This window comes from Pangasianodon hypophthalmus, chromosome 17 (assembly GCF_027358585.1).
Source record: "Pangasianodon hypophthalmus isolate fPanHyp1 chromosome 17, fPanHyp1.pri, whole genome shotgun sequence".
In the NCBI taxonomy this organism is placed as follows: domain Eukaryota; kingdom Metazoa; phylum Chordata; class Actinopteri; order Siluriformes; family Pangasiidae; genus Pangasianodon; species Pangasianodon hypophthalmus.
The window spans coordinates 24,465,889-24,537,977 of record NC_069726.1 but is presented as its reverse complement, the minus strand read 5'-3'; the positions used below and the strand labels follow the sequence as shown (position 1 = coordinate 24,537,977).

At 41.2% G+C, this 72,089-nt stretch overlaps 2 protein-coding genes and 1 long non-coding RNA gene across 3 annotated transcripts; all 3 read left to right on the top strand.

Moving 5' to 3' along the window:
* The first annotated feature begins 34,836 nt into the window (after positions 1-34,836).
* LOC128320818 (uncharacterized) lies at positions 34,837-36,288 on the top strand. The gene is made up of 4 exons (XR_008304404.1): positions 34,837-34,954; positions 35,088-35,156; positions 35,515-35,601; positions 35,830-36,288. It is a non-coding gene; the product is annotated as an uncharacterized LOC128320818 (long non-coding RNA).
* An 8,171-nt stretch (positions 36,289-44,459) lies between these two features.
* On the top strand, positions 44,460-49,424 carry LOC128320815 (uncharacterized). The gene is made up of 3 exons (XM_053241121.1): positions 44,460-44,590; positions 45,213-45,830; positions 46,322-49,424. Exon 3 carries the CDS (start codon positions 47,393-47,395, stop codon positions 48,200-48,202), a length of 810 nt encoding a protein of 269 aa, XP_053097096.1. The 5' UTR covers positions 44,460-44,590; positions 45,213-45,830; positions 46,322-47,392; the 3' UTR covers positions 48,203-49,424.
* Positions 49,425-56,590: 7,166 nt separating this feature from the next.
* Positions 56,591-62,984, top strand: LOC128321005 (retinitis pigmentosa 1-like 1 protein). The gene is made up of 10 exons (XM_053241499.1): positions 56,591-56,822; positions 56,985-57,101; positions 57,301-57,402; positions 60,177-60,293; positions 60,765-60,995; positions 61,257-61,382; positions 61,516-61,584; positions 61,819-61,911; positions 62,041-62,127; positions 62,356-62,984. Exons 1-10 carry the CDS (start codon positions 56,621-56,623, stop codon positions 62,574-62,576), a joined length of 1,365 nt encoding a protein of 454 aa, XP_053097474.1. The 5' UTR covers positions 56,591-56,620; the 3' UTR covers positions 62,577-62,984.
* Positions 62,985-72,089: the final 9,105 nt, after the last annotated feature.

Sequence of the window (72,089 nt, the reverse complement as noted above, 5' to 3'; positions counted from 1 at the left end):
AAACCCTCATAGAATTTGTAATTGTTTTAATGGTTTTAATGGGAATTGTATTGGTTTTAATGGAAACTGTAATGGTCCCTGTGGGTCTCTACTGGTAATCTGTTGCCTTCTATTGGTGGCATGTTTTGTCTAGTGGATACCATTAAGGACCAGTAATGGTAATGGTTTTAATGGTTAGCTGATGGTTTTTGATGGTATTTGTAGTGGAAACCATTAAAATTTCTGTGATGGTTTTTATTATTAAAAAAAGATTTTTGTTACCTAATTTTATTCAGTAAAAACACACTTAACATTGTGCATATTGTACAAAGTTTCGTGTAAAATCTCATTAATCACAGCTAGTGCTGAGGGAAGCCCACAGGAAACCGGTTCTATCCGGTTCAGCTTATTTATTTATTTATTCATTCATTCATTCATTTATTTATTTAAAACACATTAGACATTCACAGGACCTGAGACTCAGAGTGTGATATTTAAGGTAAGAGATATTTCGCTTCTGTGAAAAAGAAGTTCGTATCAGTTAATTTGTGAATGCCTGTTAATGCTAGCTGGATTGTTGCTAAGCTAACGCGAACCTGCTTGTTCTTGCTAATTGCCGTCCTTTAGTGGCTTAGCTTAGCAGCTATCTTAGAGAAATTACCACAGCAGCCTCTCCTGGCGCACTGCTACTCAGATTTACGCTAAAATTAGGAGTCTAGAATAGTTATAAAAGTACTTCTAAATAAACTGCAAATTGTAAAATAGTGAGCTAACATATTTTTTGTGGCTAACTTAGTCATAGCTAGCTAGCAAGCTACTGCTCCTTAGCCTACTGACACAGTATGTTTGATATGTATATTAATAACATTAGAGCTAGCATTGATAAGTGTTTATTGTTTGCAGATATATGTATCTAAGTGCGACATTATCTTATAAATGTTTTATCCGTAGCAGCGCTGTGGCGATTGAGTAAATTAACTCCGTTTCTCCCGCCGCCATTTTGTATTAAGATCAGTTGCGTAGATTAACTCAGCTTCTGCCGCCGCCATTTTGTATTAAGATCAGTTGCGTAGATTAACTCAGCTTCTGCCGCCGCCATTTTGTATTAAGATCAATTGCGTAGATTAACTCCATTTCTGCCGCCGCCATTTTGTATTAAGATCAGTCCGCCATTTTGTATTAGGATCAGTTGCGTAGATTAACTCCGTTTCTGCCGTCCGCCATTTTGTATTAAGATCAGTTGCGTTTATTAACTCAGTGGCTGTTTCTCAGTTCTAAGAACACAAAGAACGGACTTGGGTTCTCGTGAAGACGGATCTTGCCAGGTTGGAAGACGAACTCTGAAGGACAGGAGGGCACAGAACGCGTCTCTGTGAGAATTGAGATGAGCTGCGATCTTCCTGTTGCGCAGTGGAGCGTCCCAGCACATTTCTAGCAGTGGGACAGGACAATAACTTCAACACTGCAACATTCAGAAAATGACCAACATAACATTATTTACATTTATTTTGTCTTAAAAATTTTATAGATTTTTTAAGACACAAAAATAAAGGGACCTGCATTGTATTATTGCTTTTATATTTTATTGTAGACAGGGGCGGACTGGCCACCGGGAGCACCGGGACATTTCCCGGTGGCCTGACGTTCATTCTGGCCTGCCGCCTGCCGCTGTGAAGTCGATCAGCCTGACGCGATAGGCTGGTACGCAACTGCGAATTAATTGACGGACCTCTGAATCTACGAATCAGGCAATCGCGGAGTGAAAATCACACCACCACATGACCCATCATCAGCGACGAACTGCCTAATTGGCTATATCCAGAGGCAGGCTATATCTTAGAAAATCGTGCAAAAAATGGAGCGTAAACGCAAAGGAGGAGCAGAGAGGGAACGTATAAAAAGGAGAAAAGCCCTGGCCACAGATGCAGCAAGTTGCTGCAAAATCCCAGCCGTGTTCACCAGTAAGGTAGCAGGTCGGTCAGAATTACATTTACATTATATTTACGTAATCATTTGGCAGACGGACGCTTTCATCCAAAACGACTTACAATAGATAAAATCTATTCTAAAAAAAATATTATATATATATAAGTTATATATGATAGAAGTTTTAAAAGAACATGTTGCAACATCTTAACCACAAACTAGCACACTGTTTTACAGATGGGGATACAGTATTTTTTAATGCCAAATTTGACCAAAAATTTTGATTTTTCATTTTTAATTTACAATATGTAGTCTACAATGTTTATTTATTTATTTTGAAAAGGTGACGAAGGAAGCAACATTAGCACTAGTGCTGCAAGTGCTCCTGCTGTTGTACTAGAGGGGGTGGACAGTTCAGCTTTTGAGTCACAGCAGGAACCTTAAGGTAAAGTTTAAGCTAAGCAAAACTAAAAATGCAGGCTATACTAATATGTGCTTTTATGATTTATAAGATCATGAGTAGTAGGACTGTGATCATGGGGACATACAATTGATGGCTGCACAATTAATATAAGTATAGATTATTGAACGTGCTTATTTCATATTGCAGAGCAACTAGATGTGCAGAGTGAGAGAGAGAGGGATTCAGGGAAAGATGATAGAGACAGTGAAAGCCAGAGGTGGCCTGCGGTGGAGTCAAATTCCCGGCCTGATTTACTGTCCCAGTCTGCCACTGATTGTAGAGTTTGTGTAACGGGTATATTATTTTGAAAGGAGATTATTTTTGGGATACTTTTGTTTTGGCGAGTGATCCGCTTTTTGGCGCGTACCGGAAGTGCAGCACAGAGAGATGAAGAGCGCGGGGTATGAGTGTGTCGCACACAGGAGTGAGTGCAGTGGTATGTGTTGACTGTTAGAATGACGCAGTAACATATCGTGAAGGCCACGGACACTGTGAGTACGTTCAAAGTGCAAATCCCGCTTGATTTTTGTCATCGAGAAACTCGTTACATGTCTTTTTGCTGCATTTTGCACTTTCAAAAAAATGTGTTTTGACTGAAAGCATCGCTAAGAGCTAACATTTCAACGGGACTGTTCATCCCTCGAGACCGGAAGCTCCCTGATTTCACTGGTTGTGTGTCAAAACCAGGAGAGCTGATTGTTGAAGAATGGGTGGCATCAATGAAGTCTGCATCTGAGGTCATGAGGGTGCCCACTGAGGACCGGGTTGAGCTGGTGAAACAGCACCTAAAAGATGAGGCCGAAGCCACAGTGAAGTTCATGATGGAAGGAAAAGAGGAGTCTGTTGACAACATCTTCACTGTTCTCCTCGACACATATGGAGATAAAGTGCCCATTGGTATGAGGCTGAAAGACTTCTACGACCGTGCTCAGAATGCAGGAGAAACAATACGCTCCTATGCATATGACCTTCGGGAAAGACTTAATCGTGTTCAACGGCGAGAGCCAAATAGAGTGGCGGATGCTGAAAAGGTTCTGAAAGAGCAGTTGGTGCTGGGCCTTAAAGATGACTTCTTGCGTCGAGAGATGAAACGCAGACTTAAGGCTGAGCCAGATTTGAGTTTCGTGCAATTGATGCAAGCGGCAATTACCTGCTCGGAAGAGGAGGAAGCGCAGCCTTCTAGCAATGTCAGGTCCAGTACCTGTGCCAGAGGGGTAGTGAATGCTGCTGCAGCACAAGATGCTCCCTCCACTCTATCTTTAGAGAAACTGCATGAGGCGATCCAGAAAATTGCTGCTCGTCAAGAAGAATTATATCAGGCTGTCCATGCGAAAGAAAGGAATAGACCACAGCAGGGCCGTCCAAAGAAACAACCGTTAAAAGACAGTGAAGGCCGTTATATTTGTTATTCGTGTGGTGAACCCGGACACACCAGTCGCTATTGTCCACAAGGTGGCAAGTTGGGGAGGGGACCAGCTCCACCACAGTGTACAGTGGAGTCAGCCGAAGTCACAGAGAAGCCCGGGGCCCTCATTGATTAGATGTCACACAGCAGAATGGCTGGCTGATGAGACTGCTAAAAAACTGAAGGATAGCGCTTTTGGGGATTGTCTCACTGTTGAGGTGAAGATAGCCGGTGTCAAGACCAAGTCCCTCTTAGATACAGAGTCAGAGCTGTCCACTATCTCCGAGTCACACTTCAGACAGCACTCTGGGGAGCAAAAGCTAAAGCTGTCCTCTGCATGCTGGGTTAAACTGACAGCGGCCAATGGACTAGACATTCCTGTCTTAGGTTGCTTACAGGCCGATGTAGAATGTCTGGGAAAAGTGCTTCCTTCTGTGTATATTCGTTCTGACTGACACAAGTCCTGATGTCAAGGAAATGAAAGGAGTGTCAGGGATCATCGGTATGAATATACTCAATGAAGTCCAGTCTCTGTTTATCTCAGCGGAGGGGATGGAAAAGGTAGACAAGTATAGTCAGCGAGATGAGGCTCAAGTCCGGAGAGTACTGGCTAGAGTTGAGAAGGAAGCAGGACATCTAGGGCCTGACGGAAGGATAGGGTATGTTAAAATTGCCAGAAAACAAGCTATCACTATTCCTCCTCGCTGTGAGAAGGTACTTGAGGGCTGCTGTGGAGTGTGACCTAGGGTAAAGAGTAACGTGCTAGTAGAGGCTGCAGCTGGAACAAGTTTGCCAAAAGGACTCTTAGTGGCTCACGTTCTTGCTAAAACAGACTGTGGGAAGGTCCCTGTACGTATGGTGAACTTGAGTGGAAAGGCCGTTTAGAATTGCACCCCGATCTAGAGCGGTTTCTGTTTATAAGCCAAAGGAGGTGGTCACCAAGGATGTTCTTGAATTTGAGGAAGATGATGGCGTACTTCATGTCAAGGAACTGAAGCAAGATCAGTTTCAGGCTGACAAGAACTTACTCACACAGCCACCAATTCCTATTGAAGTGAACTGTGAAGGTCTCACACCAGCCCAATGTGAAAGGCTGGCTGAGTTATTATCAAAACACAGGGATGTCTTCTCCAGAGATGACCAAGATTATGGTTACACCACGGCTGTGGTGCATGATATCCCTACTAGTGAAGCACCACCGATAAAGCAGCGTCATCGTAGAGTACCACCACAGATATTCCAAGAGGTCAAAAGGCATGTTCAGAACCTGGTGTCTCAGGGAATCCTCAAAGAGAGCAGTAGCCCCTGGGCATCACCTGCAGTTATCGTTATGAAGAAAGATGGCAGCGTGCGTTTCTGCTGCGATTATCGAAAGCTGAACCAAGTGACGTATAAGGACGCATATCCGCTTCCACGGGTGGACGAGTCCTTGGATGCGTTGGGCAACGCCAAACTGTTCTCTACTCTGGATTTGACTGCTGGGTATTTCCAGGTGTCTGTGAGTGAGAAGGATCGGGAGAAGACAGCCGTCACCACCCCATTTGGGCTGTTTGAGTGGACCAAGACGCTCCGGCCACCTTTCAGCTCCTTATGGGTGTGGTGCTGATGATGTCATTATCTTCTTCAGAGATTTCGAAAGCCACTGTGAGAGGTTAGAACGTGTCTTTAACCAGCTAAGACAACATGGTCTGAAGTTAAAGCCAAGCAAGTGCTTTCTTCTAAAGCCTGAAGTAAAGTTTTTAGGGCACCTGATCTCTGCAGAAGGGATAAAAGTGGATGATGAGAAAGTTAAAGCGCTGGACACATGGCCAGTACCCAGAAATGTGAGAGAGGTCAGGCAAGTGCTTGGTTTTATGAGCTATTACCGAAGATTTGTCCCAAGATTCGCTCAAATTGCCAGACCACTACATGCACTGGTAAGTGGAGGAAAGAGAAGCAAGACCCCAGTAACGTTCACGTGGAGCCAAGAATGCCAGACCGCATTGGATGAGTTGAAAGGGTGTTTAATGTCCCCACCAATTCTGGCATATCCTGACTTCAGTGAGCCCTTTAGACTTACCACTGATGGAAGTCGTCATGGACTGGGGGCTGTCCTCAGCCAGAAGCAGGAGGGAATTGAACGTGTCGTGGCATGAGCAGAGGACTAAGAGTTTCAGAGAAGAATGACAAAAACTATAGTGCATTCAAGTTGGAGCTGCTTGCATTAGAGTGGGCGATCACAGAAAAATTTAGAGAATACCTTATGTATTCAAAATTCACCGTGATTACTGACCATAACCCGCTACGGTACCTCTACTCAGCTAATCTTGGCGCGGTTTAGCAGCACTGGGTAGCGCAGTTGGCAGAGTACAACTTTGAAGTATGCTATAAACCTGGCCGACACAACACGAATGCCGACGCCCTGTCAAGGATCCCCTCCAGGGAGGAACCAGAGAAGGATGATGATGGGAAGGATGATGATGGGAAGGATTTCCTCCGGCTAGGAGCTGACGAGGTGAGAGCATGCTTGTGGCCAGGCAGGAGGATTGACCAAGAGGAATTTGAAGGTAAAGCTGCGGTGCAAGCATCAATAAGAGGAGAAATAAATGGGTATAGCCGGAGCGAGATAGGAAAGCAGCAGAAGAACGATCCTGTGATCGGTCCCATTTATAAAGCAGTATCTGAGAACAAGAGACCAAGTAGAATGTATCACAGTTGTATGGAGGCAAAACTGAAGAAGCTTGCCAAAGAATTTGACCGTCTTAAATTGCGTCAGGGAGTGCTGTTCAGACGCATTCTGGACCCTAGGGATGGAGAAGAGATCTGGCAGATGGTTGTTCCTGAGCCTCTACAGCGTGAAGTGTACGAGGGACAACATGAACATGGAGGCCATTTCGGAGAGAGAAGTACATTAACTCGAATGAGACGAAGTTATTATTGGCCTACCATGTCTGCAGATGTTCCATGCTGGATAAGGCAGTGCAAGAGATGTACACTGGCCAAAGATGCTTTTCCCAGACTTCGAGCCCCTATGACATGCAGTAATGTTTCAGCTCCATTAGAGGTCCTAGCCATGGATTATACGCAGCTTGAGCAGTCTTCTGGAGGGTATGAAAATGTGCTCGTTCTCACCGATATGTTTACTAGATTCACAGTCGCTGTTCCCACCGGGAATCAGACAGCAAACACAACGGCAAAGGCCCTGCTCAAGCACTGGTTTGTTTATTATGGCTGTCCGGCTCGCCTGCATTCTGACCAGGGCAGATGTTTTGAGGCCAACGTGATCAAAGAGCTTTGCAGGATCTGTGGTATAGGAAAAAGGCGTACAAGCCCATACCATCCACAGGGAAACTCTCAATGTGAGAGATTCAACTGTACCATGCATGACTTGTTAAGAACCTTACCTCCAGAAAAGAAGAGAGATTGGAAGACTCACCTTCCAGAGCTGGTAATGGCTTACAACAGTCATGTCCATTCATCTACTGGTTATTCTCCATTCTATTTAATGTTCGGGAGGGATGCACGTTTACCAATGGATGTTCTTGGGGAAAAGGATCTAGAAGAGGGTGAGGTTGATAACCTGGACGACTGGGTGAAAGGTCATCATGCAAGACTGAAGACGGCTGTGGAGGTTGCAAACACAGCATCTCAAGAGGGTTCCAGAAGGAGAAAGAGGATTTATGACCGCAAGTCATTTGGAGCTCTAGTGAGGCCTGGAGATCGGGTGCTACTGCGCAATCACAAACACTGTGGTAGAAACAAAATTCAGGATAAATGGGAAGACATACCATACATAGTGATAAAGCAAAACCACGCAGACATACCTGTATTTACCATGAAATCAGAAAAGGGGGGCCCTACGAAGGTAGTACACCGAGATCAGCTTCGACTGTTCATTCCCATCTCCCACATTGCGGCGTACGTGCCGACGCAGTATGAGAGATAAAACAGAGACAGACACAGACATGTCAGACATTGTCTGTTTTCCTGCAACTTCACAACACTCCACTTACCATGCACACACAAGGCTGGGTCAAGGGGAGTCAGAGGAAGTAGGACAGGGTGACAGCAACGAGAATCAGAATGTAATAGCAGAATCAGAGTTGAGGGTACAAGATGACTCAGATGATGCTGATGTTTCAGATGCTGAAAGAGAAAGTATTCCTGAGCTTAGCCGTTCTCAGAGGCAAAACAAGGGTTTAGATTAGATTAGATTCAACTTTATTGTCATTACACATGTATAAATACAGAGTAACGAAATGCAGTTTAGCATCTAATCAGTAGTGCAAAAAGCAGCAAATGCAGTATGTACAGTATAAACAGTGTGTATAAACAGTAGTAAATATAAATATAAACAGTAGTAAATAAACAGAATGTACAATATAAACAGTACGTATAAACAGTAGTAAATAATGGAATGTACAATATAAACAGTATGTATAAACAGTAGTAAACAAACGGAATGTACAGTATAAACAGTATGTATAATCAGTAGTAAATAAACAGAATGTACAGTTAAGAGCAGTTATGTACAGACAAGGGCAGTGAAAGATAAGTGGAATTAAATTAAGATAGTGCAAGAATATACAGATGTAATATGTACAATATACAGGTGTGCTATACTAATGCTAATATGCAGATGTAGTATGAACTAATCTACAGATGTGCTATACTAATGTACAGATGGGCAATTGAAAGACCTGGTAAGAACAATATGGGGAGGAGGGGAGGAGCTGGAAAAGACCGTGGGCAGGATGGGAGGAGTCCTTAAGAATGCCCGTCGTAGACAGCGTTTCTTCTGGACCACCTCAATAGCAGGTAGTGGAGTCTTTGTGATGCGTTGGGCGGTTTTCACCACCCTCTGCAGTGCCTTCCGGTCTGCGACAGAGCAATTCCCATACCAGACTGTGATACAGTTGGTAAGGATGCTCTCAATCGCACAGCGGTAGAAGTTGCTCAGGATGTCAGCGGAGAGGCGGTTTTTCTTTAGTGTCCTCAGGAAGAAGAGGCGCTGATGGGCCTTCTTGATCAGGCTGGAGGTGTTGGTTGACCAGGACAGGTTCTCTGAGATGTGGGTCCCTAGGAACTTGAAGCTGGAGACACGTTCAACAGCCATGCCATTGATGTGGATGGGATCATGTGGCACGCTCTTCTCCTTCCTGAAGTCCACAATGAGCTCCTTGGTTTTGCTAGTGTTGAGAAGCAGGTTATTGTCAGCGCACCATGCAGCTAAGTGCTCCACCTCTGCCCTGTAGTCAGACTCGTCGTTGTCACTGATGAGCCCAATCACTGTGGTGTCATCTGCAAACTTTATGATGGAGTTAGATCCATACACAGGCTTGCAGTCATGAGTGAACAGGGAGTAGAGGAACGGGCTCAGCACACAGCCCTGGGGTGCGCCAGTGTTGACTGTGATGGTGGTGGAGCAGTTGTGGCCTGACCTACCATTCTGAGGTCTGTTGGTCAGGAAGTCCATGATCCAGGTGCAGAGGGAGGGACTGATGCCAAGATCCCCAAGCTTAGTGATTAGCTTGGAGGGAATGACTGTATTGAATGCTGAGCTGAAATCAACAAACAGCATCCTTGCGTATGTGTTCTTGTTCTCCAGGTGGGAGAGCACACAGTGCAGTGCTGTGGACACAGCATCCTCTGTGCTTCTATTGCTTCGATAGGCAAATTGGTGAGGGTCCAGTGTGGGGGGCAGGCAAGTCTTGAGGTGAGCCAGGACCAGTCGCTCAAAACACTTCATCACAATGGGTGTGAGTGCTACAGGGCTATAGTCATTTAGGCACGCTGGAGAGGAGTGTTTCGGCACTGGCACAATGGAGGTGGTCTTGAAGCACGCTGGTACTACTGTCTGGGCAAGGGACAGGTTGAAGATGTCTGTAAAGACGCCTGCTAGCTGCTCAGCGCATGCTCTGAGCACACGTCCAGGTATGCCATCAGGGCCAGCAGCCTTGCGTGCGTTGATTCTGCTCAGTGCATTATGGACGTCAGCGGAGGAGAGTGTGAGGGTCTGATGGTCATCAGAGGGTTCTGTATAGGCAGCCTTTTCCTTGTTGCCCTTATCAAAGCGGGCGTAAAAGTCATTTAGCTCGTTGAGGAAGGACACATTCATGACTGCCGGTGTGGAGTTACTGGGCTTATAGTCTGTGATGACCTGAATGCCCTGCCACATGCGTCGGGGGTCGGAATTGACAAAGTGTTCCTCCACCTTCAGCTTGTAGTCTAGCTTGGCCTTCTTGATGCCCCTCTTCAGGTCCGCTCTGGATGTACTGTAGGCCTGTGCGTCACCTGATCTGAATGCATTGTTACGGGCCTCCAGCAGGAGCCACACTTCCTTGTTCATCCAAGGCTTCTGATTGGGGTACGTGGTGATCTGTCTCTCCGTTGTTACACTGTCAATTGTGGTGTTGATATATTCCAGTACTGAGTGGGAGTAAGAGTCAATGTTTGTGTGAGAGCCACAGGTAGCCTGAGAGGTAAACATACTCCAGTCTGTGTCTTTAAACCTGTCCTGGAGTACGGAGTCCACCCCTGCTGGCCACACTTTGATGGTCCTCACTGATGGTTTCACACGGCTGATGAGTGGAGAGTACTTGAGGGTGAGGAACAACGAGAGGTGATCAGATTGTCCCAGGTGGGGGAGGGGGGTTGCTGTGTAGGCTCCAGCAATATTGGTGTAGACATGGTCGAAAGTTTTATCCCCTCTCGTGTGGCAGGAGACATGCTGATAGAATTTGGGAAGTACTTTCTTAAGGTTGGAGTGGTTGAAGTCACCCGCCACAATAAATGCAGCCTCTGGGTGTGCAGTTTGTTGTTTGCTAATAGCCACATGCAGTTCGTTCATGGCAAGCTTAGCATTAGCATCCGGGGGAATATATGCAGCTGTTATTATAGTTGAAGTGAACTCTCTCGGCAGATAGAACGGTCTACACTTCACCTCAAGGTTAGCTGAGCAGTGTCTTCCAACAATGACAGAGTTCGTACACCAAGCCTTGTTGACATAAATGCACAAACCACCGCCTTTTGTTTTACCGGAAAGTTCAATTCAATTCAATTTTATTTGTATAGCGCTTTTAACAATGGACATTGTCACAAAGCAGCTTTACAGAAATAAATGGATTCACAAAAATATATTGTAAATATTTAAATTTATCACTGTGAATTTATCCCTAATGAGCAAGCCAGTGGCGACGGTGGCAAGGAAAAACTCCCCGAGATGATATGAGGAAGAAACCTTGAGAGGAACCAGGCTCAAAAGGGAACCCATCCTCATCTGGGTGCAACGGATAGTGCAATTATAAATAAATCCCTTCTATTGTGTACTATATGGACAAATAGTGCAATTGTGCAACCAATAAATTCATCGCAGTATTTGCAAGAGGTCCGGCTGGTTAAAATCTATCCACTGTCCACTGATGGAGTCCTGAGTACGAAGCTGCTCGTGGCAACTGCAGCCCCAAAGCCACTACAGCAATCGCAGTCCCAAGCCATTACAGTACAGCTCCCCATATGTGATCCCCAAGCCATCTCCACAGCCCCCAGGTGGCACCATCCCCAGCAATCCAAACAGTTCTTCAGGCAGTCCATATGGGGCCACCCCCAGCAGCAGCGAGCGAACTCAACCGATGAGAACTCCAACCAGAAGTAGGGCATCAGGATGGGTCAGGCAGCGAGGAGGAGCAGAAGGGGTCAGGATCACTGGCATCATTGGCATCTCAGAAGTAGCATGTGTAGCTCGACAGAGAGTGAGGGAGAGAGAGAGATGGAGAGAAAGGAAGAGATTGTTAGGTGAGCTTTTGTCCTCTAATGGTTAAGCACGATGTACTTTGCATGCAGAGTGCAAGCAGGGACTCCGGCAAGACTAGCTATGACAGCATAACTGAAAGGGAGAGCCAGAAGCTAACACAGACATGAGGGCACCCTGGGACATAAGGCAGCCAGCCACTCCACCGTCGACAAACCTGAGTGAACGTGTGAGAGTGGGGGGGCGACAGCATCCAAACATCCCATTTCACCACAACACTCTATGCCTGTGAAACCCTCCAGACCTGCCCCTGTACCTAAGAAAACTATTCACAAAAGGCTTGACTAAACAAATATGTTTTCAGCCTAGACTTAAACACTGAGACTGTGTCTGAGCCCCGAACACTAAGTGGAAGGCTGTTCCATAACTGTGGGGCTTTGTATGAGAAAGCTCTACCCCCAGCTGTAGCCCGCATTATTCGAGGTACCAACAAATAGCCTGCATCTTTTGATCTGAGTAGGCGTGACGGATCATAAAAGACCAAAAGTTCGCTCAGGTACTGTGGCGCGAGACCATTTAGTGCTTTATAGGTCAATAGTAGTATTTTATAATCAATACGAAATTTGATTGGGAGCCAATGCAGTGTGGATAAGATAGGGGTGATGTGGTCATATCTTCTGGTTCTAGTAAGGACTCTCGCTGCTGCATTCTGGACTAACTGGAGCTTGTTTATGCATCTACTGGAACATCCAGACAGTAAGGCATTACAATAATCCAACCTAGAGGTAACAAAAGCATGAACTAATTTTTCTGCATCGTGTAGCGACAATATATTTCTTATTTTAGCAATATTTCTGAGATGAAAGAAAGCAATCCTAGTTATATTATCTACATGAGCTTCAAAAGAAAGACTAGAGTCGATAATCACACCAAGGTCTTTTACTGCTGCACATGATGAAACAGAAAGGTCATCCAGAGTTATTATGTAATCAGAAAGCTTACTTCTAGCTGCATGTGGTCCTAGTACAAGTACTTCTGTCTTGTCAGAATTAAGTAAGAGAAAGTTAATAAGCATCCAGTTTCTAATGTCTTTTACACATTCCTCAACTTTATTAAGCTGGTGTCTGTCATCTGGCTTTGCTGAAACATACAACTGTGTGTCATCAGCGTAACAGTGGAAGCTAATACCATGCTTACGAATAATTTTGCCCAGAGGTAGCATATATAAAGAAAAGAGCAGTGGGCCTAAAACAGAGCCTTGCGGAACACCAAACTTTACCTTAGCATGAGAAGAGAAGTCACCATTTACGTTTACAAACTGATAACGATCAGTCAAATAAGACCTGAGCCAGGAAAGGGCTGTTCCCTTAATGCCTACTACATTTTCTAGTCTATTGAGGAGAATAGCATGATCAATGGTATCAAAAGCTGCACTAAGGTCAAGCAGCACCAGCAAGGAGACACAACCCTGATCAGAGGCCAGTAGTAAGTCATTTACAACTTTTACCAGTGCTGTCTCTGTGCTATGATGAGGCCTAAATCCTGACTGATACATTTCATGAATGTTATTCCTATGTAAGTATGAGCATAGCTGCTGTGCTACAACCTTTTCAAGGACCTTGGAAATAAAGGGGAGGTTTGATATTGGCCTGTAGTTGGACAGTTGACAGGGATTGAGGTCAGGTTTTTTAATCAGGGGCTTGATAACTGCTAATTTAAAAGATTTAGGTACATAGCCAATGCTAAGGGAAGAATTGATTATCTTTAAAAGAGGTTTGATTGTTTCAGGAATTATCTGTTTGAGGAAACAAGTAGGTAAAGGATCTAGCATACAGGTTGATGATTTTGATGATGAAATTAGTGAAATTAGTTCAGTCTCTTCAAGGGGACTAAAGCGTTGTAGTTGTTTATCTAATATTATCATATTATCATCTACAGGGTTAGTTATAGAACTGTCCGGTTTTAAATTAATAGTCTGAATTTCTAGCCTGATATTTTCAATTTTACCATTGAAAAAATTCATGAAGTCATCGCTGCTATATAATGATTGTGTGCGTGTTTCTATTGTGGTCTTATTCCTAGTTAATTTTGCTACAGTATTAAATAAGAATCTAGGATTATTTCTGTTATCTTCAATTAGGGTGGAGAGATACATTGATCTAGCAGCACTAAGAGCTTTCTTATAGCTCAATAGGCTCTCCTTCCATGCTATTTGAAATACTACCAAGTTAGTTTGACGCCATTTACGTTCTAGTTTTCGAGTGGTCTGTTTTAAAGTTCGTGTGTGATCGCTATACCAGGGTGCTAGCTTTTTCTCCCTAATTATTTTTCTTTTAAGTGGAGCTACCTTATCTAGCGAGTTGCAGAACGTTGATTCTAAACATTCAGTTGCCTGGTCAAGTTGTTCGGGATCAGACGGTGATCCAATCATGGTTGATAAATCTGGGAGATTACTGATAAAACTTTGTGCAGTTGTTGACGTGAACGTACGTTTGACATGGTGACGTGGCAAGGTGCATATACTATGATTAATACACATTTTAAATGAGATGAGGTAATGATCTGAGATAGCTTCAGACTGTGGACATGAGACTATATTTTCTATATTTAATCCGAATGTTAGTATTAAATCAAGAGTGTGACCACCACTATGGGTGGGTCCTATTACATTCTGATTAACCCCTACAGAATCTAGAATGGACACAACTGCTGTTCTCAGAGGGTCATCTGGATTATCAAAATGAATATTAAAGTCTCCAACAATTAATGCCTTGTCTAAAGAAACAACCAGGTTAGAGATGAAATCCGCAAATTCACACAGGAATTCAGAATATGGCCCTGGGGGTCTGTAAATAATAATTACTGGAATCACCTGGGTAGACTTATTTTTAGTGGCTACGTATGTTATGTTAGAATAAAGAACTTCAAATGCGTTGAATTTATGACTAGGTTTTTGTGTGACGGCTAGATTATCATTATAAATGACTGCGACGCCTCCTCCTTTGCCAGTTAGACGGGGCTGATGTATGTAACTGTACCCGGGAGGACTAGCTTCATTTAATGCTACAAACTCGTTTGGTTTAATCCACGTTTCTGTTAAACACAGTACATCAAACTCCTGATCAGTAATGGTTTCATTAACAATAAGCGCTTTAGACGTAAGAGATCTAATATTCAACAGTCCTAGCTTCAGATCAACGGTGCTGGCTATGCATTCGGTATGGTTTAATTTTATGTTAATTAGATTACTAAAACAAACTGTCTGAGTATGTCTATAATTTTGTTTAGCTCGGGGAACAGACACAGTCTCAATACGGTGGAACCTAAGTGACGACTCAGTGCAGCTAGCAGACGGTCGGTTTAGCCTGCTTGTCTGCTCCCTGGCCTTGGCCCTGGATTGTCACCGATTAACTAGGCCTGTTCTGAGACTATGTGCTATGCTGCAAGAAATGAGAGCAGCACCTTCCCGAGTGGGATGGACACCGTCCCGCCCTAACAGGCCAGCCTTGCCCTCAAAGTTAGTCCAATTATCTATAAAGCCCACATTGTTTTCGGAGCACCACCTGGACATCCAGCAGTTCAGCGACCATAACCTGCTGTAAGCTACATCGCCATGCCGCATTGGGATGGGGCCAGAGCATACTACAGCATCGGACATCGCCTTCGCTAATTTACACACCTCTACCAAGTTAATCTTAGTAACCTCAGACTGATGAAGGCGTATATCATTAGCTCCTACATGAATAACTATCTTTGAGAACCTGTGCTTGCCTAAGACCCTAAGATTACCTGCTATGTCCGGCGCCCTGGCTCCCGGTATACACCTAACTAAAGCTGCTGGTGCCCCTAAAGGCCTAGCTAATTTCACGTGCCGCAAGATAGAGTCACCTATAACCAGAGCTCTTTCAGGTTTCTCAGCGGGTGCTTCACTGAGGAGAGCAAACCTGTTGGACACGTGAAGCGGAGAGGAGTGGTGCTCCTGTGGGCGAGCCTTAGCGTTAGCTTTGGCTTTGCGATTATGCCGCCGAGTCGTCACCCATTCGCCCCGCTGTGAGGGCTCTAATGCCGGAGTTGGGGGATTACTAACTCCGCCTAAGGCATCCAGACTTTCCCCTACAGAAACTACGCTGCTCTCACTCTCACTAACCCTCTCTAGAGACTGGATGCGCACCTCTAATGCAGCAATCTTCTCCGTCAGAGAGCTAACTAACATGCATTTATCACAAATAAAGTTAATACTAACGACGGAGGAAGAGTGACTAAACATCCTGCACTCAACACACTGAACAAGCTGAATGTTAGACATGTTGTTTAACGCACCTTAGTCGAAGATTTGTTGATATTATTGTAGACGGCGTGGATCCGGTGTGAATGGCCTCCGCTCGCTGTCTTGACAAAATACAAAAGCGCACTTCGAGAGAAAAAAAAATGAAAATACGGTAGAAGAGAACGTGAAAAATACAACAGATGAAAACGATAGCGCGATATTATTGATTTAAAAAAAGAAAGAAACAGTATAGTTAAGACGCCGATGCAGGCAAGAAACTCCCGGCAAAACAATTCGAAAACAGGAAAGTTCTACTGTTCTGTCTGCCCTGAGAGTGAGGCGTCCGGCTAGCTCAATAGCATTGTTGGGTATTCCGCTGTGTAACCATGTTTCCGTGAATAACATGACGTTACAGTCCATAAATCTCTTGTTGTTGGTGATTCGAAGTCGTAACTCATCCATTTTGCTTGCCAGTGACCGCACATTAGCGAGGAAAATGCTGGGAAGAGAAAGCCGGTGTGGTGTTAGCTTTAGCTTAGTTCTTAGACCTCCACGCTTCCCCCGTCTTTGTTTACGGTCTCTGCGCCGCCTTCGAGCGCTTCCGGTCGGCCGGGTAGCCTGCGTAGCGTCGGGTGTTCTACTGAGCTCAGGGATGACGAAGATTGCTGATAAAACCGTCGGAATATTGCAATCTAATATCCAAAAGCTCTTGTCGGGTGTAGGATGTTAAAGAGAAGATGTTCTGAATGAACAAACCCGAAATGAGCAGGAATATCGCTGCCAATTTGCAAAAACTGAAGAGACGCTGAGCCTCACGTTGTGCACGCGCCGCCATCTTGGTCACTTATCTGTGAAGTACAGAAGTGACTATGTTGTGAAATAAGAGTTCAGAGGCTTCTGTAACTTTGGGTAATAACATATGAAGCTATTCATTTATAATGTCATGTTTTCTAATATGTTGTTTTGTGTATCAGAGATGAATCTGCCAGACATGTCAATGGAGTGGCAGGGTTTAGCAGGGGGGAATGTAACGGGTATGTTATTTTGAAAGGAGATTATTTTTGGGATACTTTTGTTTTGGCGAGTGATCCGCTTTTTGGCGCGTACCGGAAGTGCAGCACGGAGAGATGAAGAGCGCGGGGTACGAGTGTGTCGCACACAGGAGTGAGTGCAGTGTCGTGACCGAGAAGCTCGTTCGATAAAGTTGCTTCAACGGAAGATTATCGTGGCTTAAGTGGAATAAAGGACGACAGCACTAAGTGAAAGTGTGGACAGTGACCCGCATTTCATAGCGAAAAAAGAGTTTTTCCCACTTTTGTTCTCGTGGTATGTGTTGACTGTTAGAATGACGCAGTAACATATCGTGAAGGCCACGGACACTGTGAGTACGCTCAAAGTGCAAATCCCGCTTGATTTTGGTCATCGAGAAACTCGTTACATGTTTTTTTGCTGCATTTTGCACTTCCCATGTTTTGACTGAAAGCATCGCTAAGAGCTAACATTTTAACGGGACTGTTCACGTGTGGTTGAGTTTCCCGCGCGTGTCTGAGCGCGAGTTTGAGATCGCTGTGTGGTGCAGTTAATACAGAGACGTAACTTTGAAGATTGTGTTGCTACCCTGCCATCCAAGTGACATCTCAGTTTGATTCATCTTCAGTTTGATCCTTTTTTTGAGATAGTTTATCTGTAGGATATTTTTATAAAGTTGAGTGAATTTTTGAACTTGCACATTCCAACTACGTGATCTTCAGTTTATTTCAACGCACCCCACGTCAAGACAACGCACTCCAATTCATCGTTCTGTTAAGTAGTATTTTTCTCATTTTTTTTTCATTTTTTTTGATGACTGAACTGATAAACAGTGAACTGTGGTAATTCAAGTGGACTACAGAACTTGACGTGATCTGTGAGTAAACATTTGAAAGGGACGTTTCATATAAGTGCTCATTCTGAGGTGAGGTTTCTTTGAATGCTTTGTTTTTGTTTGTTGTTTTCAAATGTGATTGTTTGAAGGTGATCATTGGAAACGGTGAGAATTTTTCCAAAGTGGGTTTACAAATTCACAAATTGCAAGTGTTTTCATTTTTTTTTTTTAGTCACATAAGGGATTTGTCGTACTGCAAGTGAAAGGTTTTTTTACGGTGTTGAAGGTGATTGTGTGAATTCAGAAAGACAACACAACGACTGTAGATTCTTTTATTTTCTTTAATTTAATTGATTACTCAAACAGAAGAAATAACTAACCATAAGAAAAAGGAATTTAAAAGAATAAATTCTGTTTAATTCCTTTTACACCTATCTATAGTGTACCTTTTTGTTGAGCTGTCAGGGAGTAGGGGAGTCTCACTTATTTTATTAGATCTGGGGAGGGAGGAGCATATCAGACTGTACTCTCACATATGCAATTTCACTTCAGGAAGCCACCGTGTAACATTACCATACCTGAAGCCTACCCTTGTCAATCAGTAGTGTCCCAACACAATAAGGTAAGAAACCACATACACACGTTAGTGTGTAAAGAGACTAAAAAGCTTGGGGAGCGGGGACCAAGTTCTTTCGTTGTCTTTCGTTGTCTTTCGTTGTCTCAAACTTCCAGGGCAGCCGTAATTCATTTTCCCCTACACAACGGGTTAAAAACCCCCGTTACATTTGGTTTTCACTCCTTCTCTTTTTCGGTCTCCTCTCCTCTCGTCCCTGATCTAGTGTGCCCCTGTCTGGCTGCTCACTTCCTGTCACAGAAGGGTTCTCTGTCCTGCATGAGGTGATTAAAGTGGATGGTGTTATTGAGGGTTTAGATTCAGTTGCCTCATGCATGGCAGAGAAGCACTTCCATGTGGCAGCGGCGTCTCCTCCTCCCTCTGTAGACGCGCCAGACTGGGCTGCAAAAACTGAATTACTTGATTGTACATGGTTTAATTTAAGTAGTTTTAAAGTTTGATATTTCTAAAAACAATGATGATGTTAATGTATTTATCAGAAATAAACAGTGTTGATGTGTTTAATCAGACAACCTACTTTTGATGTCTTGTTTACATTTTCCCACTTCCGGCTTTCCTGCTGTGGGGAGAGCTTGCCTTCAAGCCCCAGCTCTTCAATTATGTATCTAAACAGCCGTAATAAGGTGAAATAAACACACAAAGACACACTTTGTTTAATTATTCTTCATCACCTCTTTTCCAAGCCTGTATTTAGTAAGCATCTCACCGTCACTCACATCAGGAAACACACTGAGAGTTAAACTAACAGCTTCCACAAAAACAGTAATAAAGTTGTGGAAGTGAATGTAAAGGTGATCTATTTTACAGTTTTTGTCGTTGTGAACAGATTTGCTACTTCAACACTCTTAACAGATGCAAACAGACTTGAATTAAATGTGGTTGTTTATGGATAATGTAACTCACTTCCAGCCATCTCTGGAGCTTTTTCGGCTGCAGCCGTTCCTGCTCTCGCCTTCTCATCTCCTCATCAGTCACTGTAAAAACGCAAACATTTAAAATATTTAAGTTTAATATGTCATATAAATTTGTTAGCTTAATCACACGTGTTTCTGTCATGGTGCTTCAAGCAGGATCGTAGGCTCGCTAGTGGATTTTTAAAAATCATTAAACACGTAAAAGTCGTTAGACTCAAACAAACCGTATATAGAATGTCAAATAAAGTTAATAACCACTAACATGAGTAATAATTTTAGAGCCACAACAGCGATAACAAGCTACTTGCATTTGTAGACGAAGTTGGCTGAGAGTTCGTCTGCCATTTTGTTCTAGCTGAGATGCTTCAGAAAATCATTTCCAGTAAAGGAACGTAGTGAGCATCGATGCTCCCTGGTATTTGCAGTGCATTGTGGGATTTTTAGGGAGCGAACGTTCCAGTGCACTGGAAGGATTTTGGGATTGAGACAGTCGAGACATTATGAAGCATTTCCAAACTCAGTAAAATTTCTACACCACTGTGTTACTATTTTCACAAATAGTTTGTGAATACCTAAGAGATGTGACTCTGAGTGTTTATTTCCTCCACAGTCGGATTTCTGCAGCACCACTAGACTGGATTTCTGCAACAGCGGCACCAACAAGAGACCTGCGCTGGAGACTCGTCTGTTTAATGCACCACTCCAAACACCGTTTAAGATGATTGATTGGGAGATGTATGTTCTGCTGTGTAGCAGTTTGAAAACCAGATCAAACCATGTCAGTAATTAATAGGGACAATTTGTATTTTATTGTGCATAAATTTTAAAAGTGTGTATGAAGAGTGGGTTCTTTTTCAGAGTTCACTGATTTGTAGAAGTGATTTTATTGCACTTTATGGTGCCATCCACAGGCACGAGATTGTAAGTCCTGGTTCTTTTAAGGTGCAAAGAAAAATCAGAGTATGAAGACTAAAAATGGAAATACCTTGGCTATGATTTGTGCTGAGGGCATTCAGCCTGATCCAGACAGAAACTTTGCCGTTATATGAGAGATACAGCCGCGTCCGCAGACATTCAGGGAATTGAGGTGTTTCCTAGGTTCCTCTGGCTGTTATCACAGCTTTGTACGTGATTACTCTCGCATCGTCAGGCCTCTAAATGATTTATTGAAGGGGGAGTTTTCTAGCTCGAGGTTAGCACCTTTAGGGGACAGGTGGACTGAACACTGCCAGGAAGACATTCAGCTCATGATGGAGAAACTCACGTCAGCTCCAGTCCTGGGTTTAGCAGACTGTCGGCTTCCTTATGTTTTACACACTGATGCCAGCGCGACAGGTTTGTGCCACTGTTGAGAGTTAGTTTTGATACTGACGAAGGCAGAAATGTATGAAATTTGCTCTTGGTATATTCAGATGATGATGTGCTATATTGGAGTATTTATTCCTTATTGTATTTTGTTTTTTTTCCTGGCATCCCATCTGGGAACAATTGTCCTGCCTCGTGCCCCGTGTTCCCGGGATTGGCTCTGGATCCACCGCGATCCTGATCCTGGATAAAACAGCTGCTGAAGATGATTGAATGAATTAATGCCATGATATCTTCTCTGTAATACAAAATAAAAAATACAGTGATTTATATAGTGAGTGTGTGTTTTGGAATAATTTTGTTGTGATGCTGTTTAGTTCTCTGTGTCAAGCACAACTCAAGGAAAAGATACGCGTCCGTTTTAACAGTTTAAAACCACAGCGTCAGCTTCCAGTAATCACTGAATGATGGATACTTGGGTTTACATCAGCTGCATATTGTCTTCACTGGGAGCCCGTTAGAAGAAAAACAAAGAGTTTAGTTTTCTGTAAATGCGTTTCATAATAAAATAAGGTGATCATATCGCCGTGTGTGTCACAAACATGAAATGCAGGAAAATAAAGCAGATAGAAACGTGCTGGTGCTGTTAATGTATAGCTTCTCGCATGTTTTATCATAGAAGAGACAATTTGTTACAGCCCACATCCTGAGAAACACTATGAGTAGGATTAAACTATGTTTAAAACACCTTTTAGATCAGTAGGCTGTAAAAGTAGTGGGAAAGTCCAAAACATGTTACGCCTACTTATCATGAGGAGAGGTTTCTCTCTGGATCTGGACACACGGCACTCGAATATTATCGATCTATAAGACAGAGACATTGTGTTTTCTTGAAAGGTTTAGGAACATAAAATTTTTTAGTGTGAAAAACAAGTTAATATTGCATATTCATTCTTCAGTACACGAGTGAAAACTATTAAAAACTCCAGATGTGTTTGTGTGTAAGATGAGAAGGGAGTGAAAATGTGTGGCAGTGATTTTGTATATCGGTCAGATCTATTTGTAAATACAGATGTAACTACTAAAATGGCAAAAAAGCTAAAATTAGTGTGTAAAATAGATTATTAAATACACTATTGCACAACTGAAATGTGTACATATGAAAATTGGCTTGTTTTTGTGGAGGCAGAACCCAAAGTGGAATTTAGTGACGGAATTTTTCTACATTATGACGTCATAATGGTGAGCTGCATTTTTCAGTCACACTGACCGTTCACTTCAGACCACGTTAAGCCACTGAAGAGGATCGCAGCAAAAGACACTGAAGAGGATCGCAGCATTTCTACTGGAGACAAATCTGTTACTGACTTTTTTTCGACCACACGAGAGAGATAACCAAGCTAATGGATATCTTTGTGGATGCCACTGAGACGACCACCAGCCAGAATCTGAGTGAGTAAATGTACAAAATGAACAAAGAACCAAATAGAAAAGCACAAAGTTGAGTAACTGTTGATATTATTGTTAATATAATATTGTTAATATATTGTTAATAATGTGTTGTTGATATTAATGTTAAAACAGCAGTTTAAGAAGCTCAACACTGACTTCTAAACATCATGTCTTAACACTTCATAGTGCCCCAGATATACTACTCATTTACTGATTACTGACTATTTTCTTAACACAATAAGGTTGTAAATGTCGACTTTAATAATATTTAATAAAAAATAAATAATAATAATTTAAGTTTTAATAAATAAAAGCTCTTGTTTCAGGAGAAAAGATGAGCCAGAGGACAAGAGCTAAGGCTGAAGCTGAGGCTCAGGAACTGATGGCCAGTTTCTTCGAGGATCTTGAAGCAAATGACAAACAACTGAGTGAGTAAAGACCTGATATGGAAAACTGACAATGTTACCGAGATAAATGCTGAAGGTGCTGAAGACAGAATCTGAAGCTGAAGCCCTTAACATTCGTATTACAGGAGAACAGATCCGCACTAAGGCCGTTAGGGTACTGATGGGGATTTTCATCTACGACCCTGAGACCAATGACCCCTCAATCAGTGAGTTATTATTGTATGGAGAATGATAGGAGGAATAAGAATAATGAGAAGGAAAGTCAATAACATGAAAATGTCACCACTTAATGAAATATACAAATAATATTTTATAAAACAGAGGTCCTGAAAGAGGTGGATGCTGGAGCAGAGGAAGAGGATGAAGCCATCAGTCAGGTCTTGGATGAGGAAGAGGGAACAATCGACCTGCCACTGGGTGAAGAAAAAAATATAATCTCAGAATAATTTCAGACAAAATGAAAAAAACCCTGATATTAATGTTTCTGTGGTAATTAACACCGGTAACTCATATTAATAAAAATAATACTGCATATCTACTAACCCTATATTCTTAACAAGATGATAAAATATTTTAAATATTTGAACTTTAAAACACTGATATACCTCTTTAACTGTAAAAGAAATGTCACACAATCCCTCCAAATGACTCCTCAAATAAACCAATAAATAAATAAAAGCTGAGGCTGCAGTACAGCTAGTGGACGTTAAACTGGATGAGACTATAAGTCACTTAAAAAAACATTATAAGTGAAATTGTAATTATGAAAATGTAAGTTCACTAAAACTGGCAATAATAATAATATTTATGATTGTGACATTATACATAGAAGCTGAAGCTGAAGCTGATGCCGAGGTTGAAGCTGAGGTTGATGCTGATGAAAAAAGAAAGGCAGAAGACGCTGAAATACAGAACAGCACATCTCTGGGTGAGTGCAATAATAACAATAATAATAATAATAATAATAATAATTGTGACATTGTACTTTATATTATTATTATACATTTTCTAATGATGTAGTAAACTTGAATAATACAGAGAAGCCTGCTGAAAACACCAGGAATGGGAAGGAGAAAAAGAAAAGGAGCAGGAGAGGAACACGAGGGAAAGGAAGGAAAATAAATTACAAAAAGTTCCAGGACAACAAAGCAGGTATTAATATTAATATTATGTCATGATGTCAGTAATGTACCTGGAGAACTGCTGATATTAAATTAAATGAGAAACTGAAGTGAAACACTTTATCTGCCTCAATTAATACAATCTAAACATTATATCAAGTTTTAATTGTGAATCCTGCTTACAGCAGGTTATGGTCGCTGAACTGCTGGATGTCCAGGTGGTGCTCCGAAAACAATGTGGGCTTTATAGATAATTGGACTAACTTTGAGGGCAAGGCTGGCCTGTTAGGGCGGGACGGTGTCCATCCCACTCGGGAAGGTGCTGCTCTCATTTCTTGCAGCATAGCACATAGTCTCAGAACAGGCCTAGTTAATCGGTGACAATCCAGGGCTAAGGCCAGGGAGCAGACAAGCAGGCTAAACCGACCGTCTGCTAGCTGCACTGAGTCGTCACTTAGGTTCCACCGTATTGAGACTGTGTCTGTTCCCCGAGCTAAACAAAATTATAGACATACTCAGACAGTTTGTTTTAGTAATCTAATTAACATAAAATTAAACCATACCGAATGCATAGCCAGCACCGTTGATCTGAAGCTAGGACTGTTGAATATTAGATCTCTTACGTCTAAAGCGCTTATTGTTAATGAAACCATTACTGATCAGGAGTTTGATGTACTGTGTTTAACAGAAACGTGGATTAAACCAAACGAGTTTGTAGCATTAAATGAAGCTAGTCCTCCCGGGTACAGTTACATACATCAGCCCCGTCTAACTGGCAAAGGAGGAGGCGTCGCAGTCATTTATAATGATAATCTAGCCGTCACACAAAAACCTAGTCATAAATTCAACGCATTTGAAGTTCTTTATTCTAACATAACATACGTAGCCACTAAAAATAAGTCTACCCAGGTGATTCCAGTAATTATTATTTACAGACCCCCAGGGCCATATTCTGAATTCCTGTGTGAATTTGCGGATTTCATCTCTAACCTGGTTGTTTCTTTAGACAAGGCATTAATTGTTGGAGACTTTAATATTCATTTTGATAATCCAGATGACCCTCTGAGAACAGCAGTTGTGTCCATTCTAGATTCTGTAGGGGTTAATCAGAATGTAATAGGACCCACCCATAGTGGTGGTCACACTCTTGATTTAATACTAACATTCGGATTAAATATAGAAAATATAGTCTCATGTCCACAGTCTGAAGCTATCTCAGATCATTACCTCATCTCATTTAAAATGTGTATTAATCATAGTATATGCACCTTGCCACGTCACCATGTCAAACGTACGTTCACGTCAACAACTGCACAAAGTTTTATCAGTAATCTCCCAGATTTATCAACCATGATTGGATCACCGTCTGATCCCGAACAACTTGACCAGGCAACTGAATGTTTAGAATCAACGTTCTGCAACTCGCTAGATAAGGTAGCTCCACTTAAAAGAAAAATAATTAGGGAGAAAAAGCTAGCACCCTGGTATAGCGATCACACACGAACTTTAAAACAGACCACTCGAAAACTAGAACGTAAATGGCGTCAAACTAACTTGGTAGTATTTCAAATAGCATGGAAGGAGAGCCTATTGAGCTATAAGAAAGCTCTTAGTGCTGCTAGATCAATGTATCTCTCCACCCTAATTGAAGATAACAGAAATAATCCTAGATTCTTATTTAATACTGTAGCAAAATTAACTAGGAATAAGACCACAATAGAAACACGCACACAATCATTATATAGCAGCGATGACTTCATGAATTTTTTCAATGGTAAAATTGAAAATATCAGGCTAGAAATTCAGACTATTAATTTAAAACCGGACAGTTCTATAACTAACCCTGTAGATGATAATATGATAATATTAGATAAACAACTACAACGCTTTAGTCCCCTTGAAGAGACTGAACTAATTTCACTAATTTCATCATCAAAATCATCAACCTGTATGCTAGATCCTTTACCTACTTGTTTCCTCAAACAGATAATTCCTGAAACAATCAAACCTCTTTTAAAGATAATCAATTCTTCCCTTAGCATTGGCTATGTACCTAAATCTTTTAAATTAGCAGTTATCAAGCCCCTGATTAAAAAACCTGACCTCAATCCCTGTCAACTGTCCAACTACAGGCCAATATCAAACCTCCCCTTTATTTCCAAGGTCCTTGAAAAGGTTGTAGCACAGCAGCTATGCTCATACTTACATAGGAATAACATTCATGAAATGTATCAGTCAGGATTTAGGCCTCATCATAGCACAGAGACAGCACTGGTAAAAGTTGTAAATGACTTACTACTGGCCTCTGATCAGGGTTGTGTCTCCTTGCTGGTGCTGCTTGACCTTAGTGCAGCTTTTGATACCATTGATCATGCTATTCTCCTCAATAGACTAGAAAATGTAGTAGGCATTAAGGGAACAGCCCTTTCCTGGCTCAGGTCTTATTTGACTGATCGTTATCAGTTTGTAAACGTAAATGGTGACTTCTCTTCTCATGCTAAGGTAAAGTTTGGTGTTCCGCAAGGCTCTGTTTTAGGCCCACTGCTCTTTTCTTTATATATGCTACCTCTGGGCAAAATTATTCGTAAGCATGGTATTAGCTTCCACTGTTACGCTGATGACACACAGTTGTATGTTTCAGCAAAGCCAGATGACAGACACCAGCTTAATAAAGTTGAGGAATGTGTAAAAGACATTAGAAACTGGATGCTTATTAACTTTCTCTTACTTAATTCTGACAAGACAGAAGTACTTGTACTAGGACCACATGCAGCTAGAAGTAAGCTTTCTGATTACATAATAACTCTGGATGACCTTTCTGTTTCATCATGTGCAGCAGTAAAAGACCTTGGTGTGATTATCGACTCTAGTCTTTCTTTTGAAGCTCATGTAGATAATATAACTAGGATTGCTTTCTTTCATCTCAGAAATATTGCTAAAATAAGAAATATATTGTCGCTACACGATGCAGAAAAATTAGTTCATGCTTTTGTTACCTCTAGGTTGGATTATTGTAATGCCTTACTGTCTGGATGTTCCAGTAGATGCATAAACAAGCTCCAGTTAGTCCAGAATGCAGCAGCGAGAGTCCTTACTAGAACCAGAAGATATGACCACATCACCCCTATCTTATCCACACTGCATTGGCTCCCAATCAAATTTCGTATTGATTATAAAATACTACTATTGACCTATAAAGCACTAAATGGTCTCGCGCCACAGTACCTGAGCGAACTTTTGGTCTTTTATGATCCGTCACGCCTACTCAGATCAAAAGATGCAGGCTATTTGTTGGTACCTCGAATAATGCGGGCTACAGCTGGGGGTAGAGCTTTCTCATACAAAGCCCCACAGTTATGGAACAGCCTTCCACTTAGTGTTCGGGGCTCAGACACAGTCTCAGTGTTTAAGTCTAGGCTGAAAACATATTTGTTTAGTCAAGCCTTTTGTGAATAGTTTTCTTAGGTACAGGGGCAGGTCTGGAGGGTTTCACAGGCATAGAGTGTTGTGGTGAAATGGGATGTTTGGATGCTGTCGCCCCCCCACTCTCACACGTTCACTCAGGTTTGTCGACGGTGGAGTGGCTGGCTGCCTTATGTCCCAGGGTGCCCTCATGTCTGTGTTAGCTTCTGGCTCTCCCTTTCAGTTATGCTGTCATAGCTAGTCTTGCCGGAGTCCCTGCTTGCACTCTGCATGCAAAGTACATCGTGCTTAACCATTAGAGGACAAAAGCTCACCTAACAATCTCTTCCTTTCTCTCCATCTCTCTCTCTCCCTCACTCTCTGTCGAGCTACACATGCTACTTCTGAGATGCCAATGATGCCAGTGATCCTGACCCCTTCTGCTCCTCCTCGCTGCCTGACCCATCCTGATGCCCTACTTCTGGTTGGAGTTCTCATCGGTTGAGTTCGCTCGCTGCTGCTGGGGGTGGCCCCATATGGACTGCCTGAAGAACTGTTTGGATTGCTGGGGATGGTGCCACCTGGGGGCTGTGGAGATGGCTTGGGGATCACATATGGGGAGCTGTACTGTAATGGCTTGGGACTGCGATTGCTGTAGTGGCTTTGGGGCTGCAGTTGCCACGAGCAGCTTCGTACTCAGGACTCCATCAGTGGACAGTGGATAGATTTTAACCAGCCGGACCTCTTGCAAATACTGCGATGAATTTATTGGTTGCACAATTGCACTATTTGTCCATATAGTACACAATAGAAGGGATTTATTTATAATTGCACTATCCGTTGCACCCAGATGAGGATGGGTTCCCTTTTGAGCCTGGTTCCTCTCAAGGTTTCTTCCTCATATCATCTCGGGGAGTTTTTCCTTGCCACCGTCGCCACTGGCTTGCTCATTAGGGATAAATTCACAGTGATAAATTTAAATATTTACAATATATTTTTGTGAATCCATTTATTTCTGTAAAGCTGCTTTGTGACAATGTCCATTGTTAAAAGCGCTATACAAATAAAATTGAATTGAATTGAATTGAATCCTGTGACTTTTCTTTCAGAAGAAGACGAGGCTGAAGCAGAGAGTAAAGCTGTTGCTGAAGCTGCTGTTGAAGATAAGGTTGAAGCTGATGCTGAAGCTGAGTCTAAAACTGAGATTGAAACTGAGGCTGAAGCCGAGGCTGGGGTTGAAGCTGGCGCTGGGGTTGAAACTGAAACTGAAGCTGAGGATGAGGCTGACGCTGAAGCGGAGTTTGAGGCTGAGGCTGAAGCTGCGGTTGAGGCTGAAGCTGAGTTTGAGGCTGAGGCTGAAGCCGAGGTTGAAGCTAATCCTGAGGATGAAGCTGAGGTTGAAGCTGACCATGAAAAAAGAAAGGAAGAAGACACTGAAACGGAGAACATCACATCTCTGGGTGAGTAGGAGCAATCACTCACACAGATACAATAATATTATAGTAACAATAATAATATTATTATTGTGACATTATACATTATTTTCTAATGATGTAGTAAACTTGAATAATACAGAGAAGCCTGCTGAAAACACCGGGAATGGAAAGGAGAAAAAGAAAAGGACCAGGAGAGGAACACGAGGCAAAGGAAGGAAGATAAATTACAAAAAGTTCCAAGACAACAAAGCAGGTATTAATATTAATATCATGTCATGATGTCAGTAATGTACCTGGAGAACTGCTGATATTAAATTAAATATAGACTCATGGACAGTTTTTTCCCTTCAGCTGTACTGATGCTGAACTCTGCTTCTAAGCGTTAACTGCCAGGCTCCACCTAATAACTAAACATTAGCATCAGACACCACTGTTATCTGGAATTATTTGCAAGTACTTGCACTTTACTGCACTATCTGTCATCATTATTACTATTACTTATATCAGACTGTTATTTGCACATTATTGCTATTTGCACATCTGCATTTTTATCCGCTGTATGTGTCCACTGCATCATATTGCATGCATCATGCTGCTTACCTCCACCTGTATACTGTTTATCTCAACTAACTGCACCAGAATTCTTATTTATTCCATTTAACTTGATTGCCATTTGCATTACTGGTTATGCATCATATTGTTTACCTTTACCTCTACACTGTACACTGTTAACTTACTGCACCATGACCTTGTTACCTCATTTTACCTTATTTGTTATTTGCACTACTGGTTGGATGCTGACTGCATTTCGTCATCTCTGTACTCGTACTCTGACAATGACAATAAAGTTGAACCTAACCTAAATGAGGAACTGAAGTGAAACACTTTATCTGCCTCAATTAATACAATCTAAACATTATATCAAGATTTAATTGGGAATCATGTGACATTTTTTTCTTTCAGAAGAAGATGAAGCTGAACCTGAAGCTGTAGTGGAGGCTGAAGCTGAACCTGAACCTGAAGCTGAACCTGAAGCTGTAGTGGAGGCTGAAGCTGACGCTGAACCTGAGGTTGAAGCTGAACCTGAAGCTTTAGTGGAGGGTGAAACTGACACTGAACCTGAAGCTGTAGTGGAGGCTGAAGCTGAACCTGAACCTGAAGCTGAAGCTGTAGTTGATGCTGAACCTAAAGCTGAACCTGAAGCTGAACCTGAGCTTGAACCTGAACCTGAAGCTGAAGCTGAACCTGAAGCTGTAGTGGAGGCTGAAGCTGAAGCTGAACCTGAAGCTGAAGCTGAAGCTGAAGCTGCAGCTGCTGCTGAAGAAAGAAAGCAGGAAGACAGTGAAACAGAGAACAGCACATCTCTGGGTGAGTAGGAGCAATCACTCACACTGATATACCTCTTTAACTGTAAAATAAATCTCACACAATCCCTTCAAACATCAACTACTCAAAGACATAAGTAAGTAAACAAACAAAAAATGAATACAAATGAATAAAAAAAACACTGCATTCATCTTTCACTGATAATAAGTATTATTAATAACCAGTAAGTGTGAAAGTATTGTTTAAGACTGTGACATTGTTCATTTATTATTTTCTAATGATGTAGTAAACACCAACGAGACGGACGAGCCTGCTGAAAGCACCAGGAAAGGAGACGAGAAAAAGAAAAGGACCAGGAGAGGAACACGAGGCAGAGGCAGAAAGATCAATTACAGAAAGTTCCAGGACAACAAAGCAGGTATTAATATTAATATCATGTGATGGTGTCAGTAATGTACCTGCTGATATTAGTTCAGTTCTTGTGGTTCACTGGTATTCGTGCTGTTAGAAAACTGACAATATTAACTTATTCAGAAACAGAGAAGCTGAAAGAGGTGGATGATGGAGCGGAGGCTGAAGCCATCAGTGAACTGATGAACGTCCTCCTGGATGAGACGGAGGAATCCAATGGCCAGTCTCTGGGTGAGCAAAAAATATAATCTCAGAATAATTTCAGACAAAATGCAAAACAGTTATATCTATATCAACCGTCTATTCTTAACAAGATGCTGTAATGCTCAAAATATTTGAAGTTAAACTAGAGTTAGAAAATGTTAAGTTTTAAATCGAAATGTTTTTGTTTCAGCAGGAGAAAGTGGGGAGATCGTGATGAGTGCCGACGCTGAAGCTGAGGCTGAAGCCTTTAATGATTTCCTGACCGTCCTCCTGGAGGAGATAAGCGACGAGATCAACCTGCCTCTGGGTGAGTAAAGAAATTAACTTCCAGTGAGGAAATAGCATTTGTGTTACACGTTTAAATACCCTTTACACTGATAAAGTGCTGTACAGATTTACACAACCAGAGTTAATGTGCAATAAAGACGGGCTGCGCCCATGAAGAGCTTTAAAAACAAAGGATAAAACCTGAATATTGCAATATTAAATTACAATATTTAAAACAGGGATGCTGAAAGAGGTGGATGATGGGGCGGAGGCTGAAGCCATCAACCAGCTCCTGAACGTCCTCCTGGATCAGTCAGGGGAAATGATTGACCTGCCTCTCGGTAAGTAAAGAAAATAAATTATAATATGCCTAAATTTCAATTACAACATTAATTACCATTCACATGACAAAGTGATGTACAGATTTGCAAAAGAAAATCATACAAACTTACGCTAAATTAAATGAAATGTGAGAAAATAAAGGAAACTGAAATGCTACAAAAGAACCATCAAGAAAATTTGATGTGCTGTGTTAGAGAGCTCTGATTTTACTGTTAGAAAACTGAGAATATTAATATATTGTAAAACAGGGATGCTGAAGGAGGTGGATGATGGGGCGGAGGCTGAAGCCATCAACCAGCTCCAGAACGTCCTCCTGGAAGAGACAGAAGAAAAGATCGACCTGCCGCTGGGTGAGCAAAGAACATAAATTATAAAATGCCAAAATTATTTGAAGTGCTGTGTTAGAGAGCTCTGATTTTGCTGTTAGAAAATTGAAAATATTCATTAATTTATTCAAAAACAGGGATGCTGAAGGAGGTGGATGATGGGGCGGAGGCTGAAGCCATCAGCCAGCTCCAGAAAGTCCTCCTGGATCAGGCAGGGGAAACATCTGGCCAGTCTCTGGGTGAGTAAAAAATAAATAAATAAATCATAATATGCATTAAATACAATTTACACTGACAATCTGATGTGAGGATTTGCAAAAGAAAATCATACAAACTTACATTAAATGAAATGAAATAAAAGAAAATAAAGGAAACTGAAATGCTATAAACTAACATAAAGAAAATTTGATGTGCTGTGTTAGAGAGCTCTGATTTTACTGTTAGAAAACTGAGAATATTAATTTATTGTAAAACAGGGATGCCGAAGGAGGTGGATGATGGGACGGAGGCTGAAGCCATCAGCCAGCTCCAGAACGTCCTCCTGGAAGATACAGGAGAAAAGAATGACCTGCCTCTGGGTGAGCAAAGAACATAAATTATAAAATGCCAAAATTATTTGATGTGCTGTGTTAGAGAGCTCTGATTTTGCTGTTACAAAACTGAGAATATTAATTTATTTAAAAACAGGGATGCTGAAGGAGGTGGATGATGGGGCGGAGGCTGAAGCCATCAACCAGCTCCAGTACGTCCTCCTGGATCAGGCAGGGGAAACTTCTGGCCAGTGTCTGGGTGAGTAAAAAAATAAATAAATAAATTTTAATGTGCTAATAATATTTAAATTACAACATTAAATACAATTTACACTGACAATCTGATGTGAGGATTTGCAAAAGGAAATCATACAAACTTACATTAAATGAAATGAGAGAAAATAAAGGAAAATGAAATGCTACAAATTGGCCTAAAGAAATTTTGATGTGCTGTGTTAGAGAGCTCTGATTTTGCTGTTAGAAAACTGAGAATATTAATTAATTTTACAAAAACAGGGATGCTGAAGGAGGTGGATGATGGGGCGGAGGCTGAAGCCATCAACCAGCTCCAGAACGTCCTCATGGAAGAGACAGAAGAAAAGATCGACCTGCCGCTGGGTGAGCAAAGAACATAAATTATAAAATGCCAAAATTATTTGATGTGCTGTGTTAGAGAGCTCTGATTTTACTGTTAGAAAACTGAGAATATTAATTTATTGTAAAACAGGGATGCCGAAGGAGGTGGATGATGGGGCGGAGGCTGAAGCCATCAACCAGCTCCAGAACGTCCTCCTGGAAGAGACAGGAGAAAAGATCGACCTGCTGCTGGGTGAGCAAAGAACATAAATTATAAAATGCCAAAATTATTTGATGTGCTGTGTTAGAGAGCTCTGATTTTGCTATTAGAAAACTGAGAATATTAATTTATTGTAAAACAGGGATGCTGAAGGAGGTGGATGATGGGGCGGAGGCTGAAGCCATCAACCAGCTCCAGAACGTCCTCCTGGATCAGGCAGGGGAAACTTCTGGCCAGTCTCTGGGTGAGTAAAAAATAAATAAATAAATAATAATATGCTAATAATATTTAAAGTACAAAGTTAAATACAATTCACACTGAAAAGGGACTGAAAAAAGATTTGAAAAAATAAATGATAAAATCTTCAAATAAAATGAACTGCAAACGAATAAAGGAAAATTCTACAAAAAAATACATTAAATTTGAAGTGCTGTGTTAGAGAGCTCTGATTTTAATGTTAGAAAATTCAGAATATTAATTTATTTTTCAAAAACAGCCAGCTCCAGAACGTCCTCTGTTAGAAAACTGAAAATATTCATTAATTTATTCAAAAACAGGGATGCTGAAGGAGGTGGATGATGGGGCAGAGGCTGAAGCCATCAGCCAGCTACAGAACATCCTCCTGGATCAGGCAGGGGAAACATCTGTCCAGTCTCTGGGTGAGTAAAGAACATAAATAATGCCAAAAATATTTCAATTACAACATTAAATACAATTTGATGTGAGGATTTGCAAAAGGAAATCATACAAACTTACATTAAATGAAATGAAAGAAAATAAAGGAAACTGAAATGCTACAAAAGAACCATCAAGAAATTTTGATGTGCTGTGTTAGAGAGCTCTGATTTTAATGTTAGAAAACTGAGAATATTAATTTATTTTTCAAAAACAGGGATGCTGAAGGAGGTGGATGATGGGGCGGAGGCTGAAGCCATCAACCAGCTCCAGAACGTCCTCCTGGATCAGGCAGGGGAAACTTCTGGCCAGTCTCTGGGTGAGTAAAAAAATATAATCTCAAAATAATTTCAGACAAAATGCAAAACAATAACTGAAAAAAGCCTCATATTAATGTTGCCGTGGTGATGAACACAGTTAACTCGTATTAATAACACATAATACTCCATAGCTACTAACCCTCTATTCTTAACAAGATGCTATAATGTTCAAAATATTTGAACTTAAACTAAAGTTAGAAAATGTTAAGTTTTAAATTGAAATGTTTTTGTTTCAGCAGGAGAAAGTGGGGAGATCGTGATGAGTGCCGACGCTGAAGCTGAGGATGAAGCCTTTAATGATTTCCTGACCGTCCTCCTGGAGGAGATAAGCGACGAGATCAACCTGCCTCTGGGTGAGTAAAGAAATTAACTTCCAGTGAGGAAATAGCATTTGTGTTACACATTTAAAGATAAATTGATAAAGTGCTCTATAATAATGTAAGAAATTTTTTAAATAAAAGCCCAACTGATATTGATTGAAGGTCAATCAGCTCAGCAACGGCTTCCATTAATACTGGAATTAATGCATAGTTCTCCATATCTACTACTCATATATCACTTCTTAAGTACTGAAACACTAAACAGAAACACTGGAAAAGATCGTTGTATTTAATAGGGTTTTGTGGATTAAATGAATTTTGAGTTCCTAGAGCATTAAAGAGCTTTTACCTGAATGAAGCAGGTATTAATATTAATAATATTAATTCATGATGTCAGTAATGTACCTGGAGAACTGCTGATATTAACTTAAATTAAGTGAGGAACTGAAGTGAAACACTTTATCTGCCTCAAATAATACAATCTAATCATGTGATTTTTTTTTTCAGAAGAAGTTAAGGCTAAAGCTGTTATTGAAGGTGAAGCTGAAGTTGAGGCAGAAGGTGAAGTTGAAGCTGAAATTGAGGCTGAAAGTGAAGCTGAAGGTGAAACTAAAGGTCAAGCTGAAGTTGAGGCTGAAGGTGAAGCTGAAGTTGAGGCTGAAGCTAAAGGTGAAGCTGAAGGAGTTGTTGAAGAAGGAAAGCTGGACGACACTCAAACAGAGAACAGCACATCTCTGGGTGAGTAGGAGCAATCACTAAACATCAACTACTCAAAGAAATAAGTGCATAAACAAAGAAACAAACAAATAAAAAAGTAGGTAAGTAAGTAAATAAGTAAATAAATTGTAGCTGAGGCTGCAGTACAGCTAGTGGACGTTATACTGGCTGAGACTATACTCGTAATTTGTAAAAACATTTATAAGTGAAAATTGTAATAATGAAAATGTAAGTTCAATTAAAGTGGCAATAATGATATTATTAATAATTGTGACATTATAAATTATCAGAGAGCAATAATACAGAGAAGCCTGAAAACACCGGGAATGGAAACGCAAAAAAGAAAAGGAGCAGGAGAGGAACACGAGGCAAAGGAAGGAAGATCAATTACAAAAAGTTCCAGGACAATAAAGCAGGTATTAATATTAATATCATGTCATGATGTCAGTAATGTACCTGAAGAACTGCTGATATTAGTTCAGTTTGTGTTAAATGGCGAATCTAAACTTTATATCATGTTTTAATTGTGAATCGTGTGACTTTTGTCAGGACGATCTGCAGCTGAGGCCGTAGAAAGACCACCAGAAGATGCAGAAACAGAGAACAGCACACCTCTGGGTGAGAAGGAACAATCAGTCCCCCTTACACACCTCTTTAAATTCCACAGAATCCCTCCGACCATCAAATCCTCTGATATTAGGCTCATTATTCAAATGTGTACAATAATATTTTGCCTGTTTATTGCAGCCAAGTTCTTTTTATTCCTGAAATTTCACCCTGAGCTTTTTATTCCTGAAATTCCAAGATTATAATACACATCTGGACAGCTGTTCATGTTTATGCTCCTGAGTATGCCATGAAAATGAGCGTTCCATATTACGATTACGATAATAAAATAGACAAATACTGAATGGTGGTAATAATAATAATAACATTGTTTAAGATTGTGACATTATTCTTACATTATTTCCTAAAGATGAAGTAAAGGCAAAGAAGAAGGTCAGGAGAGGAACACGAGGAAGAGGGAGAAAAATCAACTACAAGAAAGTTGAGGACAAAGAAGGTAATCATGAGAAATAGATAAAAGCACCAACAGACACAAGCAGCCAACAAGGACACGCTATTCATAGTTAATACCCTTTATGTTAATCCATCCAAGTGTTCCACGCGTTAATCTAATTTACCTCAGCGTAAAACTTTACTAGCTGAGTACTGCGGTCTGTGTTGCGTAACTCCTGCTGAATTCTGGGAAAAAAGCTTGCACAGTGATTTCTCTAATTCCGTCCCACAGCTGAACAGAATGGAGGGAGGAAAGAGCTGACTGACGCCAAAGCATCAAGAGACCAGCGTGAACGTCAGACAGAAAGAAAGCCGCAGACACACACACGTGTGTGGACACGCCGTGACCGAGCCTGTGAGTCAGGGTGGAGAGGACCTGCTCACTGCGACCAGAGAGACAGGAGAGTCCCGAGAAGATCAGCTCAAGAGACGCCATCACAAGCTGGAGCCTGATCAATTAAACACACACACACACACACACCAAGCCCCCATCCTCTCCTTAAGCCTAACCCTACCACCCCCCTATTCCACAAACCCCCAAATAATTATTAACATTATATTTAAAAAATGAATAAAAACCCTTTATACTTTACACTTTACTTTTGTCTGCTTTCTATGAGCAGTAATTATTTCTGCACATGCACTGAGTAGTCTAATAGGCAAGTGTCCAGTTTTAAGCTGATATTCCATGTGTGCAGCTTCACTGTAGACTGTGTGCTGGGTGACTGAGGTCTCAGACGATTCTGTGAGCTTTTCTCAGGCACCTTAACCGCTACATGTGCTGTGTGTTTGGGATTTTGTAGCCTGTGATGAGTTCTGCTCTTCTCGCCAAATCTCTGGAAACCAGGCTGAAGCTGACACTAAAATCACACAAACAACTCACAGAACACTGTGCAGAAAAATGGGGAAAATATATATATATATATATGCTCATTTCATGTGCCATCAGAAACATCAGAAATGCATGTGAAAATATATTTCAAGACAAGTGGGTTTTTATTGTCATTCCTCTATACAGCTTGTACACATTGTGTGAGACGAGTGCAGGACAAAGAACACACAGAACAGCACAGTAAATACACAGGACTGTAAACTGTACACTATTTAGTACATCTGTAGCAGTTGTAACGGAGTTACTTTGGTTGTATTATTTTCACTCAAAATCCCCCTTTTCTATTGGATATAAATGTAATTTTGCTTATTCGATATGGTTGTATATATTATTGTTTTGAGTTAAGATGTATATGATTTTCAAGATTTGTTCAGGAAGTGCATTGTCACTTTAAGAGTATATGCTTGTTCGCGCGCGTGCAGAAAGTTGTCTCGTAGTTCATCGAGGCATTAAACGGTGTTGTTTAATGGAGAGAGTCACAGAATTCATGTTTTCAACATATTTCCCATTTATGCAGAAAATAAAGACAGTGCCAAGTAGTGAGAGGTCTGATGCTTCTTTATTGAGTGACATCAACACAACGCAGAGTGGGTTCTTCTTACGTGGGACCCGTTACAATGGTGCCGTGTCCTTTTATGGATTCATCTAAGGATCGACGTCTGTTCGTTCGCCGTGGGAAGCTGCAGTGACTGGGTTTAGGTATTTTCTCAAGGACTGAAGGACTGTCTCATATGAAGTAAAGTGGACTATATATTTTTTTCTTCTTTCTTTTCTTTTCTTTTTCTTTCCTCAGAAGACACACCATCAATTCGAATTCAGACTTTCAACCAATTGACTGATTACTGTTATCAGCTTATGCTGCTCGGGACAATAGTTCTGTTTGTTTATTGTTCTAAAGCTCAAGTTAATTGATTACAATTCAGAAATATGGCAGAGGGTGTTTGTAACTTTGTTGAAGAGGTGAACGACAATGAGATGTTTGACCAAAGTAGCCAGTTTGGTAGGGGAAGGGGTCTTTTCAGAATACCTTCTGAACTTAGGTTGCCAGGGTCTGCTAGCAGGGCATTCGAAACACCCGTTCTGACTTCCACAAGATATGTTGGCAGGTCCAGTTAACCAAAATCCATATTTGAGTTTACTCATCAATGAAATAGCTGAGAAATTGGGACAGTCCATTACTGCTCAGCTACGATCTGACAGAAGTACACACTGTAGTAATTCTGAACAGTCAACTGAGATGACACTGTCTAATGTCAAACTAGTGATGCAATCAGATGTAAAAGAGCCACCAATATTCAGGGGTGATGGCTGAGATAAACTCACTGTACAAGAGTGGGAAAATCTCATGACTCTGTATCTGAGAAAACGTGCTATCCCAATTCATGAACAGTCGCAAGAAATACTGGATAGGCTAATGGGGAAAGCAGGTGATGTAGTGAGAATTAAATTGCGTAATTACACATCTGTTGACTACACCAATAACCCGCACTTGATTTTTGACATTTTGAAACAGCATTTCAGCACAATCACCTACTCTAGCATGCCTCTAGCCGATTTTTACAATACCTCACCAATGGAGAATTGGATCAGGCTGAACAAGACGATGGATGTCGCGAAGGAATGCTTGGAGAGACGAGGTCGGCGCATTTGTGATCCGAGTCATGAGATCAGTATGATGTTTATTAAACATTGCCCAGATCAGTCTCTTTCTAATGTCTTCAAATTCAAATCAGCAGAGAAATGGTCAGCCTGTGAAATACAGGAGAGACTTGATGAACATATGCAATAGAGGAAAGCTCGGACCTTCGCTAATTCACACAGCTTGAATACAACAGAGCGTAGAGTTTGCACTCAGAGCCCAAATGTTGTTGAGACGTCTGCACCCAACCCCGCCTTGTCTGTTCCATCTTCTCCCGTAACGCAGTCTGGCCGTGACACTGACTGCATGAAAAGTCTAGTGAGTCTATTGGACCGTCTTGTCACTCAGCAGACCCAATTCCAAGCTAGCCCTCGTCATCAAGCTACTACATTCCCGACTTACCGCAAACCATGCAGGGTTTGTAGATCTTTGGATCATTCAACAGTGTCTCATTGTAGACAGGATAACAGATGCCTGAAGTGCTTAACTCCTGGCCATTGGAAAAAGGACTGCCCTCAGCGAGCCTATCGTCACCAACATCATTTGAACAGTGATGCTAGCAGACCACCACACCAGTTAAACTAGACAGCCCATATCATGGAAGGGGTGATGTGGGTGTGGATACTAAATCCCTTCGTGGAGAGTGCAATCCTGCTCAGCTATATGAGGGGAACTGTAATAGTGTTACAATCCAGTTGTACAATCCAGTCAAAAAAGTTGAAGCTTTTAGTAGCATTTTCTATGTCCCTGTTCGTGTCAATGGCCATGTTCAACTTAACGGAATGCTTGATTCAGGTTCTATGGCATGTACAATCAGTAAAAATGCTGAAGCAAAAATTGGATCTGCTGGCGTCTTGCCTGAAAAGAAACATTCCGAAGAAAACATCGTCTTGGTCGGCTGTGGAGGTCAGCATACCCAGCCTGAGGGTTTCTATGATTTAGAGATCCAGCTCTTTGGCATCCAGCGCGTTGTCCCTTGTTTGGTCGTGTCTGGCCAACGTGATGATCTTATATTGGGCTCTAATATCATCAAACACTTGATTCATGAATTGAAGTACAACAGTGATTATTGGGACATTGCTTCTAGACCTGACAACCAGTTTGACGGAGACATTCAGCAGTTCTTGTCAATGTTTACAGGTGTTGAATGTTGGAAAGGAGAAACTGTCCCTGATAAAATAGGCACTGTTAAACTCACTCAGGCAGTAGTACTTTTGCCAGAGCACGAACATTTGGTCTGGGGCCATCTGCCACCTAACGTGCCCATGTCGCCTGGCAGCACAGTGATTGTTGAGCCGACCAATTCCAAAGCTATGCCCCGAGATATTCTGGTTGGTCGCCTTGTCACACCACTTTGGGGTGACAGATGGGTGCCTATGACAGTTGTGAATCCAACGAACAAAGTGGTCACATTGAAAAGAAACTGCAAAATGGCTGACGTGTTTCCGTGTATTGCATCTGAGGATTTCGAGATTTTCCAGGGTCTGCACGTTACTCCAGTGGAAAGCAAGCCAGATGTGTAACGTAATTCCTGTCCTGTTAATCACGTTGACAAAAGTCTGTTGAACCTGGGCCTTGGGGATATTGACATCAACTGGAGTCAGATCAGTGATGACTGTAAATCAAAGCTAACCCAGTTACTAGCTGACTATCAAGACATCTTCTCCAAACACTCATTGGACTGTGGTGAAGCCAAGAGATATGTGTACCGTATACGACTGACTGTTGATCGACCCTTTCGCTTGCCTTATAGGCGAGTGCCTCCTGCCCACTACGAAAAATTAAGACAAGTTCTCACTGACATGGAAGAAAGAGGTATCATCAGGAAGTCTTCAAGCGAGTACGCATCACCATTAGTGATCGTGTGAAAGAAGGATGGTGGATTGCGTCTTTGCACAGACTTCAGGTGGTTAAACGCCAGAACTATAAAAGATGCACACCCATTGCCTCACCAGGTTGACTGCCTTGCCACGCTCGGAGGAAATTGCTTCTTCAGCACAATGGACCTCACGTCAGGGTTTTATAATATCCCAATGAACGAAGAGGACAAGAAATATACGGCTTTCACTACACCTCTAGGCCTTCATGAATATAATCGTATGCCGCAAGGGCTTTGTAATAGTCCAGCTTCTTTCATGAGGATAATGCTTGGAATTTTCTGAGACATGAATTTTTCAAAGCTTTTGTGCTACCTTGATGATCTTCTTGTCTTTGCACCATCAGAAAGTGAGGCTCTGTCCAGGTTGAGCACAGTGTTTCAGAGGCTGAGGGAGAACAGTCTGAAACTTTCCCCTAAAAAATGTCATCTTCTTCAAAGACAAGTCAAATTCCTTGGCCATATCATTGATAGTGGAGGTGTGTCTGTTGATCCAGCAAAAGTGGAGGTCATCACGAGGATAACAGCACAAGATCTGATGGACAATGATGGCTGCACACCATCTGTCAAAAGAATAAAGTCTTTCCTTGGCATGGTATTTTATTACCAACACTTTATTCCCAACTGTTCATCTATCTCTAAACCTCTTTTCGGTCTTACAGCTGGACAGAAAAGAAGAGGAAAGTTGTCCAAGGATAGGAAATTTCAAGGCACTTATCGTAAACTTGCCCCTTCAGATTGGACAACAGAGTGTCAGGTCGCTTTTGACCAACTCAGGGCTGCCTTGCTGGAGAGTGTCATTCTTGCTCATCCGGATTTCAATGAGCCCTTCATTCTTTCTGTTGATGCCTCATTGGACAGGCTAGGGGCTGTATTGTCGCAAGTGCCAAAAGGGGAATTCCGAGCCAGACCCATTGCCTTTGCAAGACCCTCAGTGCATCACAGCGCAGATATCCAGCTCACAGACTTGAATTTATGGCTCTAAAGTGGGGTGTATGTGAGAAGTTCAGCCATTGGCTGAAAGGCCACAAATTCACAATCTGGACAGATAATAACCCTCTCACTTACCTCTTAACTAAGCCAAAACTTGATGCATATGAATTCAGATGGGTTTCAAAACTTGCGTCCTACACGTTCGACCTGAAACACTTTCCGGGAAAAGCGAATGTGGTAGCAGACGCTTTGAGCCACGACCCCTTTGTAAAACCAATTGGTCAGAGACTGTTGAATGAGCCATATTCTTCTTTAATGCAGGAGGCCTGTGGGGCGAGCGAAGACTGTGTTCACAATGTTTTCAGGTTCAGTAGCCAAGTTCAACCCAATCGGCCCATGAGGAGTCTTTCACAAAGAGCTGTCTATGACACGGATGAAATCAGAGCTCTTTGTCAGTCCCACTGCAGTTGGACAAATGGAGCTGAGTACAGAGCCCTTCATTTAGTCCATTATGTTCAGAAGATTTCAGGTTGCCAGGAAACCTTACCGGTGTTCTCTGCCCAGGAGCTTAGGCAAAGCCAACAGGAAGACCCAACAATATCCAAAGTGTTGTCATTTTTGATTAAACAGAGACGTCCATGAAGAAGAGAAAGACATGGTGCCAGTACACAAGTGCTGAGACTGTTAAAACAGTGGAATAAGTTGGAAGTCAGAGATGATGTGATGTACAGAGTGACGAAAGATCCTTTGTCTAAGAAGAAAAGATTCCAGTATGTGCTGCCTGGTAGCCCGGAGAACAAAGCTCTGTCTGGTATCCATGATCTTGCAGGTCATCAGGGGCAAGACCGCACTCTTTCCCTTGCAAGACAGCGTTTTTATTGGCCTGATATGGAAAAGAACATCAGAGAATATGTGAAATGCTGTCAAAGATGTGTCTTTGCAAAAACACCAGAACCTGCTGCTCGTGCCCCTTTGGAGAACATTAAGAGTTCAGCCCCCATGGAGTTGGTGTGCATAGATTTCTGGTCAGCAGAAGATGGTAAACAGTGTTCAGTGGATGTCCTCGTAGTTACTGACCACTTCACCAAACTTGCTCACGCGTTCCCTTGCACCAATCAAACAGCAAAGCAAGTTGCGAGAAAGCTTTGGGACAATGTGTTTTGTATCTATGGGTTTCCAGAACGAATACACTCTGACCAGGGTACCAATTTTGAGAGTAACCTCATAGCCGAGCTTCTTCGTCTGGCCGGTGTTGCAAAATCTCACACAACAGCTTACCACTCAATGGGCAATGGTGGCACTGAGCGTTTTAATAGAACATTGGGTAGCATGCTTCGATCACTCCCCTTGAAAGCAAAGCACCTATGGCCACAGCAGATCCAAACCCTCACATTTGCCTACAATGCGACCGTGCACGAAACCACAGGCTATGCACCCTTCTTTCTGATGTTCGGCCGCATACCCAGACTTCCAGTTGACATCATTTTCAACCAGGTACTCGATAACCCTGAAGTTACTGATTATGACTCTTATGCCAAGTCTTTGCTGTCCTGCTTGAAGAATGCTATGCATATTGCCCAGAAGCATTCATCTGTCGAGCAACAACATCAAGCTCATCAGTACAACAAGCATGTTAATGGTAATCAATTGTCAGTGGGAGATCGAGTATTGGTAGCTAATAAATCTGAACGTGGAAAAAGGAAGTTGGCCGACAAATGGGAGGACGGGGTGTTCACTGTTGTTGATGTGAATCCTGACATCCATGTTTTGGATGGAAGTGAACTTCTTGCCAATTCCTGGTATTGATGAAGGGTCGAGTTCAAGTGAACTTAATCAGCCATTCATATTTGTAGAGTCTGATCGGAATGATGGAGTATATCAGGCAACAATGCCAAGTCAGTCTGACATGCCAGACTTGTACGACCTGAACACAGAGATGTCGACTGTTTCGTCCACTGAGAGTTCATTCCAGCCTCCCTTTGATAATTCAGGTGAACTTTCTGTCTGTGAACCAGCACTCAGTCTTGTGGCTGAAACGACCCTACCTGGTGACTTATTGGTCTCTTTTCATTCAGATGTGGTAGACACAGTGAACGCAGACATCACACACTATCCTGGTGCTGCCAATGAATTGTCTACAGATGAAGGGCATGCACAACATTCAGATGACATTGCACAAAACTTACCTCCCTCTCATGACTTACCCTGCACTGATTCATCGCTGCGGGCTGATGCACATGCACGTGCCGAGTTTGTTAAACCTATTAAGACAAGAGTTGGGAGAATAGTTAAATCTGTAAACAGGTTGATTGAATCTATGGTACAGATAGAGTCCAAGAGATTTAAACTGAGAATTGATTGCAGAAGTTTTAGAAATTTGATGTACCTACAATGTTTGTGACAAATGTCAAGTTTAATAGGGCCAAGTGCTGTGTGGCGTATATGGTGTGACATTAACTTAAGGGGAATATGAGACTTCGTCGACCTCCTATTTTCCTAAATCTAGAAGTTGAGGTAGCTTCTATGTTGGTTGCGTGGATTAGATGTACGTTTCACTTGTGCCAGTAAAGTGTGTTAATTGAAAATGTCTTTATGGTACATTGAAGGATTTTGATGTAAATAAGGAGGGGTGAATGTAATGGAGTTACTTTGGTTATATTATTTTCACTCAAAATCCCCCTTTTCTATTGAATATAAATGTAATTTTGTTTATTCGATATGGTTGTATATATTATTGTTTTGAGTTAAGATGTATATGATTTTCAAGATTTGTTCAGGAAGTGTACTGTCGCTTTAAGAGTATATACTTGTTCGTGCGCACGCATCGCTCGCTCAGTTCACTTCCTTCTGAGCCGAGAGAAGGTTGTCTCGTAGTTCATCGAGGCATTAAACGGTGTTGTTTAATGGAGAGAGTCAAAGAATTCATGTTTTCAACATATTTCTCATTTATGCAGAAAATAAAGACAGTGCCAAGTAGTGAGAGGTCTGATGCTTCTTTATTGAGTGACATCAACACAACGCAGAGTGGGTTCTTCTTACGTGGGACCTGTTACACAGTAATCAGTATAAAGTTTTAAAATTGGACAACCTTGCTGAACGCCCCTTTCAACCTCTGAGTCTGCTGAAAAAAACAACAGAAACCCTCATAGAATTTGTAATGGTTTTAATGGTTTTAATGGGAATTGTATTGGTTTTAATGGAAACTGTAATAGTCCCTGTGGGTCTCTACTGGTAATCTGTTGCCTTCTATTGGTGGCATGTTTTGTCTAGTGGATACCATTAAGGATCAGTAATGGTAATGGTTTTAATGGTTAGCTGATGGTTTGTAATGGTATCTGTAGTCGAAACCATTAAAATTTCTGTGATGGTTTTTATTGGGTTTTTTTTTTTCAGCAGGGTAGTTAAAAAAAAGATTTTTGTTACCTAATTTTATTCAGTAAAAACACGCTTAACATTGTGCATATTATGTTGTACAAAATTTCGTGTAAAATCTCATTAATCACAGCTGGTGCTGAGGGAAGCCCACAGGAAACCGGTTCTATCCGGTTGAGCTTATTTATTTATTTATTTATTTATTTATTCATTCATTCATTCATTTATTTAAAACACATTAGACATTCACAGGACCTGACACTCAGAGTGTGATATTTAAGGTAAGAGATATTTCGCTTGTGTGAAAAAGAAGTTAGTTTCAGTTAATTTGCGAATGCCTGTTAATGCTAGCTGGATTGTTGTTAAGCTAACGCGAACCTGTTTGTTCTTGCTAATTGCCATGCCTTAGTGGCTTAGCTTAGCAGCTAGCTTAGAGAAATTACCACAGCAGTCTCTCCTGGCGCGTTGCTACTCAGATTTACGCTAAAATTAGGAGTCAAGCATAGTTATAAAAGTACTTCTAAATAAACTGCAAATTGTAAAATAGTGAGCTAACATATTTTTTGTGGCTAACTTAGTCATAGCTAGCTAGCAAGCTACTGCTCCTTAGCCTACTGACACAGTATGTTTGATATGTATATTAATAACATTAGAGCTAGCATTGATAAGTGCTTATTATTTGAAGATATATGTATCTAAGTGCCACATTATCTTATAAATGTTTTATCTGTAGCAGCGCTGTGGCGATTGAGTAAATTAACTCAGTTTCTGCCGCCGCCATTTTGTATTAAGATCAATTGCGTAGATTAACTCCATTTCTGCCGCCGCCATTTTGTATTAAGATCTGTCCGCCATTTTGTATTAAGATCAGTTGCGTTTATTAACTCAGTGGCTGTTTTTCAGTTCTAAGAACACAAAGAACGGACTTGGGTTCTCGTGAAGACGGATCTTGCCAGGTTTCCTTGGAAGAACGAACTCTGAAGGACAGGAGGGCACAGAACGCGTCTCTGTGAGAATTGAGATGAGCTGCGATCTTCCTGTTGCGCAGTGGAGCGTCCCAGCACATTTCTAGCAGTGGGACAGGACAATAACTTCAACACTGCAACATTCAGAAAATGACCAACATAACATTATTTACATTTATTTTGTCTTAAAAATTTTATAGATTTTTTAAGACACACAAAAATAAAGTGACTGCATTGTATTATTGCTTTTATATTTTATTGTAGACAGGGGCGGACTGTCCATCGGGAGCACCGGGACATTTCCCGGTGGCCTGACGTTCATTCTGGCCTGCCGCCTGCCGCTGTGAAGTCGATCAGCCTGACGCGATAGGCTGGTACGCAACTGCGAATTAATTGACGGACCTCTCAATCTACGAATCAGGCAATCGCGGAGTGAAAATGGAGCGTAAACGCAAAGGAGGAGCAGAGAGGGAACGTATAAAAAGGAGAAAAGCCCTGGCCACAGATGCAGCAAGTTGCTGCAAAATCCCAGCCGTGTTCGCCAGTAAGGTAGCAGGTCGGTCAGAATTACATTTACATTATATTTACGTAATCATTTGGCAGACGGACGCTTTCATCCAAAACGACTTACAATAGATAAAATCTATTCTAAAAAAAATATTATATATATATATATATATATATATAATGATAGAAGTTTTAAAAGAACATGTTGCAACATCATAATGACAAACTAGCACATCTGTTTCTCATGATTACCACTGGTACAATATGTAGTCTACAATGTTTATTTATTTATTTTGAAAAGGTGACGAAGGAAGCAACAGTAGCACTAGTGCTGCAAGTGCTCCTGCTGTTGAACTAGAGGGGGTGGACAGTTCAGCTTTTGAGTCACTAAGCAAAACTAAACATGCAGGCTATACTAATATGTGCTTTTATGATTTATAAGATCATCAGTAGTAGGACTGTGATCATGGTGACATACAATTGATGGCTGCACAATTAATATAAGTATAGATTATTGAACGTGCTTATTTCATATTGCAGAGCAACTAGATGTGCAGAGTGAGAGAGAGAGGGATTCAGGGAAAGATGATAGAGACAGTGAAAGCCAGAGGTGGCCTGGGGTGGAGTCAAATTCCCGGCCTGATTTACTGTCCCAGTCTGCCACTGATTGTAGAGTTTGTGTAACGGGTATATTATTTTGAAAGGAGATTATTTTTGGGATACTTTTGTTTTGGCGAGTGATCCGCTTTTTGGCGCGTACCGGAAGTGCAGCACGGAGAGACGAAGAGCGCGGGCTATGAGTGTGTCGCACACAGGAGTGAGTGCAGTGTCGTGACCGAGAAGCTCGTTCGATAAAGCTACTTCAACGGAAGATTATCGTGGCTTAAGTGGAATAAAGGACGACAGCACTAAGTGAAAGTGTGGACAGCGACCCGCATTTCATAGCGAAAAAAGAGTTTTTCCCAGTTTTGCTCTCGTGGTATGTGTTGACTGTTAGAATGACGCAGTAACATATCGTGAAGGCCACGGACACTGTGAGTACGCTCAAAGTGCAAATCCCGCTTGATTTTTGTCATCGAGAAACTCGTTACATGTCTTTTTGCTGCATTTTGCACTTCCCGTGTTTTGACTGAAAGCATCGCTAAGAGCTAACATTTCAACGGGACTGTTCACGTGTGGTTGAGTTTCCCGCACGTGTCTGAGCGCGAGTTCAAGATCGCTGTGTCGTGCAGTTAATACAGAGACGTAACTTTGAAGATTGTGTTGCTACCCTGCCATCCAAGTGACATCTCAGTTTGATTCATCTTCAGTTTGATCCTTTTTTTGAGATAGTTTATCTGTGGGATATTTTTATAAAGTTGAGTGAATTTTTGAACTTGCACATTCCAACTACGTGATCTTCAGTTTATTTCAACGCACCCCACGTCAAGACAACGCACTCCAATTCATCGTTCTGTTAAGTAGTATTTTTATGCTCTGCACAAACGACCCCAGCTGCCCTCTATATCCCTCGAGACCGGAAGCTCCCTGATTTCACTTGTTTGCGTGTCAAAACCAGGAGAGCTGATTGTTGAAGAATGGGTGGCATCAGTGAGGTCTGCATTTCAGGTCATGAGGGTGCCCACTGAGGACCGGGTTGAGCTGGTGAAACAGCACCTAAAAGATGAGGCCAAAGCCACAGTGAAGTTCATGATGGAAGGAAAAGAGGAGTCTGTTGACAACATCTTCACTGTTCTCCTCGACACATATGGAGATAAAGTGCCCATTGGTATGAGGCTGAAAGACTTCGACGACCGTGCTCAGAATGCAGGAGAAACAATACGCTCCTATGCATATGCCCTTCGTGAAAGACTTAATCGTGTTCAACGGCGAGAGCCAAATAGAGTGGCGGATGCTGAAAAGGTTCTGAAAGAGCAGTTGGTGCTGGGCCTTAAAGATGACTTCTTGCGTCGAGAGATGAAACGCAGACTTAAGGCTGAGCCAGATTTGAGTTTCGTGCAATTGATGCAAGCGGCAATTACCTGGTCAGAAGAGGAGGAAGCGCAGCCTTCTAGCAATGTCAGGTCCAGTACCCATGCCAGAGGGGTAGTGAATGCTGCTGCAGCACAAGATGCTCCCTCCACTCTGTCTTTAGAGAAACTGCATGAGGCGATCCAGAAAATTGCTGCTTGTCAAGAAGAATTATATCAGGCTGTCCATGCAAAAGAAAGGAATAGACCACAGCAGGGCCGTCCAAAGAAACAACCGTTAAAAGACAGTGAAGGCCGTTATATTTGTTATTCGTGTGGTGAACCCGGACACACCAGTCGCTATTGTCCACAAGGTGGCAAGTTGGGGAGGGGACCAGCACCCCACGTCAAGACAACGCACTCAAAGAAGATTGTGTTGCTACCCTGCCATTCAAGTGACATCTCAGTTTGATTCATCTTCAGTTTGATCCTTTTTTTGAGATAGTTTATCTGTGGGATATTTTTATAAAGTTGAGTGACTTTTTGAACTTGCACATTCCAACTACGTGATCTTCAGTTTATTTCAACGCACCCCACGTCAAGACAACGCACTCCAATTCATCGTTCTGTTAAGTAGTATTTTTCTCTTTTTTTTTCCTTTTTTTTTGATGACTGAACTGATAAACAGTGAACTGTGGTAATTCAAGTGGACTACAGAACTTGACGTGATCTGTGAGTAAACATTTGAAAGGGACGTTTCATATAAGTGCTCATTCTGAGGTGAGGTTTCTTTGAATGCTTTGTTTTTGTTTGTTGTTTTCAAATGTGATTGTTTGAAGGTGATCATTGGAAACGGTGAGAATTTTTCCAAAGTGGGTTTACAAATTCACAAATTGCAAGTGTTTTCTTTTTTTTTTTTTAGTCACATAAGGGATTTGTCGTACTGCAAGTGAAAGGTTTTTTTTACGGTGTTGAAGGTGATTGTGTGAATTCAGAAAGACAGCACAAAGACTGTAGATTCTTTTATTTTCTTTAATTTAACTGATTACTCAAACAGAAGAAATAACTAACCATAAGAAAAAGGAATTTAAAAGAATAAATTCTGTTTAATTCCTTTTACACCTATCCATAGTGTACCTTTTTGTTGAGCTGTCAGGGAGTAGGGGAGTCTCACTTATTTTATTAGATCTGGGGAGGGAGGAGCATATGTGTCATATATATGACAGACTGTACTCTGACATGTGCAATTTCACTTCAGGAAGCCACCGTGTAACATTACCATACCTGAAGCCTACCCTTGTCACTCAGTAGTGTCCCAACACAATAAGGTAAGAAACCACATACACACGTTAGTGTGTAAAGAGACTAAAAAGCTTGGGGAGCGGGGACCAAGATCCTTTCGTTGTCTCAAACTTCCAGGGCAGCCGTAATTCATTTTCCCCTATACAACGGGTTAAAAACCCCCCGTTACATTTGGTTTTCACTCCTTCTCTTTTTCGGTCTCCTCTCCTCTCGTCCCTGATCTAGTGTGCCCCTGTCTGGCTGCGCACTTCCTGTCACAGAAGGGTTCTCTGTCCTGCATGAGGTGATTAAAGTGGATGGTGTTATTGAGGGTTTAGATTCAGTTGCCTCATGCATGGCAGAGAAGCACTTCCATGTGGCAGCGGCGTCTCCTCCTCCCTCTGTAGACGCGTCAGACTGGGCTGCAAAAACTGAATTACTTGATTGTACATGGTTTAATTTAAGTAGTTTTAAAGTTTGATGTTTCTAAAAACAATGATGATGTTAATGTATTTGTCAGAAATAAACAGCGTTGATGTGTTTAATCAGACAACCTACCTTGTATGTCTTTTTTACATTTTCCCACTTCCGGCTTTCCTGCTGTGGGGAGAGCTTGCCTTCAAGCTCCATCTCTTCAATTATGTATCTAAACAGCCATAATAAAGTGAAATAAACACACAAAGACACACTTTGTTTAATTATTCTTCATCACCTTTTTTCCAAGCCTGTATTTATTAAGCATCTCACCGTCACTCACATCAGGAAACACTCTGAGAGTTAAACTAACAGCTTCCACAAAAACAGTGATAAAGTTGCAGAAGTGAATGTTAAGGTGATCTATTTTACAGTTTTTGTCATTGTGAACAGATTTGCTACTTCAACACTCTTAACAGATGCAAACAGACTTGAAAATATGGTTGTTTATGGATAATGTAACTCACTTCCAGCCATCTCTGGTGCTTTTTCGGCTGCAGCCGTTCCTGCTCTCGCCTTCTCATCTCCTCATCAGTCACTGTAAAACCCCAAACATATAAAATATTTAAGTTTAATATGTCATATAAATTTGTTAGCTTAATCACACGTGTTTCTGTCATGGTGCTTCAAGCAGGATCGTAGGCTCGCTAGTGGATTTTTAAAAATCATTAAACACGTAAAAGTCGTTAGACTCAAAAAAACGTATATAGAACGTCAAATAAAGTTAATAATCACTAACATGAGTAATCATTTTAGAGCCACAACAGCGATAACAAGCTACTTACATTTGTAGACGAAGTTGGCTGAGAGATCGTCTGCCATTTTGTTCGAGCTGAGAGGCTTCAGAAAATCATTTCCAGTAAGGGAACGTAGTGAGCATCAATGCTCCCTGGTATTTGCGGTGCATTATGGGATTTTTTTAGGGAGCAAACGTTCCAGTGCACTGGAAGGATTTTGGGACTGAGACAGACGAGACTTGTAGGAAACATTATGAAGCATTTCCAAACCCAGTAAAATTTCTACACCACTGTGTTACTATTTTCACAAATAGTTTGTGAATACCTAAGAGATGTGACTCTGAGTGTTTATTTCCTCCACAGTCGGATTTCTGCAGCACCACTAGACTGGATTTCTGCAACAGCGGCACCAACAAGAGACCTGCGCTGGAGACTCGTCTGTTTAATGCACAACTCCAAACACCATTTAAGATGATTGATTGGGAGATGTGTGTTCTGCTGTGTAGCATTTTGACAATTTGGTCAGTAAAATATTCACATGATTAACCAGTACTAGAAAACCAGATCAAACCATGTGAGTAATAAATACGGACAATATGTAATTTATAGTGGATAAATTTTAAAAGCATTTAAAAGTGTGTATGAAGAGTAAACTTTACTGAATACCCTTTGAGTATGAAGACTAAAAATGGAAATACCTTGGCTATGATTTCTGCTGAGGGCATTCAGCCTGATCCAGACAGAAACTCTGCCGTTATATGAGAGATACGACCGCGTCCGCAAACATTCAGGGAATTGAGGTGTTTCCTAGGTTCCTCTGGCTATTATCGCAGCTTTGTACGTGATTACTCTCGCATCGTCAGGCCTCTAAATGATTGATTGAAGGGGGAGTTTTCTAGCTCGAGGTTAGCACCTTTAGGGGACAGGTGGACTGAACACTGCCAGGAAGCCATTCAGCTCATGATGGAGAAACTCACGTCAGCTCCAGTCCTGGGTTTAGCAGACTGTCTGCTTCCTTATGTTTTACACACTGATGCCAGCGCGACAGGTTTGCGCCACTGTTGAGAGTTAGTTTTGATACTGACGAAGGCAGAAATGTATGAAATTTGCTCTTGGTATATTCAGATGATGATGAGCTGTATTGGAGTATTTATTCCTCATTGTATCTAGTTTTTTTAAGCAGATTTTAAAAGTGTTGAAGCATTTTTTTCTCATAAATTTACAGTTGTACTAGAGGTGGTAAGGATTAATAAAATGCGTGTGTGTGTGTGTGCTGGTGCCCTCTGATGGACTGGCATCCCCTCTGGGAACAATTGTCCTGCCTCGTGCCCCGTGTTCCCGGGATTGGCTCTGGATCCACCGCGATCCTGATCAGGATAAAACAGCTGCTGATGATGATTGAATGAATTAATGCCATGATGTTGTCTTCTCTGTAATACAAAATAAAAAAATATAGTGATTTTGTATAGTTAGAGTGTGTGTTTAAAGCATTGGAATAATTTTGTTGTGATGCTGTTTAGTCTTCTGTGTCAAGCAAGTTGTTTAGGTTTCTGTAAATGCGTTTCTTAATAAAATAAAGTGATCATATCGCCTTGTGTGTCACAAACATGAAATGCAGGAAAATAAAGCAGATAGAAACGTGCTGGTGCTGTTAATTTATAGCTTCTCGCATGTTTTATCATAGAAGAGACAATTTGTTACAGCCCACATCCTGAGAAACACTATGAATAGGATTAAACTATGTTTAAAAAACCTTTTGGATCAGTAGGCTGTTATGTAAAAGTAGTGGGAAAGTCCAAAACATAAGTTACGCCTACTTATCATGAGGAGAGGTTTCTCTCTGGATCTGGACACACGGCACTCGAATATTATCGATCTATAAGACAGAGACATTGTGTTTTCTTGAAAGGTTTAGGAACATAAAATTTTTTAGTGTGAAAAACAAGTTAATATTGCATATTTATTCTTCACTACACGAGTGAAAACTATTAAAAACTCCAGATGTGTTTGTGTGTAAGATGAGAAGGGAGTGAAAATGTGTGGCAGTGATTTTGTATATCGGTCAGATCTATTTGCAAATACAGATGTAACTACTAAAATGGCAAAAAAGCTAAAATTAGTGTGTAAAATAGATTATTAAATACACTAAATTGCACAACTGAAATGTGTACATATGAAAATTGGCTTGTTTTTGTGGAGGCAGAACCCAAAGTAGAATTTTGTGATGAAATTTTTCTACATTATGACGTCATAATGGTGAGCTGCATTTTTCAGTCACACTGACCGTTCACTTCAGACCACGTTAAGCCACTGAAGAGGATCGCAGCAAAAGAGGCTGAAGAGGATCGCAGCAAAAGACACTGAAGAGGATCGCAGCAAAAGACGCTGAAGAGGATTGCAGCAAAAGACGCTGAAGAGGATCGCAGCATTTCTACTGGAGACAAATCTGTTACTGACTTTTTTTGGACCACACGAGAGAGATAACCAAGCTAATGGATATCTTTGTGGATGCCACTGAGACGACCACCAGCCAGAATCTGAGTGAGTAAATGTACAAAATGAACAAAGAACCAAATAGAAAAGCACAAAGTTGAGTAACTGTTGATATTATTGTTAATATAATATTGTTAATATATTGTTAATAATGTGTTGTTGATATTAATGTTAAAACAGCAGTTTAAGAAGCTCAACACTGACTTCTAAACATCACGTCTTAACACTTCATAGTGCCCCAGATATACTACTCATTTACTGCTTCTTAATACGATAAGGTTGTAAACGTCGACTTTAATAATTTTTAATAAAAAATAAATAATAATAATTTAAGTTTTAATAAATAAAAGCTCTTGTTTCAGGAGAAAAGATGAGCCAGAGGACAAGAGCTAAGGCTGAAGCTGAGGCTCAGGAACTGATGGCCAGTTTCTTCGAGGATCTTGAAGCAAATGACAAACAACTGAGTGAGTAAAGAACTGATATGGAAAACTGACAATGTTACTGAGATAAATGCTGAAGGTGCTGAAGACAGAATCTGAAGCTGAAGCCCTTAACATTCGTATTACAGGAGAACAGATCCGCACTAAGGCCGTTAGGGTACTGATGGGGATTTTCATCTACGACCCTGAGACCAATGACCCCTCAATCAGTGAGTTATTATTGTATGGAGAATGATAGGAGGAATAACAATAATGAGAAGGAAAGTCAATAACATGAAAATGTCACCACTTAATGAAATATAAAAATAATATTTTATAAAACAGAGGTCCTGAAAGAGGTGGATGCTGGAGCAGAGGAAGAGGAAGAAGCCATCAGTCAGGTCTTGGATGAGGAAGAGGGAACAATCGACCTGCCACTGGGTGAAGAAAAAAATATAATCTCACAATAATTTCAGACAAAATGAAAAAACCCTCATGTTAATGTTTCTGTGGTAATTAACACCGGTAACTCATATTAATAAAAATAATACTGCATATCTACTAACCCTATATTCTTAACAAGATGATAAAATATTTTAAATATTTGAACTTTAAAACACTGATATACCTCTTTAACTGTAAAAGAAATGTCACACAATCCCTCCAAATGACTCCTCAAATAAACCAATAAATAAATAAAAGCTGAGGCTGCAGTACAGCTAGTGGACGTTAAACTGGATCAGACTATAAGTCACTTAAAAAAAACATTATAAGTGAAATTGTAATTATGAAAATGTAAGTTCACTAAAACTGGCAATAATAATAATATTTATGATTGTGACATTATACATAGAAGCTGAAGCTGAAGCTGATGCCGAGGTTGAAGCTGAGGTTGATGCTGATGAAAAAGGAAAGCCAGAAGACGCTGAAATACAGAACAGCACATCTCTGGGTCAGTGTAATAATAATAATAATAATAATGATAATAATAATAATAATAATAATTGTACATTATGTTATTATTATACATTTTTTAATGATGTAGTAAACTGCAATAATACAGAGAAGCCTACTGAAAACACCGGGAATGGGAAGGAGAAAAAGAAAAGGAGCAGGAGAGGAACACGAGGGAAAGGAAGGAAAATAAATTACAAAAAGTTCCAGGACAACAAAGCAGGTATTAATATTAACGTCATGTCATGATGTCAGTAATGTACCTGGAGAACTGCTGATATTAAATTAAATGAGAAACTGAAGTGAAACACTTTATCTGCCTCAATTAATACAATCTAAACATTATATCAACTTTTAATTGTGAATCCTGTGACTTTTCTTTCAGAAGAAGACGAGGCTGAAGCAGAGAGTAAAGCTGTTGCTGAAGCTGCTGTTGAAGATAAGGTTGAAGCTGATGCTGAAGCTGAGTCTAAAACTGAGATTGAAACTGAGGCTGAAGCCGAGGCTGGGGTTGAAGCTGGCGCTGGGGTTGAAACTGAAACTGAAGCTGAGGATGAGGCTGACGCTGAAGCGGAGTTTGAGGCTGAGGCTGAAGCTGCGGTTGAAGCTAATCCTGAGGATGAAGCTGAGTTTGAGGCTGAGGCTGAGGCTGAAGCTGAGTTTGAAGCTAATCCTGAGGATGAAGCTGAGGTTGAAGCTGACCATGAAAAAAGAAAGGAAGAAGACACTGAAACGGAGAACATCACATCTCTGGGTGAGTAGGAGCAATCACTCACACAGATACAATAATATTATAGTAACAATAATAATATTATTATTGTGACATTATACATTATTTTCCAATGATGTAGTAAACTTGAATAATACAGAGAAGCCTGCTGAAAACACCGGGAATGGGAAGGAGAAAAAGAAAAGGAGCAGGAGAGGAACACGAGGCAAAGGAAGGAAGATAAATTACAAAAAGTTCCAAGACAACAAAGCAGGTATTAATATTAATATCATGTCATGATGTCAGTAATGTACCTGGAGAACTGCTGATATTAAATTAAATATAGACTCATGGACAGTTTTTTCCCTTCAGCTGTACTGATGCTGAACTCTGCTTCTAAGCGTTAACTGCCAGGCTCCACCTAATAACTAAACATTAGCATCAGACACCACTGTTATCTGGAATTATTTGCAAGTACTTGCACTTTACTGCACTATCTGTCATCATTATTACTATTACTTATATCAGACTGTTATTTGCACATTATTGCTATTTGCACATCTGCATTTTTATCCACTGTATGTGTCCACTGCATCATATTGCATGCATCATGCTGCTTACCTCCACCTGTATACTGTTTATCTCAAATAACTGCACCAGAATTCTTATTTATTCCATTTAACTTGATTGCCATTTGCATTACTGGTTATGCATCATATTGTTTACCTTTACCTCTACACTGTACACTGTTAACTTACTGCACCATGACCTTGTTACCTCATTTTACCTTATTTGTTATTTGCACTACTGGTTGGATGCTGACTGCATTTGGTCATCTCTGTACTCGTACTCTGACAATGACAATAAAGTTGAACCTAACCTAAAGGAGGAACTGCAGTGAAACAATTTATCTGCCTCAATTAATACAATCTAAACATTATATCAAGATTTAATTGGGAATCATATGACATTTTTTTCTTTCAGAAGAAGCTGAAGCTGAACCTGAAGCTGTAGTGGATGCTGAAGCTAACGCTGAACCTGAAGCTGAACCTGAAGCTGTAGTGGATGCTGAAGCTAACGCTGAACCTGAAGCTGAACCTGAAGCTGTAGTGGATGCTGAAGCTGAAGCTGAACCTGAAGCTGAAGATGAAGCTGAAGCTCTAGTTGACGCTGAACCTGAAGCTGTAGTGGAGGCTGAAGCTGAACCTGAACCTGAAGCTGAAGCTGTAGTTGATGCTGAACCTAAAGCTGAACCTGAAGCTGAAGCTGAGGTTGAACCTGAACCTGAAGCTGAAGCTGAACCTGAAGCTGTAGTGGAGGCTGAAGCTGAAGCTGAACCTGAAGCTGAACCTGAAGCCGAAGCTGCAGCTGCTGCTGAAGAAAGAAAGCCGGAAGACAGTGAAACAGAGAACAGCACATCTCTGGGTGAGTAGGAGCAATCACTCACACTGATATACCTCTTTAACTGTAAAATAAATCTCACACAATCCCTTCAAACATCAACTACTCAAAGACATAAGTAAGTAAACAAACAAAAAATGAATACAAATGAATAAAAAAAACACTGCATTCATCTTTCACTGATAATAAGTATTATTAATAACCAGTAAGTGTGAAAGTATTGTTTAAGACTGTGACATTGTTCATTTATTATTTTCTAATGATGTAGTAAACACCAACGAGACGGACGAGCCTGCTGAAAGCACCAGGAAAGGAGACGAGAAAAAGAAAAGGACCAGGAGAGGAACACGAGGCAGAGGCAGAAAGATCAATTGCAGAAAGTTCCAGGACAACAAAGCAGGTATTAATATTAATATCATGTGATGATGTCAGTAATGTACCTGCTGATATTAGTTCATTTCTTGTGGTTCACTGGTATTAGTGCTGTTAGAAAACTGACAATATTAACTTATTCAGAAACAGAGAAGCTGAAAGAGGTGGATGATGGAGCAGAGGCTGAAGCCATCAGTGAACTGATGAACGTCCTCCTGGATGAGACGGAGGAATCCAATGGCCAGTCTCTGGGTGAGCAAAAAATATAATCTCAGAATAATTTCAGACAAAATGCAAAACAGTTATATCTATATCAACCCTCTATTCTTAACAAGATGCTGTAATGCTCAAAATATTTGAAGTTAAACTAGAGTTAGAAAATGTTAAGTTTTAAATTGAAATGTTTTGTTTCAGCAGGAGAAAGTGGGGAGATCGTGATGAGTGCCGACGCTGAAGCTGAGGCTGAAGCCTTTAATGATTTCCTGACCGTCCTCCTGGAGGAGATAAGCGACGAGATCAACCTGCCTCTGGGTGAGTAAAGAAATTAACTTCCAGTGAGGAAATAGCATTTGTGTTACACGTTTAAATACCCTTTACACTGATAAAGTGCTGTACAGATTTACACAACCAGAGTTAATGTGCAATAAAGACGGGCTGCGCCCATGAAGAGCTTTAAAAACAAAGGATAAAACCTGAATATTGCAATATTAAATTACAATATTTAAAACAGGGATGCTGAAAGAGGTGGATGATGGGGCGGAGGCTGAAGCCATCAACCAGCTCCTGAACGTCCTCCTGGATCAGTCAGGGGAAATGATCGACCTGCCTCTGGGTAAGTAAAGAAAATAAATTATAATATGCCTAAATTTCAATTACAACGTTAATTACCATTCACATGACAAAGTGATGTACAGATTTGCAAAAGAAAATCATACAAACTTATGCTAAATTAAATGAAATGTGAGAAAATAAAGGAAACTGAAATGCTACAAAAGAACCATCAAGAAAATTTGAGGTGCTGTGTTAGAAAGCTCTGATTTTACTGTTAGAAAACTGAGAATATTAATTTATTTTTCAAAAACAGGGATGCTGAAGGAGGTGGATGATGGGGCGGAGGCTGAAGCCATCAGCCAGCTCCAGAACGTCCTCCTGGATCAGGCAGGGGAAACTTCTGGCCAGTGTCTGGGTGAGTAAAAAAATAAATAAATACATTTTAATGTGCTAATAATGTTTAAATTACAACATTAAATACAATTTACACTGACAATCTGATGTGAGGATTTGCAAAAGGAAATCATACAAACTTACATTATAAAGAGAAAATAAAGGAAAATGAAATGCTACAAATTGGCCTAAAGAAATTTTGATGTGCTGTGTTAGAGAGCTCTGATTTTAATGTTAGAAAATTGAGAATATTAATTAATTTTACAAAAACAGGGATGCTGAAGGAGGTGGATGATGGGGCGGAGGCTGAAGCCATCAACCAGCTCCAGAACGTCCTCATGGAAGAGACAGAAGAAAAGATCGACCTGCCGCTGGGTGAGCAAAGAACATAAATTATAAAATGCCAAAATTATTTGATGTGCTGTGTTAGAGAGCTCTGATTTTACTGTTAGAAAACTGAGAATATTAATTTATTGTAAAACAGGGATGCTGAAGGAGGTGGATGATGGGGCGGAGGCTGAAGCCATCAACCAGCTCCAGAACATCCTCCTGGATCAGGCAGGGGAAACTTCTGGCCAGTCTCTGGGTGAGTAAAAAAATAAATAAATAAATTTTAATGTGCTAATAATATTTAAATTACAACATTAAATACAATTTACACTGACCATTTGATGTGAGGATTTGCAAAAGAAAATCATACAAACTTACATTAAATGAAATGAGAGAAAGTAAAGGAAACTGAAATGCTACAAAAGAACCATCAAGAAAATTTGATGTGCTGTGTTACAGAGCTCTGATTTTACTGTTAGAAAATTGAGAATATTAATTAATTTTACAAAAACAGGGATGCTGAAGGAGGTGGATGATGGGGCGGAGGCTGAAGCCATCAAGCAGCTCCAGAACGTCCTCCTGGATCAGGCAGGGGAAACTTCTGGCCAGTCTCTGGGTGAGTAAAAAATAAATAAATAAATAATAATATGCTAATAATATCTAAAGTTAAATACAATTCACACTGAAAAGGGACGTGAGGATTTGAAAAAATAAATGATGAAATCTTCAAATAAAATGAAATGCAAACCAATAAAGGAAGATTCTACAAAAAATACATTAAATTTGAAGTGCTGTGTTAGAGAGCTCTGATTTTAATGTTAGAAAATTCAGAATATTAATTTATTTTTCAAAAACAGGGATGCTGAAGGAGGTGGATGATGGGGCGGAGGCTGAAGCCATCAACCAGCTCCAGAACGTCCTCCTGGATCAGGCAGGGGAAACATCTGGCCAGTCTCTGGGTGAGTAAAGAACATAAATAATTCCAAAAATATTTCAATTACAACATTAAATACAATTTACACTGACAATCGGATGTGAGGATTTGCAAAAGAAAATTATACAAACTTACATTAAATGAAATGAAATGAGAGAAAATAAAGGAAACTGAAATGCTATAAACTAACATAAAGAAAATTTGAGGTGCTGTGTTAGAGAGCTCTGATTTTACTGTTAGAAAACTGAGAATATTAATTTATTGTAAAACAGGGATGCTGAAGGAGGTGGATGATGGGGCGGAGGCTGAAGCCATCAGCCAGCTCCAGAACGTCCTCCTGGAAGAGACAGGAGAAAAGAACGACCTGCTGCTGGGTGAGCAAAGAACATAAATTATAAAATGCCAAAATTATTTGATGTGCTGTGTTAGAGAGTTCTGATTTTAATGTTAGAAAATTGAGAATATTATTTATTGTAAAACAGGGATGCTGAAGGAGGTGGATGATGGGGCGGAGGCTGAAGCCATCAACCAGCCCCAGAACGTCCTCCAGGATCAGGCAGGGGAAACATCTGGCCAGTCTCTGGGTGAGTAAAAAATAAATAAATAAATTATAATATGCTAATAATATTTAAATTACAAAGTTAAATACAATTCACACTGATAAAGTGACGTGAGGATTTGCAAAAATAAATGATAAAACCTTTAAATAAAATGAAATGCAAGCCAATAAAGGAAACTGAAATTTTACAAGAATAGTCATGAAATTTGATGTGCTGTGTTAGAGAGCTCTAATTTTACTGTTTGAAAACTGAGAATATTAATTTATTTTTTAAAAACAGAGATGCTGAAGGAGGTGGATGATGGGGCGGAGGCTGAAGCCATCAGCCAGCTCCAGAACGTTCTCCTGGTTCAGGCAGGGGAAACTTCTGGCCAGTCTCTGGGTGAGTAAAAAAATATAATCTCAAAATAATTTCAGACAAAATGCAAAACAATAACTGAAAAAAGCCTCATATTAATGTTGCCGTTGTGATGAACACAGTTAACTCGTATTAATAACACATAATACTCCATAGCTACTAACCCTCTATTCTTAACAAGATGCTGTAATGCTCAAAATATTTGTACTTAAACTAGAGTTAGAAAATGTTAAGTTTTAAATTGAAATGTTTGTGTTTCAGCAGGAGAAAGTGGGGAGATCGTGATGAGTGCCGACGCTGAAGCTGAGGCTGAAGCCTTTAATGATTTCCTGACCGTCCTCCTGGAGGAGATAAGCGACGAGATCAACCTGCCTCTGGGTGAGTAAAGAAATTAACTTCCAGTGAGGAAGTAGCATTTGTGTTACACATTTAAAGATAAATTGATAAAGTGCTCTATAAAAATGTAAGAAATTTTTTAAATAAAAGCCCAACTGATATTGATTGAAGGTCAATCAGCTCAGCAACGGCTTCCATTAATACTGGAATTAATGCATAGTTCTCCATATCTACTACTCATATATCACTTCTTAAGTACTGAAACACTAAACAGAAACACTGGAAAAGATCGTTGTATTTAATAGGGTTTTGTGGATTAAATGAATTTTGAGTTCCTAGAGCATTAAAGAGCTTTTACCTGAATGAAGCAGGTATTAATATTAATATCATGTCATGATGTCAGTAATGTACCTGGAGAACTGCTGATATTAACTTAAATTAAGTGAGGAACTGAAGTGAAACACTTTATCTGCCTCAAATAATACAATCTAATCATGTGATTTTTTTTTTCAGAAGAAGTTAAGGCTAAAGCTGTTATTGAAGGTGAAGCTGAAGTTGAGGCAGAAGGTGAAGTTGAAGCTGAAATTGAGGCTGAAAGTGAAGCTGAAGGTGAAACTAAAGGTGAAGCTGAAGTTGAGGCTGAAGGTGAAGCTGAAGTTGAGGCTGAAGCTAAAGGTGAAGCTGAAGGAGTTGTTGAAGAAGGAAAGCTGGATGACACTGAAACAGAGAACAGCACATCTCTGGGTGAGTAGGAGCAATCACTAAACATCAACTACTCAAAGAAATAAGTGCATAAACAAAGAAACAAACAAATAAAAAAGTAGGTAAGTAAGTAAATAAGTAAATAAATTGTAGCTGAGGCTGCAGTACAGGGGTAAACTGGCTGAGACTCTACATGTAATTTGTAAAAACATTTATAAGTGAAAATTGTAATAATGAAAATGTAAGTTCAATTAAAGTGGCAATAATGATATTATTAATAATTGTGACATTATAAATTATCAGAGAGCAATAATACAGAGAAGCCTGAAAACACCGGGAATGGAAATGAGAAAAAGAAAAGGAGCAGGAGAGGAACACGAGGCAAAGGAAGGAAGATCAATTACAAAAAGTTCCAGGACAATAAAGCAGGTATTAATATTAATATCATGTCATGATGTCAGTAATGTACCTGAAGAACTGCTGATATTAGTTCAGTTTGTGTTAAATGGCGAATCTAAACTTTATATCATGTTTTAATTGTGAATCGTGTGACTTTTGTCAGGACGATCTGCAGCTGAGGCCGTAGAAAGACCACCAGAAGATGCAGCAACAGAGAACAGCACACCTCTGGGTGAGAAGGAGCCATCAGTCCCCCTTACACACCTCTTTAAATTCCACAGAATCCCTCCGACCATCAAATCCTCTGATATTAGGCTCATTATTCAAATGTGTACAATAATATTTTGCCTGTTTATTGCAGCCGAGTTCTTTTTATTCCTGAACTTTCACCCTGAGCTTTTTATTCCTGAAATTCCAAGATAATAATACACATCTGGACAGCTGTTCATGTTTATGTGTGTCACAGCAGACAAACCCCTGGTGAAAGCGGATGAAGAATCTGAGCCTAAAGAGGAAATCCAACTCCTTGAGACGGAGACCGTTAACGAGCAGCTCCTGAGTATGCCATGAAAATGAGCGTTCCATATTACGATGACAATAAAATAGACAAATACTGAATACAATGGTGGTAATAATAATAATAATATTGTTTAAGATTGTGACATTATTCTTACATTATTTCCTAAAGATGAAGTAAAGGCAAAGAAGAAGGTCAGGAGAGGAACACGAGGAAGAGGGAGAAAAATCAACTACAAGAAAGTTGAGGACAAAGAAGGTAATCATGAGAAATAGATAAAAGCACCAACAGACACAAGCAGCCAACAAGGACACGCTATTCATAGTTAATACCCTTTATGTTAATCCATCCAAGTGTTCCACGCATTAATCTAATTTACCTCAGCGTAAAACTTTACTAGCTGAGTACTGCGGTCTGTGTTGCGTAACTCCTGCTGAATTCTGGGAAACAAGCTTGCACAGTGATTTCTCTAATTCTGTCCCACAGCTGAACAGAATGGAGGGAGGAAAGAGCTGACTGACGCCAAAGCATCAAGAGACCAGCGTGAATGTCAGACAGAAAGAAAGCCGCAGACACACACACGTGTGTGGACACGCCGTGACCGAGCCTGTGAGTCAGGGTGGAGAGGACCTGCTCACTGCGACCAGAGAGACAGGAGAGTCCCGAGAAGATCAGCTCAAGAGACGCCATCACATGCTGGAGCCTGATCAATTAAACACACACACACCACACACCAAGCCCCCATCCTCTCCTTAAGCCTAACCCTACCACCCCCCTATTCCCCAATCCCCAAATAATTATTAACATTATTTTTAAAAAATGAATAAAAACCCTTTATACTTTACACTTTACTTTTGTCTGCTTTCTATGAGCAGTAATTATTTCTGCACATGCACTGAGTAGTCTAATAGGCAAGTGTCCAGTTTTAAGCTGATATTCCATGTGTGCAGCTTCACTGTAGACTGTGTGCTGGGTGACTGAGGTCTGAGACGATTCTGTGAGCTTTTCTCAGGCACCGTAACCGCTACATGTGCTGTGTGTTTGGGATTTTGTAGCCTGTGATGAGTTCTGCTCTTCTCACCAAATCTCTGGACACCAGGCTGAAGCTGACACTAAAATCACACAAACAACTCACAGAACACTGTGCAGAAAAATGGGAAAATATATATATATATGTATGTATATATATATCTGCTCATTTCATGTGCCATCAGAAATACATGTGAAAATACATGTCAGTACAAAGACAAGTGGGTTTTTATTGTCATTCCTCTATGCAGCTTGTTCACATTGTGTGAGACGAGTGCAGGACAAAGAACACACACAACAGCACAATAAATACACAGGACTGTAAACTGTACACTATTTAGTACATCTGTAGCAGTAATCAGTATAAAGTTTTAAAATTGGACAACCTTGCTGAATGTCCCTTTCAACCTCTGAGTCTGCTAAAAAAAAAAAAAAACAACAGAAACCCTCATAGAATTTGTAATGGTTTTAATGGTTTTAATGGGAATTGTATTGGTTTTAATGGAAACTGTAATAGTCCCTGTGGGTCTCTACTGGTAATCTGTTGCCTTCTATTGGTGGCATGTTTTGTCTAGTGGATACCATTAAGGATCAGTAATGGTAATGGTTTTAATGGTTAGCTGATGGTTTTTGATGGTATTTGTAGTGGAAACCATTAAAATTTCTGTGATGGTTTTTATTGGGTTTTTTTTCCAGCAGGGTAGTTAAAAAAAAGATTTTTGTTACCTAATTTTATTCAGTAAAAACACACTTAACATTGTGCATATTGTACAAAATTTCGTGTAAAATCTCATTAATCACAGCTCATGCTGAGGGAAGCCCACAGGAAACCGGTTCTATCCGGTTGAGCTTACTTATTTATTTATTCATTCATTCATTTATTTATTTAAAACACATTAGACATTCACAGGACCTGAGACTCAGAGTGTGATATTTAAGGTAAGAGATATTTCGCTTCTGTGAAAAAGAAGTTAGTATCAGTTAATTTGCGAATGCCTGTTAATGCTAGCTGGATTGTTGCTAAGCTAACACGAACCTGCTTGTTCTTGCTAATTGCCGTCCTTTAGTGGCTTAGCTTAGCAGCTATCTTAGAGAAATTACCACAGCAGCCTCTCCTGGCGCATTGCTACTCAGATTTACGCTAAAATTAGGAGTCTAGCATAGTTATAAAAGTACTTCTAAATAAACTGCAAATTGTAAAATAGTTAGCTAACATATTTTTTGTGGCTAACTTAGTCATAGCTAGCTAGCAAGCTACTGCTCCTTAGCCTACTGACACAGTATGTTTGATATGTATATTAATAACATTAGAGCTAGCATTGATAAGTGTTTATTGTTTGCAGATATATGTATCTAAGTGCCACATTATCTTATAAATGTTTTATCTGTAGCAGCGCTGTGGCGATTGAGTAAATTAACTCCGTTTCTCCCGCCGCCATTTTGTATTAAGATCAATTGCGTAGATTAACTCCATTTCTGCCGCCGCCATTTTGTATTAAGATCAGTCCGCCATTTTGTATTAGGATCAGTTGCGTAGATTAACTCCGTTTCTGCCGTCCGCCATTTTGTATTAAGATCAGTTGCGTTTATTAACTCAGTGGCTGTTTCTCAGTTCTAAGAACACAAACAACGGACTTGGGTTCTCGTGAAGACGGATCTTGCCAGGTTTCCTTGGAAGATGAACTCTGAAGGACAGGAGCACACAGAACGCATCTCTGTGAGAATTGAGATGAGCTGCGATCTTCCTGTTGCGCAGTGGAGCGTCCCAGCACATTTCTAGCAGTGGGACAGGACAATAACTTCAACACTGCAACATTCAGAAAATGACCGACATAACATTATTTACATTTATTTTGTCTTAAAAATTTTATAGATTATAGATAGATAAATAAAGTGACTGCATTGTATTATTGCTTTTATATTTTATTGTAGACAGGGGCGGACTGGCCATCGGGAGCACCGGGACATTTCCCGGTGGCCTGACGTTCATTCTGGCCTGCCGCCTGCCGCTGTGAAGTCGATCAGCCTGACGCGATAGGCTGGTACAAAACTGCGAATTAATTGACGGACCTCTGAATCTACGAATCAGGCAATCGCGGAGTGAAAATCACACCACCACATGACCCATCATCAGCGACGAACTGCCTAATTGGCTATATCCAGAGGCAGGCTATATCTTAGAAAATCGTGCAAAAAATGGAGCGTAAACGCAAAGGAGGAGCAGAGAGGGAACGTATAAAAAGGAGAAAAGCCCTGGCCACAGATGCAGCAAGTTGCTGCAAAATCCCAGCCGTGTTCGCCAGTAAGGTAGCAGGTCAGTCAGAATTACATTTACATTATATTTACGTAATCATTTGGCAGACGGACGCTTTCATCCAAAACGACTTACAATACATAAAATCTGTTCTAAAAAAAAATATTATATATATATATAATGATAGAAGTTTTAAAAGAACATGTTGCAGCATCTTAACGACAAACTAGCACACTGTTGTGCAGATGGGGATACAGTATTTTTTAGTGCCAAATTTGACCAGAAATTTTGATTTTCCATTTCTGACCTACAATATGTAGTCTACAATGTTTATTTATTTATTTTGAAAAGGTGACGAAGGAAGCAACAGTAGCACTAGTGCTGCAAGTGCTCCTGCTGTTGTACTAGAGGGGGTGGACAGTTCAGCTTTTGAGTCACAGCAGGAACCTTCAGGTAAAGTTTAAGCTAAGCAAAACTAAAAATGCAGGCTATATCATGATCATGAGTAGTAGGACTGTGATCATGGGGACATACAATTGATGGCTGCACAATTAATATAAGTATAGATTATTGAACGTGCTTATTTCATATTGCAGAGCAACTAGATGTGCAGAGTGAGAGAGAGAGGGATTCAGGGAAAGATGATAGAGACAGTGAAAGCCAGAGGTGGCCTGTGGTGGAGTCAAATTCCCGGCCTGATTTACTGTCCCAGTCTGCCACTGATTGTAGAGTTTGTGTAATGGGTATATTATTTTGAAAGGAGATTATTTTTGGGATACTTTTGTTTTGGCGAGTGATCCGCTTTTTGGTGCGTACCGGAAGTGCAGCACAGAGAGATGAAGAGCGCGGGGTATGAGTGTGTCGCACACAGGAGTGAGTGCAGTGGTATGTGTTGACTGTTAGAATGACGCAGTAACATATCGTGAAGGCCACGGACACTGTGAGTACGCTCAAAGTGCAAATCCCGCTTGATTTTTGTCATCGAGAAACTCGTTACATGTCTTTTTGCTGCATTTTGCACTTCCCGTGTTTTGACTGAAAGCATCGCTAAGAGCTAACATTTCAACGGGACTGTTCACGTGTGGTTGAGTTTCCCGCGCGTGTCTGAGCGCGAGTTCGAGATCGCTGTGTGGTGCAGTTAATACAGAGACGTAACTTTGAAGATTGTGTTACTACCCTGCCATCCAAGTGACATCTCAGTTTGATTGATCTTCAGTTTGATCCTTTTTTTGAGATAGTTTATCTGTGGGATATTTTTATAAGTTTGAGTGAATTTTTGAACTTGCACATTCCAACTTCGTGATCTTCAGTTTATTTCAACGCACCCCACGTCAAGACAACGCACTCCAATTCATCGTTCTGTTAAGTAGTATTTTTCTCTTTTTTTTTTCCATTTTTTTGATGACTGAACTGATAAACAGTGAACTGTGGTAATTTAAGTGGACTACAGAACTTGACGTGAACTGTGAGTAAACATTTGAAAGGGACGTTTCATATAAGTGCTCATTCTGAAGTGAGGTTTCTTTGAATGCTTTGTTTTTGTTTGTTGTTTTCAAATGTGATTGTTTGAAGGTGATCATTGGAAACGGTGAGAATTTTTCCAAAGTGGGTTTACAAATTGACAAATTGCAAGTGTTTTCATTTTTTTTTAGTCACGTAAGGGATTTGTCGTACTGCAAGTGAAAGGTTTTTTTTTACGGTGTTGAAGGTGATTGTGTGAATTCAGAAAGACAGCACAAAGACTGTAGATTCTTTTATTTTCTTTAATTTAATTGATTACTCAAACAGAAGAAATAACTAACCATAAGAAAAGGGAATTTAAAAGAATAAATTCTGTTTAATTCCTTTTACACCTATCTATAGTGTACCTTTTAGTTGAGCTGTCAGGGAGTAGGGGAGTCTCACTTATTTTATTAGATCTGGGGAGGGAGGAGCATATCAGACTGTACTCTCACATATGCAATTTGACTTCAGGAAGCCACCGTGTAACATTACCATACCTGAAGCCTACCCTTGTCAATCAGTAGTGTCCCAACACAATAAGGTAAGAAACCACATACACACGTTAGTGTGTAAAGAGACTAAAAAGCTTGGGGAGCGGGGACCAAGATCCTTTCGTTGTCTCAAACTTCCAGTGCAGCCGTAATTCATTTTCCCCTACACAACGGGTTAAAATACCCCGTTACAAAAGTGGCGTCACGAACAGGATCGAATTGGGCACATTTAACTCGTCACACGTCTCCAGGCCCACAAGTAGTTTTTTTCAAGTAAGAAGATGACTGAGCTGAAGGAGTTAAAAAGAGAAATGGCAGAAGAGATTTGCTGAGCAGGCAGGGGCACTTGATCAAGCCCGGGCAGAGCAGAGAGAAGCCCTATCCCTAGCAAAGATTGTAATTGAGAGCCAGGCCTCTGCACAAACGACCCCAGCTGCCCTCTATATCCCTCGAGACCGGAAGCTCCCTGATTTCACTGGTTGTGTGTCAAAACCAGGAGAGCTGATTGTTGAAGAATGGGTGGCATCAATGAAGTCTGCATTTGAGGTCATGAGGGTGCCCACTGAGGACCGGGTTGAGCTGGTGAAACAGCACCTTAAAGATGAGGCCGAAGCCACAGTGAAGTTCATGATGGAAGGAAAAGAGGAGTCTGTTGACAACATCTTCACTGTTCTCCTCGACACATATGGAGATAAAGTGCCCATTGGTATGAGGCTGAAAGACTTCTACGACTGTGCTCAGAATGCAGGAGAAACAATAAGCTCCTATGCATATGACCTTCGGGAAAGACTTAATCGTGTTCAACGGCGAGAGCCAAATAGAGTGGCGGATGCTGAAAAGGTTCTGAAAGAGCAGTTGGTGCTGGGCCTTAAAGATGACTTTTTGCGTCGAGAAATGAAACGCAGACTTAAGGCTGAGCCAGATTTGAGTTTCGTGCAATTGATGCAAGCGGCAATTGCCTGCTCGGAAGAGGAGGAAGCGCAGCCTTCTAGCAATGTCGGGTCCAGTACCTGTGCCAGAGGGGTAGTGAATGCTGCTGCAGCACAAGATGCTCCCTCCACTCTATCTTTAGAAAAACTGCATGAGGCGATCCAGAAAATTGCTGCTCGTCAAGAAGAATTATATCAGGCTGTCCATGCGAAAGAAAGGAATAGACCACAGCAGGGCCGTCCAAAGAAACAACCGTTAAAAGACAGTGAAGGCCGTTATATTTGTTATTCGTGTGGTGAACCCGGACACACCAGTCGCTATTGTCCACAAAGTGGCAAGTTGGGGAGGGGACCAGCTCCACCACAGTGTACAGTGGAGTCAGCCGAAGTCACAGAGAAGCCCGGGGCCCTCATTGATTAGATGTCACACAGCAGAATGGCTGGCTGATGAGACTGCTAAAAAACTGAAGGATAGCGCTTTTGGGGATTGTCTCACTGTTGAGGTGAAGATAGCCGGTGTCAAGACCAAGTGCCTCTTAGATACAGAGTCAGAGCTGTCCACTATCTCCGAGTCACACTTCAGACAGCACTCTGGGGAGCAAAAGCTAAAGCTGTCCTCTGCATGCAGCTGTGCTCTACATTCCTGTCTTAGGTTGCTTACAGGCCGATGTAGAATGTCTGGGAAAAGTGCTTCCTTCTGTGTATATTCGTTCTGACTGACACAAGTCCTGATGTCAAGGAAATGAAAGGAGTGTCAGGGATCATCGGTATGAATATACTCAATGAAGTCCAGTCTCTGTTTATCTCAGTGGAGGGGATGGAAAAGGTAGACAAGTATAGTCAGCGAGATGAGGCTCAAGTCCGGAGGGTACTGGCTAGAGTTGAGAAGGAAGCAGGACATCTAGGGCCTGACGGAAGGATAGGGTATGTTAAAATTGCCAGAAAACAAGCTATCACTATTCCTCCTCGCTGTGAGAAGGTACTTGAGGGCTGCTGTGGAGTGTGACCTAGGGTAAAGAGTAACGTGCTAGTAGAGGCTGCAGCTGGAACAAGTTTGCCAAAAGGACTCTTAGTGGCTCACGTTCTTGCTAAAACAGACTGTGGGAAGGTCCCTGTACGTATGGTGAACTTGAGCGGAAAGGCCGTTTAGAATTGCACCCCGATCTAGACCGGTTTCTGTTTATAAGCCAAAGGAGGTGGTCACCAAGGATGTTCTTGAATTTGAGGAAGATGATGGCGTACTTCATGTCAAGGAACTGAAGCAAGATCAGTTTCAGGCTGACAAGAACTTACTCACACAGCCACCAATTCCTGTTGAAGTGAACTGTGAAGGTCTCACACCAGCCCAATGTGAAAGGCTGGCTGAGTTATTATCAAAACACAGGGATGTCCTCTCCAGAGATGACCAAGATTATGGTTACACCACGGCTGTGGTGCATGATATCCCTACTGGTGAAGCACCACCGATAAAGCAGCGTCATCATAGAGTACCACCACAGATATTCCAAGAGGTCAAAAGGCATGTTCAGAACCTGGTGTCTCAGGGAATCCTCAAAGAGAGCAGTAGCCCCTGGGCATCACCCGCAGTTATCGTTATGAAGAAAGATGGCAGTGTGCGTTTCTGCTGCGATTATCGAAAGCTGAATCAAGTGACGTATAAGGACGCATATCCGCTTCCACGGGTGGACGAGTCCTTGGATGCGTTGGGCAACGCCAAACTGTTCTCTACTCTGGATTTGACTGCTGGGTATTTCCAGGTGTCTGTGAGTGAGAAGGATCGGGAGAAGACAGCCGTCACCACCCCATTTGGGCTGTTTGAGTGGACCAAGACGCTCCGGCCACCTTTCAGCTCCTTATGGGTGTGGTGCTTGGTGACTTGGCTTTTGATGTTCTTCTGGTCTATCTGGATGATGTCATTATCTTCTCCAGAGATTTCGAAAGCCACTGTGAGAGGTTAGAACTTGTCTTTAACCGGCTAAGACAACATGGTCTGAAGTTAAAGCCAAGCAAGTGCTTTCTTCTAAAGCCCGAAGTAAAGTTTTTAGGGCACCTGATCTCTGCAGAAGGGATAAAAGTGGATGATGAGAAAGTTAAAGCGCTGGACACATGGCCAGTACCCAGAAATGTGAGAGAGGTCAGGCAAGTGCTTGGTTTTATGAGCTATTACCGAAGATTTGTCCCAAGATTCGCTCAAATTGCCAGACCACTACATGCACTGGTAAGTGGAGGAAAGAGAAGCAAGACCCCAGTAACGTTCACTTGGAGCCAAGAATGCCAGACCGCATTGGATGAGTTGAAAGGGTGTTTAATGTCCCCACCAATTCTGGCATATCCTGACTTCAGTGAGCCCTTTAGACTTACCACTGATGGAAGTCGTCATGGACTGGGGGCTGTCCTCAGCCAGAAGCAGGAGGGAATTGAACGTGTCGTGGCATATGCGAGCAGAGGACTAAGAGTTTCAGAGAAGAATGACAAAAACTATAGTGCATTCAAGTTGGAGCTGCTTGCATTAAAGTGGGCGATCACAGAAAAATTTAGAGAATACCTTATGTATTCAAAATTCACCGTGATTACTGACCATAACCCGCTACGGTACCTCTACTCAGCTAATCTTGGCGCGGTTTAGCAGCGCTGGGTAGCGCAGTTGGCAGAGTACAACTTTGAAGTATGCTATAAACCTGGCCGACACAACACGAATGCCGACGCCCTGTCAAGGATCCCCTCCAGGGAGGAACCAGAGAAGGATGATGATGGGAAGGATGATGATGGGAAGGATTTCCTCCGGCTAGGAGCTGACGAGGTGAGAGCATGCTTATGGCCAGGCAGGAGGATTGACCAAGAGGAATTTGAAGGTAAAGCTGCGGTGCAAGCATCAATAAGAGGAGAATAAATGGGTATAGCCGAGCGGTAAAGCAGTATCTGAGAACAAGAGATCAAGTAGAATGTATCACAGTTGTATGGAGGCAAAACTGAAGAAGCTTGCCAAAGAATTTGACCGTCTTAAATTGCGTCAGGGAGTGCTGTTCAGACGCATTCTGGACCCTAGGGATGGAGAAGAGATCTGGCAGATGGTTGTTCCTGAGCCTCTACAGCGTGAAGTGTACGAGGGACAACATGAACATGGAGGCCATTTCGGAGAGAGAAGTACATTAACTCGAATGAGACGAAGTTATTATTGGCCTACCATGTCTGCAGATGTTCCATGCTGGATAAGGCAGTGCAAGAGATGTACACTGGCCAAAGATGCTTTTCCCAGACTTCGAGCCCCTATGACATGCAGTAATGTTTCAGCTCCATTAGAGGTCCTAGCCATGGATTATACGCAGCTTGAGCAGTCTTCTGGAGGGTATGAAAATGTGCTCGTTCTCACCAATATGTTTACTAGATTCACAGTCGCTGTTCCCACCAGGAATCAGACAGCAAACACAACGGCAAAGGCCCTGCTCAAGCACTGGTTTGTTTATTATGGCTGTCCGGCTCGCCTGCATTCTGACCAGGGCAGATGTTTTGAGGCCAACATGATCAAAGAGCTTTGCAGGATCTGTGGTATAGGAAAAAGTCGTACAAGCCCATACCATCCACAGGGAAACTCTCAATGTGAGAGATTCAACTGTACCATGCATGACTTGTTAAGAACCTTACCTCCAGAAAAGAAGAGAGATTGGAAGACTCACCTTCCAGAGCTGGTAATGGCTTACAACAGTCATGTCCATTCATCTACTGGTTATTCTCCATTCTATTTAATGTTCGGAAGGGATGCATGTTTACCAATGGATGTTCTTGGGGAAAAGGATCTAGAAGAGGGTGAGGTTGATAACCTGGACGACTGGGTGAAAGGTCATCATGCAAGACTGAAGACAGCTGTGGAGGTTGCAAACACAGCATCTCAAGAGGGTTCCAGAAAGAGAAAGAGGATTTATGACCGCAAGACATTTGGAGCTCTAGTGAGGCCTGGAGATTGGGTGCTACTGCGCAATCATAACCACCGTGGTAGAAACAAAATTCAGGATAAAT

Bases quoted from the DNA above. Each gene is read 5' to 3' on its own strand.
- LOC128320815 (XM_053241121.1), top strand. From the start codon at position 47,393: ATGAGGGTGCCCACTGAGGACCGGGTTGAGCTGGTGAAACAGCACCTA.
- LOC128321005 (XM_053241499.1), top strand. From the start codon at position 56,621: ATGATGTCAGTAATGTACCTGCTGATATTAGTTCATTTCTTGTGGTTC. The intron at 60,996-61,256 runs GTGAGTAGGAGC...ATAAATTATCAG, and splicing joins AGAGAACAGCACATCTCTGG to AGAGCAATAATACAGAGAAG. The intron at 62,128-62,355 runs GTAATCATGAGA...TCTGTCCCACAG, and splicing joins GAAAGTTGAGGACAAAGAAG to CTGAACAGAATGGAGGGAGG.